At 41.5% G+C, this 72089-nt stretch overlaps 2 protein-coding genes across 3 annotated transcripts in view; one reads left to right on the top strand and one right to left on the bottom strand.

Annotated features, from left to right (window-relative positions):
• Nucleotides 1-16193, bottom strand: part of CNRIP1 (cannabinoid receptor interacting protein 1) — an 18068-nt gene extending 1875 nt beyond the window's left edge. Inside the window, exons 1-2 of the mRNA XM_027622186.2 lie at nucleotides 15869-16193; nucleotides 13682-13832 (exon numbers count right to left, since the gene is read on the bottom strand). Of these exons, the coding sequence (XP_027477987.1) occupies nucleotides 13682-13832; nucleotides 15869-16047 (330 nt within the window). The 5' untranslated portion in view covers nucleotides 16048-16193. The remainder of the gene's footprint in view (nucleotides 1-13681; nucleotides 13833-15868) is intronic.
• Nucleotides 16194-45756: 29563 nt separating this feature from the next.
• On the top strand, nucleotides 45757-71326 carry PLEK (pleckstrin). 2 transcript variants are annotated; one of them, XM_027622456.2, is made up of 9 exons: nucleotides 45757-45903; nucleotides 55985-56140; nucleotides 56389-56570; nucleotides 58187-58278; nucleotides 61168-61352; nucleotides 62932-63036; nucleotides 67350-67433; nucleotides 68299-68368; nucleotides 69705-71326. In XM_027622456.2, exons 1-9 carry the CDS (start codon nucleotides 45862-45864, stop codon nucleotides 69839-69841), a joined length of 1053 nt encoding a protein of 350 aa, XP_027478257.1. In that variant the 5' UTR covers nucleotides 45757-45861; the 3' UTR covers nucleotides 69842-71326. The 2 variants fall into 2 exon arrangements, with proteins under 2 accessions (XP_027478257.1, XP_027478256.1); XM_027622455.2 differs by having other exon boundaries at nucleotides 69702-71326.
• The last annotated feature ends 763 nt before the right edge of the window (nucleotides 71327-72089 follow it).

The raw sequence follows: 72089 nt of genomic DNA, 5'->3' as shown, positions 1-72089 counted from the left end.
GTAACTATTATGTGCTTTGCACACATAAAAATTTGTATGAGGTAGGATTCTTGCCCTCAAGAAGTTTGCATTCTACTTCCAGAAGGTAGGCCCTGCGGATCACTGCATAGAATTCTCTTGAGCCCTAAGCACGCAATTCCCATGTAGCTGAGAAGAGGACATAGAATACCCTAGGGGCCACTTGGGCAGGTGTTCAAGTGGCCTGCAGGGTAGCCTAACCCTGCTACTGCCTCCTGGAGCTATTTAGGGGATCTGGCATTAAACAGCATGATGCCTGTCGTTATTTTCTCCTCTGACCCTCTCCTGTCATGGGAGGGGACAGGGACTGCCTTGGCAGCGTTCTTAGACTTGTCAGGAGCCAGAAGATGTGGAGTGGGGCAGGGCAGTGAGCAATAGGAGCCTTATGCTAGAGACCGCTACAGGAGGAGGGTGATCAGGTGCTTCCCAGATGGATTTCCAAGATGCTCTCCAAATTATATCCTGCACCATTGCCTCATCCTGCTAATTTTATCCCAAAACAGGGTTTGGCTTTCTTTTGGGAAATGTGCCTGACTCGAAACAGTGGGTGATATACCTAGAGTCCCCAACTCTTTCCCCAGGTAGGAAAAGAAAGTATCTTTTTCTAGTAAATCATGGCTTAACAGCCTAGAGACCTGTCCAAGTACACAGGAGCTTTATTCACTATAGCTTCAGACTTGAATCAACCCAATGTTTTATCACTCACTTGGTGATAGACAAGTGTTAGTATGCCTGTCATTATGGCATTTTACTCAACAATAAAAAGAAACATACTGATTCAGGCGGCAACGAGGATGGATCTCAAAGATGTGCTGAGCAAAATAATCCAGACTCCAAAGAACACATGTACTGTATGATTCCATTTATATAAAACTCACATTTTTCTCTTTCTTTCTTTTTCTTTCTTTCTTTCCTTTCTTTTTTTCTCTTTCTATCTATCTATCTATCTATCTATCTATCTATCTATCTATGCTGACAGGAAGCGGGAAGCATCTGTGGTTACTTAGAGCCTGGAGTGGGAGGAAGGGATTAATGATTGATGAAAATAGGTAAGAGGGAACTTTTTTGGGGGAAATGTTTTACATCTTGATGGGTGGTGGTTACATGAAAAAGAAAAAAAATGGCAAACATCTGAAAAATGTTTAAATGTAATATTACTAGTAATTAAAGAAATACAAACTTTGACAGAGGTATTATTCACCTATCAACATGGCAAAAATGTCTAAATACCAGAAGCAATTTAAGCATCCAACTTTAGGAGAATATAATGAAAATGGTGGTGTATCTAGGTGATGGATTTGTGTAACCATTACACAGGAATTTAGGGTTTTTAGTGATGAGAGAAAATGCTTAGAACAATGTCAACAAGAAAAAGATGGATTAAAACAGTTTATATACAGTGTGAGCATAAGTATATAAAATAAGACATATAGAGAAAACAGAATGAAAAAATATTAACAATAAAGCTTCTAAGTAAAGGAATTGTTTTTCTATCTTTTCTACTTGGATTTTCTGCAATAAATATGTTACTATTACAAAGAATGTTTTAAATGGTGAAATGGAATTATCGTCCCTAAAAAATTAACACACATATCCCTCTAACCTTAGGGATTTTATAAATTCTATCAAGGATACATACAGGCTAATGAAAAGATTACAACTTTGTTGACAGTAGGGGAGGGAAGAATAAATTGAAATCTCATTTTATAAATCATCAAGATTTTTAAAGAGGGACGATGATAATGATGATGATGATCATTATCATGATTTGACCAGCATAGGGCATTGCACATTTCAAGTGCAATTCAATTACATTAAGTTATAAAAATATTTTACAAACACCAGTTAATCTTTTGAGGAAAGCAGCCTGAGACTATGCTAGGTAAGTGGGAAAAACAAGGCCTTTCTTGAAATAGAAATAAAAGTTGGTTGTAAAAACAAAAACAAAAACAAAGATGATTAGGACCACAGGCAAGAAAAACCTTAAGACATAACACTCTGTCTGAATAACCTTAAAATTAAGAAAGTCGCAATGTCACAGTGATGTGGGAAACAAAGGCAGAAGAAAAATTAAATTTCCTTATTAACTACAGCCCATTGACAAGTCCTTGAAAAAGGCAGAGTGACATTCCTCTAGGAAATCAGCTGCCTCGATGTTAATACTTTGCTAAGGGCAAAAGGCAATCTTAGGCGGGACCCCCAGGATCCTGTAAGTCTACTTTAACATAAAAATTCTTTAGGAAACTTCCTTTATTTCTACCCCCAAGATACAGGTTGGCAATTATCTTTTAAGCCACCCACCGATATACATCTGAAAAGTCTCATGACTGAGTTTTTACTAAACAGTAATAAATGACCTTTCCCTAACAATAGCTAGCCCCCTAGGATCCTGGAACCTTGTTTCCAAAATACCTGGGAGGTTTTCGCTAGCCCTAACTCCCTCCCAACTTGAAAGTATATAATGGGCTACTCCTCTTGACACCAGTGCAGCTCTTTCTACCCACAGGTCCTGTCCCCATGCTTTAGAAAAACCACCTTTCTGCACCAAAGACGTCTCAAGAATTCTTTCTTGGCTGATGGCTTCGAACCCTAATGTCTTTCCTACATTGACAGTTCTCAGTGATACAGGAGACCAGCGTAGAAATCTGCTGACAACAACAGTTAGAGCTAAAGATATGGAATGTTCAGGTGCTTCTATTTTTTTTTCTCTTTTACTAGTGTTGGGCCCAAGGTCATTTTGTAGTTAATTGCTGCTAACTATGCATATATTTTCCCATGACTTAGTTGTTCTAACTTCCCATTAGCTTTCTTCCTGTTCTTTCTGCTGGAGTTCTATTTCCGGGATGCCTCAAAACCTCGCTCAGAATTTCCTCTTCTGATGTAGGAGCAGATGGGGTCTTGAAAGCTGACATTCTTCTTAAAGAACAGAAGCAACTGCACAGGCTCTCTGCTCCCTCCCAACCCATCTGTGCCTTCCAATGAAAACTTAGCCAGGCAGGCTCCCTGGGTGATGCAATTTACACACAGGTAAGATTCTGTGCATTTGCATAGCGGTCTTTATTTTATACAATACCTTACATATGCCATTCTACTTTGGTCTTTTGACTGGTTTTACCTTCTCCATTTCACAGATGAAAGAACTAATAAGATTCAGAGAGGTTAAGTGATTGCCCTAGGTCTAGACTATGCAGCCAACTAATGATAGAAGCAGGTCAAGAACTTAGGTTTCCTAATTCCTATCTAGGAACTATTATCACTATACCAAACTGCTTCTAGAAGCAAATGAGTTAAGAGTTAATGAACAGTTTTTCTTTTCTCTCCACATGAGAACATATATGGATTGTCATGTGTAGAATGCTTTAGGACACTACTATGCACTCAATGTGTGTATCTCCCCAAATTCATATGTTGAAGCCTAAATCCCCAGTGTGACAGTATTTGGGAGTGGGGACTTTCAGAAGAAATTAGGGTCACGAGGGTGGAGCCCTCATGAATGGGATTAGTGCCCTTGTAAAACAGATAGGAGGGGATGATCTCTATGCTCCTTTTAATGTGAGGATACAGCCATGAAAGTAGCTGTTTGAAACAGCAAAAGGGCTCTCATCAGACAGGTGTCTGCTAGTACCCTCGTCTCTCATCAGACACTGGTTAGCTAGCACCCTGGGTCTCTCATCAGACACGGCATCTGCTAGTACCCTGGGCTCTCATCAGACACCGAACCTGCTAGTACCCTGGTCTCTCATCGGACACCACCTCTGCTAGTACCCTGGCTCTCATCAGACACCACCTCTGCTAGTACCCTGGTCTCTCACCAGACACCGAGTCTGCTAGTACCCTGGGCTCTCCTCAGACACCGAGTCTGCTAGTACCTTGGGCTCTCATCACACCGAGTCTGCTAGCACCCTGGGCTCTCATCAGACACCGAGTCTGCTAGCACCCTGGTCTCTGGTCAGACACCGAGTCTGCTAGCACCCTGGGCTCTAGTCAGAAACCGAGTCTGCTAGCACCCTGGGCTCTCGTCAGACACCGAGTCTGCTAGTACCCTGGGCTCTCATCAGACACTGAACCTGCTAGTACACTGGGCTCTCATGAGACACCGCATCTGCTAGTACCCTGGTCTCTCATCAGACATCGAGTCTGCTAGTACCCTGGTCTCTCATCAGACACCGAACCTGCTAGTACCCAGGGCTCTCAGCAGATACCGAACCTGCTAGTACCCTGGTCTCTCATCAAACAACGAGTTTGCTAGTACCCTGGTCTCTCATCAGACGCCGAACCAGCTAGTACCCTGGGCTCTCATCAGACACCGCGTCTGCTAGCACCCTGGTCTCTCATCAGACACCGCGTCTGTTAGCACCCTGGGCTCTCATCAGACACCACCTCTGCTAGTACCCTGGTCTCTGATCAGACACCGAGTCTGCCAGCACCCTGGTCTCTCATCAGACACCGAGTCTGCTAGCAGCCTGGTCTCTCATCACACTCGAGTTTGCTAGCACCCTGGTCTCTCATCAGACACGGAACCTGCTAGTACCCTGGTCTCTCATCAGACCTCGAACCAGCTAGTACCCTGGGCTCTCATCAGACGCCGAACCTGCTAGTACCCTGGTCTCTCATCAGACACCGAGTCTGCTAGTACCCTGGGCTCTCATCAGAACTGAACCTGCTAGTACCCTGGGCTCTCATCAGACACCACGTCTGCTAGCACCCTGGTCTTACATCAGACACCTAACTTGCTAGTACCCTGGGCTCTCATCAGACACCAAGTCTGCTAGTACCCTGGTCTCTCATCAGACACCGAGTCTGCTAGTACCTTGGGCTCTCATCAGACACCACGTCTGCTAGTACCCTGGGCTCTCATCAGACACCGCATCTGCTAGTACCCTGGGCTCTCATCAGACACCGCATCTGCTAGTACCCTGGTCTCTCATCAGACACCGAACCTGCTAGTACCCAGGGCTCTCAGCAGATACTGAACCTGCTAGTACCCTGGTCTCTCATCAAACAACGAGTTTGCTAGTACCCTGGTCTCTCATCAGACACCGAACCTGCTAGCACCCTGGTCTCTCATCAGACACCGCGTCTGCTAGCACCCTGGTCTCTCATCAGACACCGCATCTGCTAGCACCCTGGTCTCTCATCAGACACCGAGTCTGCTAGCACCCTGGTCTCTGATCAGACACCGAGTCTGCTAGCACCCTGGTCTCTCATCAGACGCCGAACCAGCTAGTACCCTGGGCTCTCATCAGACACCGAACTTGCTAGCACCCTGGTCTCTCATCAGACACCGCGTCTGCTAGCACCCTGGGCTCTCATCAGACACCACCTCTGCTAGTACCCTGGTCTCTCATCAGAGACTGAGTCTGCCAGTACCCTGGTCTCTCATCAGACACTGAGTCTGCTAGCAGCCTGGTCTCTCATCACACTCGAGTTTGCTAGCTCCCTGGTCTCTCATCAGACACCGAACCTGCTAGTACCCTGGTCTCTCATCAGACCTCGAACCAGCTAGTACCCTGGGCTCTCATCAGACGCCAAACCTGCTAGTACCCTGGTCTCTCATCAGACACCGAGTCTGCTAGTACCCTGGGCTCTCATCAGAACTGAACCTGCTAGTACCCTGGGCTCTCATCAGACACCGCATCTGCTAGCACCCTGGTCTTACATCAGACACCTAACCTGCTAGTACCCTGGGCTCTCATCAGACACCGAGTCTGCTAGTACCCTGGTCTCTCATCAGAGATTGAGTCTGCTAGTACCCTGGTCTCTCATCAGACAACGAGTCTGCTAGTACCTTGGGCTCTCATCAGACACCACGTCTGCTAGTACCCTGGGCTCTCATCAGACACCGCGTCTGCTAGTACCCTGGGCTCTCATCAGACACCGCGTCTGCTAGTACCCTGGTCTCTCATCAGACACCGAGTCTGCTAGTACCCTGGTCTCTCATCAGACACCGAGTCTGCTAGTACCTTGGTCTTTCATCAGATACCAAACCTGGTAGTACCCTGGTCTTGGACTTCCAGCCTCCAGAACTGTGAAGAATAAGTGTTTGTTGTTTAAGCCACCCAGTCTATGGTATTCTAAAAGTGACACTCCACTATATCCCTGGACATATTATTTGCCATAGTATCCATACAAGTTGCTAACTTTGGGACATTTTTATTTTACAACTGATGTGGAAGAGAATCATCAGAAACCAAGGAGAGGAGATTCAGCTGTCATCTTCAGTAACAAGGAATCTGAGAAGTTTGTTTTAAATAATTTCTATGGTCATGGTGCCTGGTAGCTCAGTCAGTTAAACATCTGCCTTCAGCTCAGGTCATGATCTCAGGGTCCTGGGATAGAGCCCCGAGTCAGGCTCGCTGCTCAGCAGGGAGTCTGCCTCTCCCTCAGCCCTGCTCATGCTCTCTCTCAAATAAATAAATAAAATCTTTAAAAAAATTCCTATGGTCTTACAACCTGTTGGCCTAGAATCACTATAGTACTTCTCTCCACTCACCATGCCACTAGAGACATAGGAAATTCACCAAGAATAAGGTCACTCAGAAATCCATTGACTTGGGCACCTGGGTGGCTCAGTTGGTTGAGCGACTGCCTTCAGCTCAGGTCATGATCCTGGAGTCCCAGGATGGAGTCCCACATCGGGCTCCCTGCTGAGCAGGGAGTCTGCTTCTCCCTCTGACCCTCTTCCCTCTCGTGCTCTCTATCTCTCATTCTGTCTCTCTCAAATAAATAAATAAAATAAAACCTTTAAAAAAAAAGCAATCCATTGACTTAAGAGCCCAGAATGACCTTATTACATTGATAGAAACATGATATTACTTCATTGGTAAACAAATTCAGTATAATAAGCATCTGTGACTTTTAGTGTGGCATTACCTATGAATTCCTACTGGATTCCAAGCCTCTCTTACTCCTGTACTGCTTGAAGTTTTATTAGCAAATACATGTTTTCCATTTCTCTTAATTGAACAGAGAGGACTAAAAGTTCTGAGAATTATAAAGTATGTTTAACTTTATAAGAAACTGTCCAACTTTTCCTAAGTGATTGCACCATTTTACATTCCTACCAGCAACAAGAGTTTTAGCTGCTCCTCATCCTGACAGTTAGCATTGCCAGCCCAGTCTACTGGTAAAGAAGAAGAAAGATAGTAAAGAGCAGAAATCAATGAAATAGAAAAGAACAAATAATAAAGAAAAACCATAAGGAAAGACTAGAGAAAAAAATAATGTAAAGAAATAATAAAAAAAAAATAATGAAACCAAAATCCGGCTTTTTGTAAAGGTCTTAAAAATTGATAAACCCCAGGGGCACCTGTTTGGAGCATGCAACTCTTAATGTCAGGGTCATGAGTTTAAGCCCCACACTGGGTGTGGAGTCTATTTAAAAATATTAAAAAATAAAAAAATTGATAAACCCCTAGAAAAACTGAGCAAGAAAAAGACGACAAATTACCAATATCAGGAATGAAAGAGATACTGTTGCTATAGACCCCAAAGACCCGAAATTAGGAACTTTATACCAATACAGTTAATGAAATGGACAAATTCCTTAAAAGATACAAACTATCAGTAGACCTCCATCTACTAAGGAAATTGTATCTGTAGTTAAAAATCCTTCCAGAAAGAAAATTTCAGGCCCAAATGGCTTCACTCATAAATTCAGACGTTTAAGGAAAAACACCAATTCTACATAAATTCTTTCGTACACTGGAGGAAGGAACATTTCTCAATTCATTTTATGAAGCCAATGTTAACACCTTAACTTGGCAAAGATATTACAAGTAAAGGAAAATTGCAGACAAAAATTCCTCATGGGCTTACACATAAAATTTGCTTGAATTAGTAAATCAAATCCAGCAATAGGCTTTTACAACAGTACCAAAGAGTTTTATTCTTAGAACTCAAGGATGGCTCAATATTTTAAAATCCTTATAATTCACCATATTAACAAAAATAAAGGAGAAATAGCCATTATTATCATATCCATGGATGCAGAAAAGGTATTTGGCAATTCAACATCCATTCATGATAAAAACTCTCAGCAAATTAGGAATAGAAAGTTCTTCAATCTGATTAAGGGGCATCAATAAAGAAAACCTATAGTTAACATCACCCTTAATGGTAAGACTGAGTTCTTTCCCTATAAGATGGGAAATAAGGCAAGAATATCAGCTCTTACTATTCCTATTCAGCATTATGTTGAAGGTCCTAGCTACCTTATGGCAAGAGGGGAAAAAAAAAGGGAAAGTAAAACTGTTTCTTTTTACAGATGAACAACTGTTTGCAGAAAACACTAATCAATATAATAAAAAGCTACTAAAATTAATAAGTGAATTTAGCAAGTTTGTAAGATACTATATCAATTTACAAAAATTGCTATATTTCATAAAGAAATACACTAGCACTGAACTGGTATTATTTTTTAATATTTCACCAATTTTGTAGGTAAAAATTGGTATTGCACTATTTGTATTTTTTTCACCAATAGTGAAATTAAGCCATTTAAAAATATATTTATTGGTTATTTGTATCTCTTCTTCTGTGAATTGCCTATTTATTTTTGCTTATTTTCCCATTTCCCACATCCTATTGTTATTTTTTTTCTCATTGGTGTCTAAGAATTATTTGTATATTAAGTTACAGATCTTGCCAAATGACTCCACAGAGCAGACACAAAGGAACAACTTTTCTGTTTGGGAGGACATGCATATGGCTACCTACCTCTGCATGCACAGCCTCCTAACAAGCTTGCATACCCTGTTACCTTATTCATCCTAACTCCCATCAGTCTCTCACTGAAGAGGGCCAACAAAAGGGGAACCACGGAATGATGTGTGCAGACAGAATCTCCACCTGGACTCTCCCCTAGGAGGGACTGAATGGGGCATCAGTCACATTAAGGTACAAGTCAACACTGTTGTTTGAAATGGGGGTTGAGAGTTTTAGACCCAGGTAATTCACTCCCGCTACCAGGGCCCCTGGAAATATCTGAATAAAGAGATCACTGCCATCAGCCTAAGTCAGATATCACTGGACTACTTCCTGACTTCAGCTTCAGTGGGCAGTAAAGGGCTGTGGAAAGTCACTGTGGGCCGCAAGCCAAGTCTGCACCGGCAGTGGCTGAAAATCAAGGCCACATAGCCTGGGAGACTGTGCATGTTACACGTAAGTTTTTCACCAATTGTTCATGGAACACTACATCAAAAACTAATGATGTAATGTATGGTGATTAACATAACAATAAAAATTTTTTAAAAAGTTTTTTTCCAATTGTTACTTGCCTTTTAATATAAATTCTCTTAATGAAAATTTAACTTCATGATTTTTTTAAGATTTTATTTATTTATTTGACAGAGAGAGACAGCGAGAGAGGGAACACAAGCAGGGGGAGTGGGAGAGGGAGAAGCAGGCTTCCCGTGGAGCAGGGAGCCCGATGTGGGGCTCGATCCCAGGACCCTGGGATCATGACCTGAGCCAAAGGCAGACGCTTAATGACTGGGCCACCCAGGCGCCCTTAACTTCATGATTTTTGACAGAAATTTTATAGTGCATGTAATCAAAGCTTTCAATTTTTAGCTTTGGATATCTTCTATTTCTTTTGGGGTTCTTTTAATATTAATTTTTTAAAAAGTTGACTTTTTACAGTTAACCCCTTGAACCATCTGAAATATATTTTAGAGTATCGTATCAGGAAAGAATAACAGTGATGTTTCCCCCAACTAGCCAATAATCCCAGCATTATTTGTCCAATGATTAAAAAATTAAAAAAAATACTTTGAAGTAACTTCACACTCCTAAGAAGTTGCTCTTGTATATCTTTAATTCAGCTTCCCTTACTGGATTCCCCTATTTGATTAATTGGATTACTTGCACATTTCAAGACTTCCTTGTTGTCTCTGAAGGTGTGGTTGTGTCTGTAATTTACTTAAGCTTGAAACATTGATGACACGGATGACAAAAGTCATAAAATAGGTTAAAGCCTATGTGAGGCTTTCATTACTAGAATGAAATTTGAATTTAACATTAGAACTGCTGACTTAATCAGGAAAACTTCTCTAACTTCTACTGTTTTCCTTAGAATCAGCCTATTACAGATAAGATATAAATACATGGCCAATACTCATACCAAAAGCCATGTGATCATTGTTGGAAAAATCAACTATCAATCACTTACTTCTAGATGTGGACATTCCATGTAAGAACCTAGGCTTTACTACTGAGACTCATAAAATGTTAATACCATCTTAAATCCTTTGTAAGATGATGTACAGTATAAACATATAAATCAAGTCTGAATGAGGGGAAAGTTAAATAACAAAATCTAAAATTACGGAACAAATCAAAATAGACTGTCAACTCTGTGGAAAAATAACTTTCTCAAATTTAAATATAAGAAATCATAAAGGAAAATGAGAGGTTTAAATGTAATTATGTTTCTACACAATGGAAAATGTAAGCAAAGCAATACTGAGAGAAATAGGACAGATATGACAGATCTTTATTTTTTTAAAGATTTTATTTATTTATTTGACAGAGAGAGACACAGCGGGAGAGAGATCACAAGCAGAGGGAATGGGAGAGGGAGAGGCAGGCTTCCCGCGGAGCAGGGAGCCCGATGCGGGGCTCGATCCCAGGACCTGGAATCAGGACCCAAGCTGAAGGCGGATGCTTAATGACTGAGCCACCCAGGTGCCCCTATGACAGATCTTTAAAAAATCTTTACTAGGACTCTGTTTTTTAAGATTTTATTTATTTGAGAGAGAGAAAAAGAGAGTGCATCGGTGTGTTCACACAAGCGGGAGGAGGAGCAAAGGAAGAGGGAGAGAGAGAATCTCAAGCAGGCTCCACTGCTGAGTGCAGAGCCAGACGTGGGGCTCAATTCCACGACCTGGAGAGATCAGGATCTGAGCCAAAATCAAGAGTTGGAGGCTTAACCAACTGAGCCACCCAGGTGCTCCTAGGACTCTGAATTTTAAAAAATAATCTTCGATAGAAATATTAACAAAACATGAAAGAACTAATTTACACACACAAAAATAAAATTAAATGTTGAAATGTTCATTCTTGTAAATGATAGTAAAAAGTAAACCAGGAAAATTTATTTTTAAAATAATTCCCAATGATGTCATAATATAGCAAAGCCACCAGACTTCTATACTGCTGCTAACATTGTAAAATGTCACATACAACACTTTAAAAAAATACCCGAAATGGCCGTATGTGGGAACAGCCATAAAATTCATTCCTTTTGGGGGTGCCTGGGAGGCTCAGTCAGTTAAGTGTCTGCCTTCGGCTCAGGTCATGATCCCAGGGTCCTGGGATAGAGCCCTGAGTTGGGCTCCCTGCTTGGCGGGGAGTCCGCTTCTCCCTCTTCCTCTGTCTCTGCTCGCTCTCAAATAAATAAATAAAATCTTTAAAAAAAATTCATTCCTTTTGACCAAATAATTTTACTCCTATTGAAGTAGCAGCACAGAATAGTTCATTATAGCACTTTTTATGATGAGAACAATTGACATATCTAATATCTGAGGAGTAGTCTAATCATTACAATACAGCATGGTAGAGTCTTATGTTGCCATTAAAACTGTAACAATGAACATGTAGAATGTTGGACAATTACATAATAAAATGGTTGCAACTATAAAATGTATATGTGTGGAATGTAATCTGAAAATGAACTGTTGCTTTAAAAATTTGCTCAAGTTTCTGAAACCTATGTTACTTAACGTTTTTTTTTTTTTAAATCCTCCAAATCCCTTGAGATGCTGGGATGTATCTGCAGCCCTCCTCTCTGTATCTGTGCCCAATAAAAAGGAATCCTACAGGGACTTGCTGGCCCTCAGTCCTATTTGGTGTGTTCCTAAATGGTAGTATTTGAGAATCTGACTTTCTTCATCACATAGCTAGCATCATCCCCTTAAGTGTAAATTTTTTTTTTAAAGATTTTATTTATTTATTTGAGAGAGAGAGAGAATGAGAGATAGAAAGCACGAGAGGGAAGAGGGTCAGAGGGAGAAGCAGACTCCCCGCTGAGCAGGAAGCCCGATGTGGGACTCGATCCCGGGACTCCAGGATCATAACCTGAGCCGAAGGCAGTCGCTTAACCAACTGAGCCACCCAGGCGCCCTTAAGTGTAAATTTGTAATCCTTATACCACGTTAGAGCTGAAAGGGGCCTCAGAGATCAGGTAGTGGAATCCACCTAAGCTGCTCCAGCTTTATCATCTTGAGTCAGTCTCTGCCTCACTCTCTGCTCCACCCACATGGGGCTTCTCTCCTTCATTACAACACATACGCTCTCCCCCCAGCTCTTGATCTCTGTTAACTCCTCTTTCCTCAAGTGTTCCCTCTTCTCTTAACGCTCATTTATTGTTTATTTCTCACGAAAACCATCCCCAAAATCTTGGATTAGAATAAAACCCTTGATATATGCTCCAAGGGCACCATGATTTTAGTACACTTTGTATAATAATTATTTACTTTATTATTGATAATCACATATAAAGTATGTTTTCCTTCTCTGGATTAGAAGCCCCATGAAGCCAGGAATATCTATTTTGTTCATTAATCCTCTTCCAGTGCCTGATAGATAAGAAATCTCCATATATTTGTTGGTGAATCAAGCAAATAAAAAATAAAATAGAAATCTAAAAATCCTAAATAAAATATTAGCATATTGAATTTAGTGATATATTTTCAAAAATATGTAACATTTAAGTAGGGTTTATTTTAGGAAATAAAGGGTAGTGTATTATATAATTATTAATGTATCAAAAGAGATCAATTATCTCCATAGATGGGAAAAGGAATTAGATAAAATTCAACACATCTCCCAATTAAAAAAAAATGTCTTGGGGCCCCTGGGTTGCTCAGTCAGTTAAGCATCTCCCTTTGGCTCAGATCATGATCTCAGGGTCCCGGAATCAAGCCCTGCATAGGGCTCCCTGCTCAGCGGGGAGGCTGCTTCTCTCTCTCCCTCTGCCCCTCCCCACTGTTAGTCCTCGCTTGCGCTCTCTCAAATAAATAAATAAAATCTTTTAAAAAAATATCTCTTAGCTAGAAAAAAGGATGCTTTAACACGATAAGTATTTAAAACATTGTACCTAACAGTAAAACCCTGAAGACAAGGATACCCCTTACCACCATTAGTGGTAAGGGGTATCCTTTACCACCATTAGTGAGCAACAGAATTCTAAAAACATTAGCCAATGGAGTAAGGCTAGAAAGAAGATTCAGAAAATGATAGTTGTATGTAGATTATGACTGCCAATCTGAAAAACCCAAGATTAAATGAAAAGTTTTAGTAAGCAAGTTCAATAAGAGGATCAGTTACAAAATACATGAACACACTATAAAAGCAATACATTTAAAACAATGCATATTAGCATAAGAATAGACAGATCAATGGAATAGATTAGAAAGTGTAGAAAGAGATTTAATTTTTTTTGCCATATAAGAAATTACTTTGAGACTGACCATTGAAGAAGCATGGATTATTTAATTAATTGTATTAGGATATTATGGACAAATAGATTCCAATATGAAACTATGAATTAAAATAATATTTCATAATTTCATAATATTTCCTTTTATTTCTTAAGGGGAGATACTGATTGTTTTCTTTTCTACGGTTTCCATTTGCCCTGACACCCTCATGCAGGCCTTACCGGCATTGTGATCTGGATGGGTTGCCGTTCTCCACTCTTGGTTGGGGCCACACCTTCTGTGTCATATGTGCCCGTATAAACAATTCTGTCCCCATCAGGCTCTTTAGACTTCAGCTCCAGTGGGACAACCACACCGCCAATGGAAATGTTCCTGCAATGGACTGGAGTTGACTACATATGGTAGGAATTAATTTAGGCACCCTGTCCTGGTCTGGACCATAACCCTAGGCAGGAATCCTACAGGGTTTGATTAAAGGAGACGTCTGGTGGGGTAGAAAGTTCTGAAAGGTCAGGAGGCTTGAGTTCTCCAACTTACCAGTCACGTGACCCTAGAGCAACTACGTAATCTCTCCGGACTGACCTTAGAATTCCCATCCAGACTACTTGTACGAGACTGAGTGGAACGCTTATCAGTCCTACTCTATAGTTTCTTATCTGTGGGACTATTAAAAACTTACCTATACCCAGCCTCATCCCAAGCCCCAGAATTTAGAATTCAATGTGGTCAGGTATGGTTTGGGCACGGTAAATTTATTTTAAGTTTCTCTAGGTGATTCTAATATACAGGTAGGGTTGAGAACCAAGAACCACTGAACTAGCTCTTAAATGATTTTTTTTCTGTTCCAACAGAGATCCCATGATTTGGGGTACACAAAGCCAACCACAAAACCAGAAATTCTCACTGGCATCATTCCTTTGTGTTAAGTTAGTGAGTCTCAAGAGTTAGTCCCTGGATCAGCTGTCAGTATTACCTCCTCATGTATTAGAAAACAAATTTTTAAGCCCTACCCCAGACGTAGTAAACTGGAAACTCGAGGGTGGGGCTCAGCCATCTGAGTTTTAACAAGCGTTTTAGGTGATTCTGACAGACACTCAAGTTTAGGAACTACTAGGTTAGGGCAATGAAACACCCTTGATAAAATTAAAATGTAAAGAGAAAAAGTTCTGTCATTAACACAAATTCATTTTAGATTAGTTAAAAAAATAGAGAACCACCTTGAAGAAAATGGGATAGAGAACAGATAACTTGGGAGAATTTGCCAGGAAATAAGGGAAAGGAAAAGTCTGGATTATATGGAGATGCACAGAGCACTGGGAAATGTGAAGGTAACTGGTGTGTGGAGCTGTGGGGGCTTGGTGACAAGCAGGGGGGGCCAGGAGTACTAGAAACAACCCAGTGTGGTTCTAGTTCCTTGAATTAGGGCCTGACACCTAGAAGGCCAACACACGTTTATTGAATTAATGACTACCCATGGAGACTGCAGCTATAAAAGGTATCTGGTGGACTCAAAGCCCTTCCACGCCCCGCTTCCACATTAGACTTCACACCATATTTAGGTGGAAGCTGAGAGGTAAAGGACTCCATCCCTAGATACTTCCCTATAAGCTATGGCACCCTTCCATTCTGACTTTCTAGCCAGAAGTCTAGTGGGTGCACCAAACTGTGGTAGCAGGGAAGAGATAATCCCTGCCACAAATAAACCAAGAAACATCCTTTTGTTGCCAGGATATGGCGAATCCCAGACACCATCCCCAGGATGAACAAACAACTCAGCAGAAAATGAAAAACACATGTTAAGGAAAACGGTGAGACTAGGCCTAAGGCGAGGAGGCTGTGCTCTGACTTGTGGCTGCCCCTCCAGCCCCAGGGTCTCCAGCCACGTAGGGGTGGATGGATGGTGGAATAGGGAGCGTCCCTTAGGGAGCCCCAGTAACTACCTCACACCCTCGCCTTTACACCTCATTCCTCAGCCTTTCTTCCTCCTTCAGCCTCGCGGTTGGCAGAACCCCGCGGGACGCGAGGGCTGGGGAGAGGAGGGCTGGGATTGCGGTGGGTGAACAACCTGGAGTCCTGGGGGTGCGCCGAGGGCTGGGCAGAAGGGATGAAAAATTTACAAGAAAATAATCCCCCGCGACCCTCCCTCCAACCCTGGCTTCCTGACGCTGTTTTAAACATCCCTCCCCGAGACGGGTGGAAGGACACGTGAATAGGGGAAAAAGCAAGCGTAAAACAGAAGAGGGGACCAAAAGGAACAGGGAACTGACCTCTTCCCCCCACCCCTGGGCCGCTGGGCATGACGCGAGGCCAGAGCGGCCGGGGAGAGGCTCAGGCTGTCCCGGGGGCCTCGGTCCTCCGCGCGGACCCCAAGGTGGGGTCGGGCAGCCCCGGCGCGCGCGCTTACTCACTCGACCTGCAGCGTGGTGGGCTTAATCTTCACCTCCACCTTGTAGGAAGAGCCGGTGAGCAGCTTGATGGTGCGGTTCTGGCCGAAGCGCTGGCCGTCCACCTTGAAGAAGACCGGGCCGTCGTTGGGCTGGATGCGCAGCGCGATGGAGAGGCGCACGAGACCCGGCAGGTCCCCCATGGCTGGGCACGGAGCGAGCACGGCGGCTCCGCCGGGCAGAGGGCTGCGACCGAGCGGCTGGAGCGCTGTGGGCGGAGAGGAAGCTCGGGGCGGGAGAGGGAGGTGGCGGAGGGGAGGCTGCAGCTAGGAGCCCGAGCCGTTGCGGCCGTTCGCCCTGGCTTTTGAGGACCAGCTCCGAAAGTCGTGGCCTTCCGCCCCACTCCGCAAGGAAGCGCGCCGGGGAGACAGCTCCGAGGCCCCGAGCTTCCCCATCCCCCGCCCCTGTGCAGCGCCCTGCGCGCCCTGATGGGTTCGCTCCGGCCCTCAGGCCTGGGGCAGATCCGCGCAGCTGGGGGCGAGAGAGTTAATCCTGCTTACGCACCACAATCCCCTTCAGCTGGAGAAGAGGACATTTAGGCTCCTCCTAGAGCCGCGCGGGGCGGGCGGAGGAGAGGATTGGGCGGGAGGAGGTATTGGGGTACTGGGGTTAAGCAACACTACACCAAGGACCGAGACCTCGGAATCTGGATACCATTTTGGTCGACTAAGGGATGTGGACACCATTGCTCGAGAATCGAGCCCCAGGCGGACAGGAGGAGGCTGAGAAGCAAAAGGGAGACGGGAAATGGGGCAGGAAAGAGCTAGCCAGTGATTTAAATTTCAGGAAATAAGAGTCTTTCCAAAGCTTAGGGGAAATGGCCGAGGGAAGGCGCAATTCCATCTAATGTAAACCTGAAAGCTACACTGGGTTAGAAATGTGTGCAAGAAAAAGCAAAAGAAAATAACCAGTATGTATTCAAGGAACTACACCTTCTTGTAGGTGTGTATTTCTATTATGCATATTCTTGTCTCAAGAATGACACGGTGTAATGAGTTATATTTACATGCATCTTGAAAGGTGAGCTATTAACCCTGTAAAAGGCTTGTGTCTAAGGCATAATTTGTGACCAAGATTATTGACAGGGCACCCCTTGCGACACGGCAGAATTTAGGTTTGCATTAATAGCGTGATTAGAGCGTTTCCATGGGAGAAGTCCGCTGACAGCTGGTGATTTTCGAAGTAAGAGGAGTCCAAGGCTATTAAGGCTCTACTGGGCATGGTTTCACAAAGCGGAGAGTAAACACCTGCTTCAGCACCACCTGGGTGGATAGTACCAGAGCCAGTGAGCACACCTGGGGGAATGGAGAAGCTGGTTAGTGAGGACAAATGGGTTGGGAGGGGTCGTATGGTTTTTATTCAGTCAGATTAGTATTGCTTTCCTTTAGAAATACCATCATTTCGAAAGTGATCTGTTTCCTACATTATTCTACAAAAATACATCAGATTTCTCTCATTTCTGAATTGTTTGCAATATATCCTACACTACTCTTTGAATAGTATTCAATTTTGTAGGCTGCAGAGTTTTGTGTAATTGTTTGCTTCTCTACATTGACAAATTTGCTCACCACACCATAATCGTTAATATTAAATAAAATCCCTTAAAAAACCCTGATACATATATTCCTTACATAAAATGTATTTTGGCTCCCCAATAAGATTGGGAGCAGGAGCTCTTTTTCAGATCACCCAATAATATCTACCATAGTGTCTTCTGCAAAGGGACCCATCAAATATTTGTGTTTATCCAAGTTGTTCAGACTTCACTAGAAGGGAGGGAATAAGGCTGGAGAGAATGACTTGAAAATGTTCCTTGGCAGGAGAGGCAGTTTGTGTAGTAGGTAAGCCCAGAAGCCTTACGGTCAGACTTGTTAAAAATCCTCACTTCATCACCGTGCCAGTTGTGTGACCTTGGGCAAATTTCATAACCTCTCAGAAATGGTTTTCTCATCTGTAAAAGGGCTGGAGGAAAGCAGATGCTATCCCTCTGATAGGGTTGTTGTGATAGTCAAATGAGATGATGCACATTCCAGTGCACGACTCTAATATTAGCTATTGTTATTAAGTGGAGGGAAATACAAATGGTCAATAAACATATCGGGATGCTCAACCACATCTGTAGTAGAAAAGCCAGAGGAATGTAGACCAAGTCAGTAATATCAAACTTTTTTTGTCTATCAGCTTGGCAGAATTTTCAAACACTTTAAATTCAATATTGGTAAAGATGTAGGGAAATCAGCACTGTCATAACCTGGTGGAAGAATATAATTGCAACAGCCTTTTATTAGAAGAAATTTAATTAATTTATTGAAAGTTAAACCATAAATGGGGTGCCTGGCTGGCTCAGGTAGAGCATGCAACTTTGATCTCAGGGTTGTGAGTTCAAGCCCCATGTTGGGTGTAGAGATTACTTAAAAAATAAATAAAAATTTTTTTAAAGTTAAAAAAATTAAACCATGTATTTATGGGTGTGTCTGTGAATGTATGTATGTATACACACACACACACACACACGTACTGCTGAGTCAATAATCCTACTTTTAAAACCAATCCTTCAGAAAAAATAAAGGCATTATTACATTGGATATATGTAATTTGGGTGTTAATTGCAACATTGATTGTAAAAATCAAAACAAAGAATAAACTGAATGTCAACCAATAAATACATGGCTGAATAAATTCTTATATACCCATGGTATAGAATTTATGCCACTGTTAATATAATAAGTTATTCGTTGTATTGGCAAACATATATGCTAAAGCTGCTAATGATAAAAGCAGGGTGGCTACACAGTGGCAAACTGTGGCACCCTGAGGGTAAGCACTTTGTTTTATGTGTTGCTGTATCCCAGCCTGCACAGAACAATGCCTGGTACATAGTAGGTACTCCATAAATATTTGTTGAATTGAATTTCTGTCCTTGTTTTAAACATGTTCATATGTAAATTCTCCCATATCTTGAAAAGTAATGAGATCCATGTGATTTATCTGGAGTAATGTAAACTGAAAAAAATCTAATTGCAAATAATATCTATAGTATGATGGTATTTCAAAACACTAAAAATTTTAAAATCATATGCATGTGTATATGTTTTTATTAGCTCTTTTTTAAAAAAGTAGAAGGTACACAGCACATGTAATTTTGGTTACTCTGGTGGATAGAGAGTGGAAAGAGGGTGATACTCTTGAAATTATTTTAAAGTCTTTTTGGAAGTTTTACTTTTTTCCTCCACTTTTTGTTCAGTAATCTCAGTCTCAAGTCAACTTCCATCTGTGTATTGAAAAGAGTGTTGGATGTGGAGTAAGATGACTTCAGTTTGAATGCTGGCTCAGCCACTAATTGGTTTCTTTATGCAAAGCACTTAAAATCTTTGCATTTCAATTTTCATTATGTGTAAAATGGGAATTAAAATACATCCTTCCCAACGCTATGAGAATTAAATGAGAAGATGGAGAGCATTTGAAAAAATAAGTTACTTTTCAAATATGAGGTGTTAGGGATGCTGGGCAAAATGCATTAGGGATACCATTTTGAGAATGATAAAATGCAACTTCTTAAAATGGAATTAATAAATGTAAAAGTAACTGGAAATTTTCCTATACTGATAGAAATGTGCAAAGACTATGGGTATGCAGTATAATGGATCTGTGTTTGTATCCCAGGTTCGCTGATGATGGGCTGGTGACCTTGAACAAGCCAAGCTGCTTAACTTCTGAGTTGTTCTATGATAATGGTAACATATATGATGCTCATAGAACCCAATGAGATTATATAAAACACGCAGGAGTATCAGTCACATATAGATACTTAATAAATTATAGATATTTTTGTTTATTTGAAAATATATTACTATATATATTTAAAGATTTTATTTATTCATTTGCCAGCAAGAGAAAGAGAGTACAAGCAGGGGGAGTGGCAGGCAGAGGGAGAAGCAGGGATGCTGGACTTGATCCCAGGACCCCGAGCCGAAGGCACACGCTTAACCAACTGAGCCACCCGGGCAACCCTATTACTATATTTTTAAGATCTCTAATGTTATTACCTCAAATTGATGTCCTAAAACATTGTCTATCAACAGGCAACTGTTATTAGTATTCTTTTGGAAATTGGTAAATTTAGCCCAAGTGAATGGTGCGCATAGTAGAGGAATCAAGTCAACAACTTTCCATGTTCACTGTTCATTCTCTGTGCTGAATTCGTATTACAGACTTCAAAAAGCAATCGGCATTATTACACAAGATATAGCTCTCTGTGTGTGTGTGTGTGTGTGTGTGTGTGTGTGTGTGTATAAACATGGACATACATATAAAACCCAATCCCAGTACTCTTAGCTACTTTTTTTTTTCATTTAATCTATATTCAGGTACAGTTTAACATCTGCAGGAGCTCTTTCTTTCTTTCTTTTTTTTAAAAATCAGTGTCAGTAATTAACGATGTACCAGACTCCTCTCCTCCTGCCTCAGATTGACTTCCCATCAGAAATCTCAACTAGTTTACTGTCCTTTTTTAAAAATTTTTTATTGTTATGTTAATCACCATACATTACATCATTAGTTTTTGATGTAGCGTTCCATGATTCCTTGTTTGTGCATAACACCCAGTGCTCCACGCAGAACGTGCTCTCTTTAATACCCATCACCAGGCTAACCCATCCCCCCACCTACTGTCCATTTTATTAGGATTTCCCTTCCTAGTTTCATTTGCTAGACTTGAAGGCAAAGCCACTCTCCTGGACCAATTCGGGAGAATCCAGGTCCCACCTTAGGCCCAAAGGATTTTGTAGCCATGGTGATGAGCCATGGCCTACTCTATGTCTGTTAGACCCTTGGGGGAATCTGTTTACCTTCTTACACAGTTATTGTGCAGACTCTGGCTGAATGATGGTGATCCTCACCTCAGTTCTTGCTTGCATTTGTTCTGGACCAATTTAGCATAAGAATTTACATCCAAGGCGCGCCTGGGTGGCTCAGTCGTTAAGCATCTGCCTTCGGCTCAGGTCATGATCCCACGGTCCTTGGATCAAGCCCCGCATCGGGCTCCCTGCTCCGCGGGAAGCCTGCTTCTCCCTCTCCCACTCCCCCTGCTTGTATTCCCTCTCTCGCTGTGTCTCTCTCTGTCAAATAAATCAATAAATAAAATCTTTAAAAAAAATTTACATCCAAATAAAACTTTTGTTGATTCCTGCTATGGATGTTATCTGTGAACAACCAGGATAATGGTACTCACTTTTTCTTTGCAAATGTAAATAAATATTCAATTAAAACTAGATTTCATAGAGATGGCTTTCTACTTTTTTCTATACAGACTTTTTAAAAACAATTGTGGTTGCAATAAGCATAATATAAAATTGACCATTTTAACCAGTTTGAAAAGTGTGTAGTTCTGTGCCATTAAGTACGTTCATCATTGTTCAACCACCGCCAACATCCATCTCCAGAATGTTTTTATCTTCCCCAATTCAAACTCTGCGCTGGTGAAACACTAAGTTCTTTTTTTTTTAAATTTTTTGTTTTTTGAAACACTAAGTTCTTATTCTCCCCTCCTCCCAAGTCCCTGGAATGTTATTCCTTGGCATCTCTGTATTCCTTGCTCTTTCTCTCCATTCAGGCCCCTCATCAAATGTTGGCTCATTAGAGAGGCCTAAATTTAGCCCCCATGCATTCCACCTACTTTATTGTTTTTTTTCAGAACATTTGTCAGCATCTGGAGTTATAAAATATACATTTACTTGTCTACTTGTACATTGTTTCCTCCACCAGCATATAAATACCTTTAGGGCAGGGATTCTATCCTATTTACAACCTTCTTCCCAGTACCTAGAACTGAGACCAGCAAATAATAGGTGCTTAATATTTGTTGAATGAATCAGTGAATGAATTAATTTTTCAGAATTATTAGTAATGAACCCATCCAGCAAGGCCCAAGTCAAGTCTTGCCTTCTCCTTAAAGCTGTTACTGACTAGCCCACCCCTCACCAATACTCACTTCCTTTGAAGTCTTAGAGCAATCACAATATAGTCAACTGACAACTAATTGGAAAGTTGGGGGCAATGGCAGACTGCAGGAGGAGAAGATGGACAAGTATAACCCTAATTTGTAATGAAAATAGAATTAGTCAAAATCTAATACAAAATGAATATGATATTTAGAGTACATTTAATATTTTAGTTATTTACTTATTTTTTAAGTAGGATCCATGCTCAGCATGGAGCCCAATACAGGTCTTGAACTCACGACCCTGAGATCAAGATCTGACTGAGGATCAAGAGTTGGACGCTTAACTGACCATGCCACCCAGGTACCCCAAGAGTACATCTAATATTTTAGAGCAATATTGTTTGCTTTTTAGAGATTCATTCCAAAAGGTGAAGGTTATACAACTACTTTTAGGGTCACAGAATGTTATATACATTGTTTGACCGGGAAATGGCCCAACATTCTTTTTTGTTTTCAAATAATACAACGAAGCCCATGAAATATGAGTCTATCATTGAGCAAACTATCTTTCTAGAGATCTACACTTTCTACCCATGGTCACAATTTTATATTATCTTATTATTATTATTTTTAAAGATTTTATTTATTTATTTGACAGAGACACAGCGAGAGAGGGAACCCAAGCAGGGAGAGTGGGAGAGGGAGAAGCAGGCTTCCCGCCAAGCAGGGAGTCCAATGCAGGACTCCATCCCAGGACCCTGGGATCATGACCCGAGTCGAAGGCAGATGCTTAACGACTGAGATACCCAGGCGCCCCCACAATTTTATTTTTGGTCTCTGCTTCCCTCCTCCACCATTCTCCATCCTCACACCGAACAACCTCACATAGCTGTCATTTCTGTGTTCACAAACGAGGTTTCCATGTACTATACTCAAGCCATTGTTCATTTCCATCTTCTTCATTATGTTCTCTGAAAAGCTCATGGCATTGTATCAATATGGTTACCCAACAAAAAGGCAGTGAAGCCATCTTTTGTTCTTAGACTGCAAAAGTTTTTAGTTCAATGCAGAACAAACCAGAGCAGGGCATTTACTGAGTCTCCTGTGATGGGCTCAAACTATCACCATAGATTCCCTTCCAACAGGAGCACTTTCAAAAAGTATCCCCTCCCTTTTTTTCACTCTGTTTAATGCAAGTGACAAGGATGGAGATTGCTTAATCTTTTCCCCTCTTCCCATTTTTCCATTTGTTCAGATATTTTGAAATTTTCTTCAATGTTAGGATGCTGACATTTTGATTACTAAGGTTATCTGAGTACTACTTAAACTTTTAGATGTTCAGCAAGAGAGTATAGCTCAGATTTTCATAGAACAATGGCAGAATGTCTGGCTATGGCACAATATTATGGATTATATCTGATTGGAGAGGGGTTTAATGCTTAGCATATGATAATAACTAATATATATCTTTTAACATGCAAGTGTTCTGGTAATTCTAATAATTTTTTTCACAAAAGGAATATTGCTTTTTATTTTATTTTTTAATTCATTTTTTATTTTTTTATTTTTTTAAGTAGGCCTCATGCCCAGTGTGGAACCGTATGTGGGGCTTGAACTCACAACCATTGAGGTCAAGACCTGAACAGAGATCGAGAGTCGGACACTTAACAGATTTAGCCACTCAGGTGCCCTGGAATATTGCTTTTTTTAAAAATGTTTTAGGGGCGCCTGGGTGGCTCAGTCAGTTAAGCGTCTGCTACTGCTCTGCTTGCTTGTGTTCCCTCTCAAATAAATTTAAAAAATTTTTAAAAAATCTTTAAAAAAACAAAAAAATTTAAAGATTTTATTTATTTATTTGAGAGAGAGACAGTGAGAGAGAGAGAGAGCCTGCACACGAACAGGGGGCAGGTGCAGAGGGAGAGGGAGAAGCAGACTCCCCGCTGAGCAGGGAGCCCGATGCGGGGCTCGATCGCAGGACCCTGGGATCATGACCTGAGCAGAAGGCAGATGCTCAACTGACTGAACCACCTAGGCATCCCAGAATACTGCTTTTTAAATGCTCTTTTGCTGAAGTCCACTTAATACACCACCAATAGCTAATTACTATAATAATTATATTCATGTACTCTCTTACATAATTCTCTAATTTTTTTTACATGTCTTGTGTTTCAGTCAGACCATAATTTCCTATTCTTTTATTTTTACCATGACACATAGCACAGTTTAATTAGTCAGGATTAATTTGCAAGTATCACAAGAAAAGGAACTCAATTCTAACCAGCTTAGGTAAAGACCAACTGGGTATTTTATGAAACAAAAGGAAGAGTCTATGGAGCAGCACATACATGAGGGAAAGTATCAGCTGGACCTCAGGAATAACTAGAAATAGAACATTTAGAACCAAATGGTTGGAGAGAGAGAGAATCATTATCCAAGAGAAGGGGTGCTGTTTCCTAAAACAGGGCCAGTGAAGGTCCTGGTCAGGCAAAAGAAAAAATAAAAACAAAAACAAATGAGAGAGGAGGAATTCGAGCTGAGATGGTCCAAGTCTGGTGCCTGAATTCTGAGGACAGTGCCTGGCAAGCCCTTCGCCACTGGTAACCCTCATCAACCCTTGTCCCTAGACCCTGTCTAATTTTGTAGAAGTCATAGCTATGGAGTTCAAAGACCAGATGGAGATTTTTAATGGTTTCTTGAAGTTTATTCTACATTTAGAGTTCTCTGATTAATTAAGAAACAACTTGAATAAGGGAAGTTAGAACAACTGGGTATTTCGCACTTCCTGAACCCCACCTCTCTTCCCCTTATGCGCTCACATGCCCATGTGCTCAGGTGTCCGAAACCCCCTCACACCCAAAACAGAAGGTAGAGAAGGGGTTTGTGGACATTAAGAAAGTCCCACGCACTGAAATCACAAAATACAATGAGATGATTTCTTGCTAATGATGACTGGCCTGGCTCCAAGTTTCTGTGAGGATCATGTGATTGGCTTGGCACAGGGAGCATTATTATTATATTATTATTTTTTGCTTTTCCTGTCTTATGTTTTACAAAATGTCATCTTGAATAATCACGGGACCTTTAATACCGAGGAGTGAGAGTGGAATGCACTGTGCATTACACGGAAAATCAGGAGACTGAAAAACAGCACAATTCTCAAAGACAGAACTGTCACTTTAAGTCCAATATACTGTCTGAAAAGAAACTGGAATGTGTGAGAAGGAGAGATGAGGAGTCACATAAGTAGGTTAGGAAGCAGCAAAGTAATTTTTTTTTCTTGAGGGAGAAAAATGCTCTTAAACTACTGGATTCAGAAAATCCAACCAGTGTTTTATGGAAAAGAATGCACAGGGAACTGTTCCTCTCCCCTTTTGCTAGTTCCATATATGACACGCAGACATTCCAAAGGCTAGAGTTAAGTCTCAATTTCAGGGAGTGTCTGAGTGCAGCAGGGTTCATGGACTGGGCACCCAGACAAGGGGTTGGGTTTTGAATCAGAGCAGAGGGGGCTTGAGAGCAGCACGATGGGAGGGGTTCGTGTCAGGAACCCAACAGATCAGATCTTGGTCATATGTAGACACTGCTTTACTTATCTATGGATGCCTAAAAAATGACCCCAAACCCAGCAGCTGAAAACAATGCACATTTATTATCTTACAGTTTCTGGGGGGTCAGGAGGTCAGGAGGGTTTCACTGGGTGATTTTGGTGCAGAGTCTCTCATGAGGTTCCGTTCAAGCCATTAGCCAAGGTTGCAGGGTATGCTTCTAAATTCACTCCTGTGGGTGTGATCAGGAGGCCTCAGTTCCTCTCTGACTGTTGGCTGGAGGCTTCAGTTTCTTGCTCTGTGGGCCTCACCACACAACATGGCAGATTCTGAGAGCAAGAGAGTGAGAGTGAGAGAGAAAGCATCCAAGACAGAAATCACAGTCTTTATAACTTCATTTTGGACATGACATACCGTCACTTATACTGTATGCTATTGTCCCATGGGAGGGGGAAACAGGAGGGTGACTACCAGGAGGTGAATATCACTGGGGGCCAACTTGGAGCTACGTCCCACAGATACAAAAGCATTTATTAAGACTGTTTTCCCTAGGAAATGTCAGGTTGAATCTGAAATCTTCCTAATAAGGAAGTCCAAAAGCATATATACATGTTTTTTTTGAACAAATAGCATTTTTTGGAGGGTGGTCACTGTGCCACAACTATTTAAAACATGGATCAGCAAACAATAGTCCTTGGGCCAAATTTGACTCTGCCTATTTTTGTATAACCTGTGAACTAAGAATAGCTTTACATTTTTAAGTGGTTGGGAAAAAAAGAAAAATAATAGTTGTATTTAATGATGTGAAAATTCATGATTCAAATTTCAGTGTCCATAAATAAAGTTGTCTTGGAACACAGCTCTATTGGAATACGGGTGTGTGTGTGTGTGTGTGTGTGTGTGTGTATGGGGGGAGGCAACTTCCTAGAAGTTAGTTTGATATAGTGCATTTTGCCTATCCAAAAATATAGTAGGCAGTGTTTCCCAAATGTATTTTGGCTGCCACAACCCTTTCCTCAAAACTAATGTTTAATATCACGAAGTATACTAGTGTTCCATAAGTGGGTTTTCCCACAAGTATTGAGAAATACTGCATTAGATACACATCTGAGGATAATGCCTCTTAGGTCTCATGTGTTGAGGGTATAGAATAGAGTCACACCGTCTATCATTAAATTTTAAAATAAGCAGAATCAACCTTTGTTTTGCTCTAATTTTGTGTAATGTTCTTAGGGAGATTATGGCCTCCTGCTGAGTGTGGACTCCCTCTTCTCTCTCCTCCAGTTGGCCCAGCCATCTTTGGTGGGGCAAGGGGCAGGAAGAGCATAGAGGCAGCAGACAGCCACATTCCCTAGCAGCTGATGCCTGCTCAGGAAATCCACTAGGAGAATGAGAATCAGGCCATGGTTTCTTTCTCACAGCAGTGGCATTACGTGTGGGGCAACATAAATTCATTAATACTTGGCTGTGACTACACAGGAGAGAGGGGGGAAGAAAAACAGGTGATGCGGTGGTTTGAAATACTTCCTTCTATTCACCTTGATTTTATGTTAACAGAACCACACTGTACTCATTTGTACTGGTTATCTGGCTCTGTCCCAGTCCATGCAATCTTAGTGGGATTGCTGAATGCCGTGCTTCATGCTGGCCAACACCCAGGAAAAAAAGTAGTTTGGAGATGAGTCAGCCAATGGCCAAGTCCTGGGGAGACTGTCTGTGATTTCTATTGCTGGGGGCTGAGAGCCACCAAGGTTACTGTCATTCTGAGGCCTGGGTGTTTTACTTGAATTATAGGGGCTGTCCAGTATCCTTCTAACAAACACTTCTTACTGTTTTAAGTAAGCGAATGGCAGTGGAATTTGCCACCCCAAAATATGCCACAATATTTTGGCATAATGATTGATTGAGCCGAAGGCAACTGAGAAGAGTGGATACAAGGAAAGCTCTCTGCCCTCTCGCCATTTACCTAAAAAAGCAGGACATACGTTTGGAAAGATGTAACCCCCTCCTCTCTCTACCAGGTAGGTCAGGAGTTAATTACTGAGACTACTCTAGAAACTTATCAACCAAGAGTTGGCAACCGAAAAATCTACACAGCAAACCTCACTGAAAATTGTTCTTCTTTTCTAAGGTACTATAATGAAGCCAAGATCTAACCACATCTTTGAATTACTCACCACTGGGTGTTCCATGGGTTAAGTGTGATGTACATGTTAATAAATCTCTGTTTTTCTCTTGTTACTGTGTTTTTTGTAGTCTATTTTGCAGGACCCCAGCCAGTGAACATAGGATGGGTGGAAGAAAAAGAAAAATTTCCTCCCCCACATAAGTCAGAGTCAGTTTTCCTATCTGGCAAGGAAATAACAATAGAGTTGGGGTGGTAGTGGGGATGGTAGTGACAGGATGTACACTAAGGTTTTACTAGTAATAGGTTTTTTAATATTTTATTTATATTTATTTTTTTATTTTTCTTGCCTGTATTTCCTACAATGAATAATGAATATGTACTGCTTTTATGACAGAAGTGAAAGGGTAATCACGTTATTTTTGCAAACAGGATCAGAGACAGAAATGGGACCGGCCTGGGATGTACTGGTTACACAGTTGTAACTGTGAGCTGAGCCCTTGGTGTAGATCTGATTTTTCTGGAAGTTAAGGGAAAAAGTTGAGACAGGAAACATATGGGTTATTTAGTCTGATAAAAAGAAGCAAACATATTTTCCTAAAGAGAGAAGGTTTTTCCTGGCATTGAATATAAGGAGAAATTTTTTAAGTGTGTAGTTTCTTGTTTAAGGTACACTGAGTAATTTAATAGATATCTTGAAATGTGGTTTTGCTAAAGACAGAATGTTCTTTGAGTACATTTTTTTATATTACTATGCTCTAGAAACTAAGAGGCTAACATCATGTCTTAACATGGTAAAGACATTTCTGCAACAGGCCAAAATAATAAGATCAAGGTAAGTTTAGTTGTCCAGATACTACTTGATATAAGTAATAGACCCTAGCTCTCACTCTCACCGCAGAGTCCAATTTAGAATTTCATTACCTCATCCAAAGTAGATTCAAATCACATTATTCTTTTTTAATTTTTTAATTATTTTTAATTTTTATTTATTTTTAAAAAAATATTTTATTTATTTATTTGACAGAGAGAGACACAGCGAGAGAGGGAACATAGCAGGGGGAGCAGGAGAGGGAGAAGCAGACTTCCCGCTGAGCAGGGAGCCCAATGCGGGGCTTGATCCCAGGACCCTGGGATCATGACCTGAGCCTAAGGCAGATGCTTAATGACTGAGCCACTCAGGACCCCTGGACCAGATAGTTTTGAGAGAGAGTCCTCCTCTTACAAAGCAACTAGAACTCACATAAAACACAACTTTTTTTTTTTTTCATAAAACACAACTTTTATGACATTGCTTTTATCATAGCAAGTAGGAAATCTTCCGAGGGAAAAAAAACCAATGAAAACCCAAAGAATCTCAGTGCCTCTGAGAAGGTAGAGTTGAGCAGGAACAAATGAAATTGCACTATCAGCCCTGCAATCCAGAAACTAAGTAAGTTCTTAGGCCTGTGGCAAGATGGAGTGGGGAGGTGGGAGGAATGAGCCTGGGGCTCCTCATGCTCCAAATATGGGTTAAAAGCAGTTGTAGATTTGTAGCAGTCCCTGGCTCCTTGAAGAAGTGAATAAAAATCATATCTGGAGGAAGCATGCTCAACTTAGACCACACGTTTCAATAGATGAATATCAACCAAATATCAACTTACAATCAAAGATCAACAAAACCACATAGATTAAAGAATGAGATTCCAAACAATAAACAGCCAACTTAGACCATGAAGAACTTCAAATATTAGAATATTAGATAGGAAATATAAAATGGCTATGGATGAAATGTTCAAAAACTCAAAAAATGAAATCACAAAGATGATCTGAGTTAAAAGAGTCTGTATAAAATATACTCAGGGAGCTATGAAAAAGAATTTCAAACCTGATGAGACTGGGTAACAGCAATCTATTTCCAAAAAATACCATAGATTTTGGGAAAGAATTAAATATCCACCAGCAATAGAATGGACAAATTTTGGACAGGAGAATACCATACTTCAATGAAAATGAACAAACTGAGCTATATGCAATAATAGAAATGCATCTCTCAATGCTAAACCAAAAAAAAAAAAAACCAAAAAAAACCCCAAACCAACAAGATCCTCAAGAGTACAAATAGGATTCTACATAGTTCCAAAATAAGCATAATTAAGCTAGAGTAATCAAAGTAGTTTGGTGTTGGCATAAAGGCACATATGTAAACCAGTGGAATAGAATAGAGACCCTAGAAATAAACCCTTGCATATATGGTCAAATGATTTTCAACAGGGTGCCAAAACCCTTCAGTAGGGGAAAGGACAGTTGTTTTCAACAAATGATGCTGAGAAAAACTGGAGAGCCATATGGAAAAGAATGAAGTTGGACATTTAACCTACAGCATTTAAAAAAAATAACTGAAAATGGATCAAAGACCTAAATGTAAGACCTACAGCTATAAAATTCTTAGAAGAAAACATAGGGGAAAAACTTTATTACATTGCCTCTGGCAATGATTTTTTCGGTTTGATGCCAAAAGTATAGGCAATAAAAGTAAAAAAATAAAAGTAAAAATAGATAAATTGGACTACCTCAAAATTAAAAACTTCTCTGCATGAAAGGACACAAGCAACAGCATGACAAGGAAACCTATGAAAAGGGAGAAAATGAGAATCTTATTTCTGATAAGGGGTTAATATTCAGAATATGTAAAGAACTTCTACAACTCAGTAACAAAAAAATCCAGATAACTTCATTAAAAAACAGGCAACTTCATAAAAAAATGGAAAAAAAATAAAAATAAAAAACGGGCAAAGAATCTGAATAGACATTTCTCCAAAGAAGATATGCAAATGGCCAACAAGCATATGAAAAGATGCTGAACATCACTAATCATTAGGGAAATGCACATCAAAACCACCATACTGTATCACCTCACCTCCTTAGGATGACTGTTACTAAAAAAAACCCCAAAACCAAAAAAACAGAAAATAGCAAGGGTTGAAGAGGATTGGAGAAATGAGAACTCTTGTGCACTGTTTGTGGGAAGGTACAATGGGCAGCTGCTGTGGAAAACAGTATGGTGTTTCCACAAAAAAATTAAAAGTAGAATTACCATATGATTCAGTAATACCACTTCTGGATATATACCCAAAAGAACTGAAAGAAGGGTCTGGAAGGAATGATTGTCCAGTCAGGTTCATAGCAGCAATATCCACAATAGCCCAAAGGTGGAAGCAACCCAAGTGTCCACAACAGGTGAATGGACACACGAAATGTGGTATATACATACAGTGGAATATATATATTTTTTAGGTGAAATCTTTTTTTTAAATTATTATGTTACATTAATCACCATACATTACATCATTAGTTTTTGATGTAGTGTTCCATGATTCATTGTTTGTGTATAACACCCAGTGCTCCATGCAATACGTGCCCTCTTTAATACCCATCACCAGGCTAACCCATCCCCCCCACCCCCTCCCTTCTAGAACCCTCAGTTTGTTTTTCAGAGTCCATGGTCTCTCATAGTTTGTCTCCCCCTCTGATTTCCCCCTTCATTCTTCCCCTCCTGCTATCTTCTTCTTCTTTTTTTTTTTTTTTTAACATATATTGCATTATTTGTTTCAGAGGTACAGGTCTGTGATTCAACAGTCTTAACATAATTCACAGCGCTCACCATAGCACATACCCTCCCCAATGTCTATCACCCCCCCCACTCCAGCAACCTTCAGTTTGTTTCCTGAGATTAAGAATTCCTCATATCAGTGAGGTCATATGATACATGTATTTCTCTGACTTATTTCGCTCAGCCTAATACCCTCCAGTTCTATCCACGTCATTGCAAAGGGCAAGATTTCATTCCTTTTGATGGCTGCATAATATTCCATTGTATATATATACCACATTTTCTTTTTTTTAAGATTTTATTTATTTATTTGAGAGAGAGAATGAGATAGAGAGAGAGAGCATGAGAGGGGGGAGGGTCAGAGGGAGAAGCAGACTTCCTGCTGAGCAGAGAGCCCGATGCGGGACTTGATCCCGGGACTCCAGGATCATGACCTGAGCCGAAGGCAGTCGCTTAACCAACTGAGCCACCCAGGCGCCCTATACCACATCTTCTTTATCCATTCATCTGTCAATGGACATCTTGGCTCTTTCCACAGTTTGGCTATTGTGGACATTGCTGCTATAAACATCGGGGTGCACGTACCCCTTGGGATCCCTACGTTTGTATCTTTGGGGTAAATACCCAGTAGTGAAATTGCTGGATTGTACATACAGTGGAATATTATTCGGACTTAAAAAGGAAGGACATTTGGGAACATGCTACAACATGGATGAAACATGCTATGTGAGATAAGCTAGTCACAAAAAGACAAAATATTGTATGATTTCACTTACATGAAGTATCTAGTTAGTCAAACTCATAGAAACAGAAAGTATGGTGATTGTCAGGGACTTTGGGGGAGGGGGAAATGGGAGTTATTTAATGAGTATGAAGTTTCAGGTTTGCAAGATGAAAAGTTCTGGAGGTCTGTTGCACAACAATGTGAATGTACTGAACATTACAGAGCTGTACACTTAAAAATATTACTGTGGAAAAATTTGTGCTATGCAAATTTTACCACAATTAAGACATGTAAAAAAACAGTCAAAACTGCTATACTGTTTAGAAATACACTTCTCTGGGGAGCCTGCGTGGCTCAGTCGTTGGGCGTCTGCCTTCGGTTTGGGTTGTGGTCCCGGGGTCCTGGGATCGAGCCCCGCATTGGGCTCCCTGCTCGGTGGGAAGCCTGCTTCTCCCTCTCCCACTCCCCCTGCTTGTGTTCCCTCTCTCGCTGTCTTTCTCTCTCTCTCTGTCAAATAAATAAATAAAATCTTTAAAAAAAGAAAAAAGAAATACACTTCTCTGTGTGCATTTATGTGCACACATAAATTATAAAGGACACCCAGAAAATGATTACCATGCAGTCAAGTAGTTGCTATCTCACTGGGGAGGGAGAAATAGATGAAGGGGAAGGTCATACGGGGGTGTGTAGGCTAGGCTGCTGGGAATATTCTATTTCTTGACATGGGTGATGGGTACACATATATTTACTTCATAATTTTTCTTTAAACTGGTTATGTATTTTATGTATACATATATAACTTCTTATTTTTTAAAAAGTGTTTTCTTTAAACTGTATATATAATATATATGGGTATATACGTATATATATGTATTAGGTTTTTGTTGCTGCTGTAACAAATTACAACAAAGTTAGGAGCTTAAAACAACACAAACTGGGGCGCCCGGGTGGCTCAGTAGTTAAGCGTCTGCCTTCAGCTCAGGTCATGATCCCAGGGTCCTGGGATTGAGCCCCATATCGGGCTCCCTGCTCCATGGGAAGCCTGCTTCTCCCTCTCCCACTCCCCCTGCTTGTGTTCCTGCTCTTGCTATCTCTCTCTCTCTGTCAAATAAATAAATAAAATCTTTAAAAAACCCCACAAATTAATTATCATACAGCTCGGAGGTCAAAAGTTCTAAAATAATGTGTTGGCAGGGCTGCAGTTTTTTTTCTGATAGCTCCAGGGGAAAATCTTTCCTTGCCTTTTTTAGCTTCTAGAGATGACTTGCATTCTTGGGTCATGGCTTCAACTTCTGTCTTCAAAGCCAGCATTGCATCTTCCAATTTCTCTCTGCTTCTGTCATCATATTGTCTTTTCCTGACTCTGACCCTCCTGTCTCCCTTTTATAAGAAACCTTGTAATTACATGGAGCCCAACTGGATAATCCCCAATAATCTCCCCATCTCAAGATCCTGAACTTTATCATATTTGAAGCCATCTTTTGCTGTGTAAGGTAAAATATGCACAAATCCCAGGAGTCTCTCTGAGCCTCAGTTTTCCCTTCTGCAAAATGGACGTGATGGTACCTTCCTTGGAAGGACAGACTGTGCTTTATAAACACGGCTCTATAGAGGAGGCCGTCGAGGGTTGAGAGGAGGCAGAATTCACATTCTCCAGAGCATTGACTGAAGAGAGCTCCGGTTTGGGTCCTGAGAGATGAAATAGGCTGCTTTCTCTGACTTTTGCTTTTCACCCACTTTTTTGTCACTATGACCAAGCGTGCTTCCCGCCCCCACTCCCTGTCTTTGCCGTTACCATAGCAATCCAGGTTCTATTTAGCCAGAGTTTGTGGCAGGACAGATTGGTTTTGTGATCTGTGAAATCTCACTCTCTAAAATAGGGACCAGTCACAGAAGCAGTAACTACGTGGTGTGGGGCAGAGCTTCTGCTGCCTCTCACGGTTGGGGGAGAACCTGTTGCTAGCCTGGCTCTTCAGGATATCAAGGAGGGCCGTACCTGAACTGGTGAGATACAGCATTTGAGAACTGCCCTTAGCTCTTTGGTTTCCCTTCCCTGCAGCTTCTTCTTCTTCTTCTTCTTCTTCTTCTTTTTTTTTTTACACTGCCTGCTTTCATATTCGGCCATCAAACCCCTGTTCTCAGATCAGTCATTGTTATGAACTTGACACAGAAGTTATTTAGTGGGCATTAAACAGAGTTCCTTATCATTAATTTTAGAAAAGTTTTTATTATGGGAAATTTCAAACATAAAAAAGTAGGTAGTATTCCTCACCCAATTTCTTTTTTTTAAAGATTTTTTTATTTATTTCATTTGAGAGAGAGGGGATGAGAGAGAGAAAGCACATGAGATGGGGGAGGGTCAGAGGGAGAAGCAGACTCCCTGCCGAGCAGGGAGCCCGATGCGGGACTCGATCCAGGGACTCCAGGATCATGACCTGAGCCGAAGGCAGTCGCTTAACCAACTGAGCCACCCAGGCGCCCTCCTCACCCAATTTCAATAATTATCAATTCGTGACCAGTGTTTAGTCTCATGCAATTTCACCCTCACCCGTATTTTTGAAGCGAATTTCAGAAATTATATCACTTAGTCCAAGAATATTTCAATGAACTTCTAAAAGATGAGGATTATTGTTGTTGCTGGTTGTGTGTGTTTGCAAGTCTTTAACATGACCACAATATCATTTAAATTTACCTTGGAGATAGTCTTTATCGCTCTTGGAGAAGTATGAAGGATAAAATTATTGATTTATACCTCTTCCCGTGAAGGTTTAACTGCAACAAGAATTTCCCTCCTGTAATAAGGAGCTAGAAATTCAAACAGCAGGAGCAACTGTTTTCAGACAGTGGACAGCAGAGTAGGTATCATAGACTGTGAAACCTGAGAGGAGGGAAATAATTAAGACAAGCCCTCTGATTGCCTCCGCTGGCTGTGTGAACCCATTTCCAGGCCGTGCCGCAGGAAGGAGAACTGAAACAGAGCCCAGGACCCTCACTAAACTGAGGAGCAGAAATGAGAGGGAGGGGAGACTGGCTAGAACTTGCAGGGCAGGTTGTCAGTGAGGAGAAATGGAGCAGAGAGATCGAGAATGCTCTAGATGTCTGCAGAGCAGTCTGCTTGGATCTTTGGCTAACTACTGATCTGTGCAGGTATGGGGCAAAATTCTACAAGGCCAGGAAAGAAAGCCGCGGGTTGAATCATTCCCAGCGGTAGGGCTGGGAATAGTTTGCATTGCTACCAGCCAGAGTGGAAAGACTTTCCAGGATTTGCAGCCTGTTTGTTGGACTTTACCTTGGACTTTAATGGGCTAAAATACATAGGAGACATATGTAGATAAATATTGTCCAGTATAGGCCCCCTGATACAGAACCCATGCTGTGATAACCAGTTAGCAGGAACAGTCTCCTATTAAATCATAGGATAAGTCTGAGTGGTATAAAGATAAAGCAGTGCTATCCATCTTTTAAGCTTATTTCTTAATAGTTTTTAACAATTCTTGGATTCTCTGTAAGCTTCTCCTTATCTGTTTCATTTATTACACAGGGAATGGAAAAAAATGTATTTTTCTTTACTCTTATGTAATGTATATTTTAGTTGTTATGAAATAAGAATATTTACGGTTATTTAACTATGGTCAGAAAGCTTAATATAAACTCCTTATAATGCAAGTTATTATTTTTTTAGCGCCCCTTACCTCAAAACCTATTGATTGATTTTCAACAACTTCATAGGGAAGATGAATATGGTTAATTACTTTAAGCTATATTATTTTCCAACGTCTCGCTCCTGATGGGATGAGTAGGGTCCCATGCTCAACATCTGCCTATTTACTGCATACCACTCTTCTGTAACGTCTGCTTGATAATAGTCCAGTTCAAAATCATTATTGCCTATGATATACAATCTCAATTAATCATTTATATGTTTATATATATTATAAAGCAGACCACAACTGTTTTCCAATAAAAACCTTTATTTTTTAAAAAATTTTATTGATTTATTTAAAAGAGAGTAAAAGCAATCACAGAGCAAGAGGGAGGAGCAGACTTGCTGCTGAGCAGGGAGCCCGACTCAGGGCTTGATCCCAGGACCCTGAGATCACAACCTGAGCCGAAGGAGGAAACTTAACTGACTGAGCCACCCAGGTGCCCCCCAGTAAAAACCTTTAAAGAAATCCTGTAACCACCAAAGGTAGAAGTGCATTCATTTATTGAGGTGCGAATTACTTGTGCCTTTGACCAGACTTAGCCTATGCCAATGGAAGCAGTATTACCTTTTTACACAAACGGTAACATGCAGTGTTACTGTTGTGCACCTTGATCTTTTTCACTTAACATTATTCATCCGTCCATTCGTTTATCATTTAAATCTTATTTACAGAGTTGCTCATGTGTACCGGGTCCTGTTCTAGATGCCAGGGATGCAGCCTGCCTTCTAGGGCACTATCCTGCCACCAGGAGTAATTCCAGGTTCAGACTAGCAAGGCAGCTAGTAGGACTCAGTTGGACCAAGTCTAGCAGGACATTTACTCCATAGTCCGAAACAGGGCAGGAAAAACAGCATGTGAAGCCTGTTTGGTCTTCGCAGTGGTCCAGCAGCTCCATGTGGGGAGTACAAACATAGTTTCAGGTGAACGAGGTCAAGATACGTGGGATTCATTCTGAAACAGAGAATGTACTGCCCTAGTTCCCCATCTGCCTATATCATTCCAGTTATATAGGCCCAAAGTTTGAGTGCCAGTTTGTGCCTCTCCCAGTAAACAGGACACATAACCAGTTCGTGGTCTCCGAATTACATGAGGAAGTGGTTCTGTGAGAAGGCAAACCGGGCTCCCCAAGCAGGCCTGCTGCTCACCCTTGACGCACACACACACTCGCGTGGGAGAGATGGTCAACACAAATAAACGGATACTAAGGACGGTGTTGGTGTTATTGTGACCAAGAAAGGAGAAAGAAGTAGAGGATGGTGGAAGATACTACTTGTACCTTAGTGAGGGGAGTCCTTGTAATTTTGTTATTTGCACGCAGGTAAATATATCCGAGGACTTTTGCTCAGAAGCAGATTTTCTGGGTCAAAGAATATGTGCTTTCTGTAATATTGGTAACCATTGCCAAATTTTCTTCTGTCGAGTCTGTTCTACTTAATCCTCCCACCAGCCATATGCCTATTTCCCTGCACATTTATCAACAAAGAGTGTGACCAGAGTTTTGAATCTGAGCCATCTGACATGTAAGGAATATCATCTCGTTCCTTTGTGCATTTCTTATTATTATGAATGGGTTCACACATTTTTCATAAGCTTAGGAATCATTTGGTCTCCCTTTTCTATGAGCTGTTGGTTCATATTCTTTACCCATTTTCTGTCTTTATTTTATGTTTATGTGAATTCTTAGTACACTAGGGAAATTAGCTTTTTGTCTGTGATTATATCATCATTTATTTTCAGTTTGACATTGGTCTTTTTGATTTGTTTTTCTCATACATAATTTTTAACTACTATGTAATTTAATCTATCAATCTCTTATGTCATTCCCATTCTGGGATTAGAAAAATAATTTTATCTCATGTTTTCTGATAGAAAACATATTTCCTGATATTTTTAATATTTTTGATCCATCTGAAATTTATTTTGATATAAAGTGTGAGATGTGGAATTCAAATTTTTGATCCATCTGAAATTTATTTTGATATAAAATGTGAGATGTGGAATCCAAATTTATCTGTTTTCTTTCCTTTCTTACTTTTACAGCATTGCTGCTAGAGGGTGCGCGATGTCACTAGGCTGCTGGAGCTCCACCTGGCTCGGTACCCCACCGTGTCCCACGCACTCAGGCGGTCATCAGCCATGACTGTCGCTGCTGCAGACAAGACATTGTGCTGACCTAGAAATAACAGCTCAGAGCTGATGATGTCAGTAACTTTTAAAATAGCTTATTTAAACATCTCTTCAGTGACCTCAGCCACACTTAATGCCACTTAGCTCATCTGGAAGTGGGCAGGAAATGTAAGAAGGATGGGTGACAACTGGGACTCCAAGTAGCAGCTGTATCTTCAGAAGCCCGTTTTAGGAAAGAACTTGTTGGAACAAGTTGAAAAGTGAAGATACCCTCGGTATCTTGCATCAGTGACCATGATGCAGATATAGAAACCGCGTGTCCCCAGCCCCGCAAGACTGGGGTAAAATCTGGCTCCCAGCAGCAGTTGCACATGGTACTTTTCAGCTGTGCACAGAACTTCCGGGATGGGAGCTCTGGCCCCCTTCCCTGGGCCCCTGTGTACTTAGAAGATGTTGCAGGAGATGACTCACATGGACTCATGGACACGGCCCCATCAGTTACTGTGGGCTTCCCCTGCTGGCCCTCCTTAGATTCTCTCCTGAAACCCCTGCAGCGGGCGGTGCCTGGTGCGTCTGCTTCATCCAGGCTGTGAATGCCTGACATCAAGGATGCTGCTGTCTGCTCTGTGAGCACGTCTCCTGTGGCAGAGCCCAGCTGAGGGTGGTGCCGCCGCCCGAAGTGCTGATGGGCCCGAGCTCCTGAAAAGCTGTGTTCGGTCTTCTGGAGCCTTCGGTGTGCTAAAGCTACACCAAAGCAGTGGGTACTTTGGCATTCATTAATGCCATTCCTCTGTTAATTGGACACCAAAGCTATACCGTAAAATCTCCAACATGTTGTCCCTATAACTATTGAGATATTTATGGCCATTATTAGACATGCCTTGTTAAAAATTTGACAGTTTATTCCTCGGCACCTAGATGATCACAGGACTCCACCCCCTTTCAGCCTAATAAAGGTTCCATGTTCGCTATATAAAAATTAGCACATAAAGTCTCCATATGGTTTGTGTCCTGCTTTTTCCATTTATTCCTATTGAATTCCATTTATTTTATTCTACATATGCGTCATAAATCAGTTAACTAAGCTTTTATTCTTGTATATTTAGATACACTCCCCAACTTCTCATTATTATAAACCATACTGCAAAGAATTATACACTGCATTAAAATCTTAAGCTTAACTAAGGCACCCTCTTTAAAAAAGAGGTCTTCTATACCTCCATAATCCTCAGAAGGACAGAAAGAACCAACAAAACAGTTCCCACCGCAAAAACAGTTCTTACTGACTTAAAGCCTTTCTTTTTTTATATTGAGGTATAATTGACATATAACATTATATTAGTTTCAGGTGTACAACATACTGATTCAATATTTGTACATTTTGAGAAATGATCACCACAATAAGTCTAGTTAACATCCATTGCCATATATAGTTACAAAACATTTTTTCTTTGTCATGAGAACTTTGAACATTTATTCTCTTAACAACTTTCAACTCTGCAATACAGTATTATAAATTATAGTCTCCATGCTGTATATATATCCCCAGGACTTACTATTTTTTTTTTTTATTACTGGAAGTTTGTATCTTTTGACTTACTTCCCCCATTTCACAGCAGCCTGCACTCACATCTCTGGCCACCATCAGTCTGTTCTCTGTATCTATGAGCTCGGCTTTTGTTTTTGTTTTTTTAGGTTCCATATATAAGTGAGATCATATGGCATTTGTCTTTTTTCTGATTTATTTCGCTTAGCACAATACCCTTGAAGTCTATTCATGTCATAAATAGCAAGATTTCATTCTTTTTTATGGCTGAATATTTCACTATATATATAGGTACACCATACCTTCTTTATCTATTCATCTGTTGATGGACACTTAGGTTGTTTCCATATCTTAGCCATTGTAAATAATGCTGCAGTGAACATGGGGATGCAAATACCTTTCCAAGTTAGTGAATTTAAAACCTTTCTGAACAGATGGAATGTGAACATAACTATGTGGAAATTGTTGCATTGGAATCTCCATCTGCACGTTATGAAAATGAAGAAGATGAAGATGAATTAACCAATATCTGTATATTTTATTATTATTTAATTTTAAAAAATACTTTATATATTTATTTGTCAGAGAGAGAGAGAGAGAGAGAGCACAAGCAGGAGGGCGGCAGGCAGAGGGAGGAGCGGGCTCCCCACTGAGCAGGGAGCCCGACGTGGGACTCCATCCCAGAACTCTGGGATCACGACCTGAGCTGAAGGTAGACGCTTAACCGGCTGAGCCACACAGGTGCCCCTATACATTATTATTAACTAAAGTCCATACTTCTAAAGATTTATTTAGGCTTTTCATAATGTGCTTTCTCTGTTCTGGGATCCTAGCCAGGATCCCACATTACAGTTAGTTGTCATGTCTCCTTAGGCTTCTCTTAGCCATGATAGTTGCTCAGACTTTCCCTGTTTTTGATGACATTGACAGTTTTAAGGAGGGCTGGCCAAGTATTTAGTAGAATGTCCCACAACTGAGGTTTGTCTCAGGTTTTACCCATGATTAGGTATCAAGGGTTCATACTCTCAACCTGACTTATCACTGTTGATATTGACTTTGATCACCTGGGTAAGGTAGTGTTTGTCAGCTTTCTCCACCATAAAATTACTCTTTTTTCCTCTTTCCATACAGTACTCTGAAAGGAATTCACTGTAAGCAGCCCACAATTAAGGAGTAGGGATATATGTTCCATCTCCTTGAGGGAATAGTATTTACACAAATTATTTAGAATTCTTGCCATAGATTTATTTATTTTCCCTCATTTATTTATTTATTCAATCATTTATTTACCTATTGTCTACCTTGAGATATATATAACCCAATATATAAAACCCAATATATAACCCAATACTACTTTGCTTATTTTGTTGCTCAAATTGTTCCAGCTTTGGCCATTGGAAATTCTTTCAGTTGGCTCCTGTGTCCCTTTGACATAACCCATCATTGTGGTTTTACTTTTTGTTTTTTAGCTAAAAAATTTTTTTTCAGCGCTCCCTTACTTTCTGGCGCTTCCAGGCTCATCTTGTATATTTCCTGCTCCAGTCCTAGCATCATCTATTTATCCAAGGGGCCCAGTGCCTTTTATTGGAGAATAGTATATCAAGATCAGGGCACTGTGTGTGTCTCAGTCAGTTTAGGCTGCTGTAACCGACTACCGCAGACTGGGTGGCTTATAGACAACAGACATTTCTCACAGTTCTGGGGGCTGAATGTGTAAGGTCGGTGTGCCAGCAGAGTTGGGCTCCTGGGAGAGCCTTCTCCGGGTTGCAGACCCATTTTATCCTCACGTGGCAGCAGAGAGAGAAAGCAAGCTCTCCATGTTTTTTATAAGGACAGTAATCCCCTTTATGACCTAATTATCTTTTAAAGACCACACTTCCTAATACCATCACATTCAGGACTAGGATTTCAACATATGAATTTTGGGGAACACTGACATTTGGTCCATACCATTATGCCCATTGCTACAGGGGTGTTGCTGCTTCTAGGCCCTCTTAGCTGACAATGCAAGGAAATAAATGCATGTAAATACTTACTTTGAAGCAAATGGGTATATGTCCATTCACACTTTTATATTTCTTTTATCATTTTCACATAAATTTTGTGTATGTGTGTCTGTTGGGAGAGAATTGCTCAATATGTGGGCTTGGTTCCCCATCTTGAGCTGAAGCCCCATTGGGCACCAAGTAGATATTTTCTAGTGGGTTCAAATGAATTAACAACTTAAGGCTTTCCTTTTGTCGGGAGATAATTCTCCATGGATCTCTTATGTTTCTCTACAACTTGCAAGAAAAGGCACTATCTTTTCATGGATGTTTGTATAGTGAACAATAGCCTTGAAAGATAGTGTATTCTTCCAGAGCCAAGGGCAGATTTATTCAGTATAATCGAGAAATGTGGCAACCCACTGAATGCAAATCATGTATCTCATAAGGGGTTAATATCCAAAATATGTAAATAACTCACACAACTCAATAGCAAAAAACCAAACAATCCAATTAAAAAATGGGCAGAGGATATGAATAGACATTTTTCCGAAGAAGACATACAGATGACCAGCAAATACCTGAATAGATGCTCAACGTCACTAATCATCAGGGCAATGCAAATCAAAACCACAATGAGATATCCCTTCACACCTGTTAGAATGGCTATTATCAGAAAAAACAAGAAATAACAAGTGTTGGCAAGGATGTAGAGAAAAGGGAATGCTTGTGCACTGTTGGTGGGAGTGTAGATTGGTGCGGCCACTCTGGAAAACAATATGGAGTTTCCTCAAAAAATTAAACATAGAACTACCATATGATCCAGCAATTCTACTTCTGTGTATTTATCCAAAGAAAATGAAACTACCAATTTGAAAAGGTATTTGGATCCTCATGTTCATTGCAGCATTATTTATAATAACTCAAACATAGAAACAACCTGAATGCCCACTGATGGATGAATGAATAAAGAAAATGTAGTATGTATATGTAGAGTGGAATATTGTTCAGCCATAAAAAAGAATGAAATCTTGCCATTTGCCACAACATGGGTGGTCCTTGAGGACAGTATACTCAATGAAATAAATCAGGCAGCAAATGATAAATACCAATAGAAAAAATCTAAATACCAATCTAAAAGAAACCCACACAAAACAAAACAAAAACATTGAGCTCATGGATATAGAGAACAAATTGGTGGTTGCCTGAGGCAGGGTTAGGGGGTGGGTGAAATGGATGAACGGGTCAAAAGGTCCAAGTTTCCAGTTCTAAACTGAGTAAGTCATGCAAATGTAACACACAGCATGATGATTAGAGTTAGCGATACTGTATTGTGTATTTGAAAGCATTTGGGAGAGTGGATCTTGAAAGTTCTTGTCAAAAGGAAAAAAATTTTTGACTACGTATGGTGACAAATACTAACTGAATTTATTGTAGTGATCATTTTATATGGAGTAAAGAAATGTTAAAATCAATTTACAAATGGACGAAAACTTGGCTTATTTTAGTGGGGGTAGGGTGGGGAAGTGGAGTGGAATAGAGTTTATTGAAGAATAGAATAGAATATATATATATAATGGAATGTATTTGCATGTTTATAGATAAGAGTTATTTGCATTGCTATCAATTATCCATAATTTACAGAGTTGTAAAATAATTCAAATACAAGGAAAAGCACAAATTCCATAGAATCAGATTACCTGGAATGGTGTGCTGTAAATGATGCATAGTTTTCCACTGGAGACAGTAGTCATTTTTGCTTATTCCAAAGTCTTAAATTTTCCTTACACAGGTACAATGTCCTATAAGAATGTTTCCAAGGTGTTAGTCACATGTGAGAATTAAAAGGAGGACAGAAAGAGGTTTAAAAAAGTAAGCCTAGACACATGTACATGAAAAAGATTTTGGAGGAGATTGTAATTTTTTGATCTGGGAATAGGACCTGCAAGAGCTGAAGAGCATTTGCTCAAACTAGTAAGTGAAGGAAGTCTTAAATAAAACGTCATTGATTCAGGCAGTTCCTACACTGACCACTAGGTGTTGCTAACCAGGCATGATGACCTGTGGCAGGAGGAGAAGCAGGAGAGGCGGCATCCAATCCATCCGTGGTCCATTCAGCTGATCAACAAATTTGGGGCGCTCTTGGTGGCAAGACATTTTTACCTAGTCCAGCACATGGTAACCACTAAACACATATTTCTTGAAATGAATTATTCAGAATGCAGAGGGCGCTTTTACTCTGTGGGCATCCAAATAATATATTTCCTGTGTAAGGGTTCTTCGTCATATTAGGACAAAAAGAGAAAACGTTATAAATTAGAAGTCCCTTGATGAATTAAACAAAAGAAGATCAATTTAGTCACGAAATCAGACTGGGTAAATGCAAGAACTATTTCCATTGCCTATACAAACACACCATAGCAAAAATACTTGTTTAAATGCAGACATGGCAAATCATCCCTTTATTGTTTCTGTTTCGCCCAAGTGCCATCAAATGTGGATTCTTCCACTCCTACTCCCCCCAGGTTTTGAATAATTTTGGTGCAATGACAAAGTGATGGCGGGCCATCTATAATTCTCCGTAATCTGCATTAGCGAAAAGTGAGAAACAGAGGGGTAGCGGAGAGTGAATCAGGAGGCTCTTAGAAAACCCCAAGAGCAGATCTTCCTCCCGCTCCGACTTTCCTGCTTCCTCAGATGCCTTCTGTGGACATCAGTTGGTATTGCCTGCCTAGGGACCTTTCACACTTCTACTGTGACTAGCGCCTCGATTTTCCTTTGGGGGATGAGGCCCCGCACATTGGGCGCTGTCCCGATGGGCCGTCAGTTCGCGGGCTCCCCCTTCAGGAGAGGTAAGCACTCAGCCAAGGGAGGCCAATCAAAGCCTCTGTCCCTGGGAACTTGTACAAGCCTGAAATCCACTGGGATTTTTTAGCTTGGTGTCTCAAAGAGACCATCCATTAGTTCTCGTTTCCTGGAACCCCACAGTTGTCCTGGTTTCTGTTTTTCCAAAGACCTAGTTTTCATTTTTTCTTCAAGTCTGTGAGCCACCCCATATCCTTCCAGTAAATTAGCTAGAGTTGGTTTCCGTAGACTGCAGCCAAAGAATGGTGACCAGTGGAATGAAGAAAGGGAGCTAGTCAAAGAATCTAGTCCTGTGATGACTTCTGTAACCTCTGCTAAGCTTATCATTGAAAAAGATCATCCCTAAGGTAATGGATACTCCCCGAAAATGGGGAACATGACATTTTCGAACACTTTCTTTGTTCCAGACACTTTTAAAAACACTTACACATATTATCTTATTTAATCTTCAGAATGACTCAGTTGAATAGATGTTACTATCCCCATTTTGCAGATGAGAAAACTGAGGCATAGAGTGATTGAATAACCTGCCCATTTTCACATGGTCAAATTAACATTCTCAATGTTTCTTCTATAGAATACCAGTTTTTGAGAAATGTATTAATTTCCTGGGGCTGCTCTAACAAAGTACCACAAATGGGGCTTAAAACAAAAGAAACTTATTGTCTCACAGTTCTGAAGAGTAGAAGTCTGAAATCAAGGTGTTGGTAGGACCATGCTCTCTGTGACCACTCTAAGGGGAGAATCCTCGCTTGCCTCTTCCGGCTTCTCGTGTTTGCCAGCAATCTTTGGCATTCCCTGGATTATAGACCCGTCGCTCCAATCTCTGCCTCTGCTGTCACATGGCTGTCTTCCCTCTTCTTATAAGAGTACTAGTCATATTGGATCAAGGGTCCATCTACTCCAGTATTACTTCATCTTAACTAATTACATCTATTTACAAATAAGGTCACATTCTAAGGTACTGGGTATTAGGACTTCTTTTGGGGGGAACACAATTCAACCTATAACACGAGTGGTAATAGACATTGTTGAGAAAGGAATTCTGTAGCCAAGTAGGTTTGGGAAACAGAAGATTGAACACCATTCCAGGAGGATTCTTTGCTCTAGTACTTCGGGAGGGTCTTTAATTTGTTCATCTGAAGGGAAGTCACAAGGCTGGGACTATTATGGAGAATTTCTCAAACATAGTTGCTTATGGACTTCCTTTTATATGTCTACTGTGGGCTCTCATTCTGTGTGACACCCAGGTCTCAGGCCAGATGTGAGGCAGCAGACCCGGTGAGGTCCCTCCCTACTGTTCTGGATCCACCTTTTGACCTGCTGTGTGACCTTGAGGTAACTGCTTTCTTCTCTGAGCCTGAGTTTCCTTATAGCTAAGAAAAAGACAATAATATCATTTCCCCATGGGTTTCCTGTAAGAACTAAACAAAATGAGGTTTTCTTGCTCATTTTCTTCTTCCTTTCACGGTATTTCTCTCCCCTGCCCCCTCCTTAGGAGAATGTTTTTGTTTATGGTAATAAAAATTTACCGGGGGTAAGTATTCAACCCAACTGCCCTCTTAATAAGTCTCCCATGTTAGCAAAGAATGGGTTGTTTCTCTCTGCAGTTCCTCATTCTCGTCTTCCACCCCAGTGAGGGGAAGAGGATGTGATCATGCGATCGCCGGCAGATGGGAAATTGTGAAAGGGACCTCGCTCTAGAAAAGCAGCCCACAGCTGCCTCAGCTGTCAGAGGAGGCTGAGCTTCTAACAGGACTTGTCCGACGGTGGCCTCGGCTTTCTGTTTGCCCGTCCGACATGGAGCCAAAACGGATCAGGGAGGGCTACCTTGTGAAGAGGGTAAGCAGAAGTACCATCTACAAGGGTATCACTGAAGATAGGGTTGGGGAGGATTGGTGCCTGGCTTTGGACTCTCTACCCACTCACTTTAGGAATGGTTTCTGCTGAACCTACTGGGCTGACCCAGGAGAGCATGACGGCCTGTGGAGTGTTGGGAGGGAAACCAGCTCACGTTCCACTGCTTTCTGTTTCTTAAAGGTGAACTAATTCAGCTCAGGCATAAGCACAGCTTGATCTTGGGGGACTGAGAATTCTAGGCTGCAGGGTCTGGAAGGTGGGGGCCTCAACAAAATCTAAAGCATGATTTAGAGCGTTTTTGTCGCGAGCCGCATGTGTAGAGTATTCTGGAAGACTCACCCTCTTGTGCTATAGAGGTTACTCAAAGAGATTATTCCTTTGTTACTTAAATTCCTGTCTTCTTCTTATTTATTTATTTAGGAGAGGAAAAAGAAAAGGATTAAAGAGAAGCTGGTATAATGACACAGTAACTGTACCTTATTGGTCCATCTTTTAAAAATTGGTGCATAAAAAACCTTTTCTTTTTCTTAAATTGGGCTCAAATCCCTTCATTCACCATTCTGAGTAAATTTGTATGATGTACTGCTAAGGTAGTAGGAAGTAATTTTAAAGATTAGGGCATAGGGACACGAGTTTATTAAAAAATGCTTAGTCTCACTGGTATGGCTTCAAAACATTGACTTTTCTCAGCACTGCTTGTTTTTCTCCTAATGCTGGGTGTATGCCATATCATCATGTGAATTCACACACAGGGCTGGTTGGCATCCTGTGGGCAACACCTCTGAGAAAGATGTTCTCACAATGACCCAAGTGAGCTCAGCATGTCAGAAGTGAACTGAATTCTGTACATTCTTTCAGACTCTTCAACTGAATGAGCACCTAATGTGACTGCTTTAGGTCATTCGTTGGTTTAACATTTAGCCTAAAATGTTCTACTTATGAGCGGGTTAAGCAGCACACATTGCTGCCTGATTCTGTTTTGATTTAAAGCTGGAAGGGGAGTGTCTGGGCGGCTCAGTCGGTTGGGCATCTGCCTTTGGCTCGGGTCATGATCCCAGGGTCCTGGGATCGAGCCCCATGTCAGGCTCCCTGCTCAGCAGGGAGCCTGCTTCTCCCTCTCCTTCTGCCTCTCCCCCAGCTTGTGTTCTCTCTCTCTCTCTCTCTCTCACACACTCGCTCTCTCAAATAAATAAATAAATGAATCTTAAAAAAAAAAAATAAAGCTGGAGGGGACTTTAGATCACCTGGCTTCATTCCTCCATTTCCAGAAGAGGAAACTGAGACCAGGAAGCTGGGTGACTGCCCAAGGTCACATGGCTGTGACAGTTGACACCAGAAACCCACTCGCTGGCTTTGGTTTCTGACTCATGATGCTGAACTCTGTCCAGTACACCAAGATTTTCTTAGAGTCAGTGTAATGTGGGTTAGGGTTTGTAATGTATTTGTGGCAGCGAGAGTTATAAGTGGCTGCTGGAGAATAAAGGAGCCCACAGCCGATGTGCTCTTTAGCTAGCACAGCATCTCTAGCTGTTTTGAAACATCCTTTGGAAAAGACACACATATACGCACAGAGAGGTGTATGTGGGTTCTTTGCAAGAGATACCAATACTCTCTTTGAATGTTGAGTAATAATTAATGTTGGCATTTCTTTCCTGATTGCTTGGGCTAGTATCTGGAGAAGGGCAAGTGAATGGAAACATTTTGCAATGAAAATTGCTGTTATTAAGTTTGTATGTTCACGTTTTAAACTCCATAAATTATAAAAAATATAGAAGACTAAATCTTTAATAAGTGAGGCTGCCCCACTAGAAAATGGGGATGAAAGAGTTAGGTTTGTCAAGCTTACAGATTTATATTAATAGTTTTTAATCAGTGAGAGTAATTCTCTCAGATTATGGCCTATAAAAGCCAATTTAGAAAATGTACCTAGAAGAAAAGTACAGTGAAATTTCATATTGATATTTCCACAATTTCCATCTTCCTAATTTTCATGTCCATAATTTATATCTTCCATAATTTTTGCATTTTTCTCTGGGACCTTTTGAACAGTCTTTGTTGTAATGTGTTAAGAGCCTCTAATTTATCATTTTGAAGGCATGCTTGATTCAGAAATATTCCCTTCGTTGGCTACAGAACTACACCTGGGGGGGCGCCTGGGTGGCTCAGTCGTTAAGTGTCTGACTTTGGCTCAGGTCACGATCCCAGGGTCCTGGAGTCAAGCCCCTCATCGGGCTCCCTACTCAGTGGGAAGCCTGCTTCTCCCTCTGCCACTCCCCCTGCTTGTGTTCCCTCTCTCACTGTCTCTCTCTCTGTCAAATAAAAAAATAAATAAATAAATCTTAAAAAAAAAAGGGCTTAAAAAAAAACCTACACCTGAAGCCAGAATTTCCCAGTAATGTTTTTAGATGTTAGGTTTCTTTCAGTTACCTCATACATATGGATTAAAAACTATATATGTCAGGAATCTAGCACATAGTAGGTGCTATATATGTGATCATGATTATTTATATCAGTGCTGACATATACTTCTGTAGATAGGGTCCTTTTCTATATGCTAACAGGGTTAGGTACTGGTGCCTGGGTTGGTTGTCGAGTTAATAGTGAAGAGTGGACAATGGAAATCTTTCTCTGGCAAGGCTGTTAGATGCCTTGACTATGGTTACTGATGTTAGAACATGACAAGCAGTAATATATGAATCTCTCTTCATTTACTTTTTTCTCGTGGGCAGTTTAAGATACCTGGGTAGTAATAAAGAATATCTTTTTCTCTATGTCTTGTTTTGTGAGATAACTTTATTGAAGATAAGATGTTTTGGGTGGCAAAATACAATGTTAGAAATGCTGGTGCAAGGATTTTGTCAAGTCAGAAATCTTGGGGTCAAGAGTCAATGGCATTGACTATGAAATGTTCTTGCTTTTCTTCTGTGCAAGATAACTACACACATTCTACAATTCCGGTTTCCTCCTTTGCCTCCTGCCTAAGGTCTTTAAATAGAAATGATGGTTATAGAAGGAGGGAAAATACATGATTCTGTCACTTTGCAATTTTTTCATTCTAAGACCTAGATTTCCTTGCCCCAGAGTCTTGTCACTTTTGACTTTTAGAAGAAAAAAAAAAGCACTTTGAGCTGACCATATAGCAGCTAACGACTGTACGATCATGATCTCATTCAATCCTAATCACCCTCTGTGATATTACCCTTATCCCCATCTCACAGATAAGAAAACTGAGGCTCAGAGAGACTGTGTGACTTGCCCACAGTCAAACCGCTGGTAAGAGGGTGACCTGGGATTCAAATCCACGCTTGCCTAACAGCAAAGCCCACCATCTCATTGATCCCATTTAGCATTCTGAAAGGCAGGCTTACTCAAGCCAGTAAAAGGGAGGTTAGACAAATTTATCAGAGCTAGAGTGGGGCCTGGACAAATTGCACTGTGGGCAAGATCGGGTTTAGTAAGCTCAACCTCCCTTTCTCTCTGATTAGGGGTTAATTCCAACCAGTAAACCTAGATATCTTTTGGATGTCCTTGAAACCATGTTACTGATCTGGATATGTTTATGATCAATCATAGCTTTAAAAAAGATAGATATATATAGAGAGGAGCAGTTTGTATGCAACGAATAAGCTAGACTCCACCAAGTCATGTCCCAAACCAACCTCATTTCTAGAGGTTTCTGGAGCAAACTGTTGTTGACAGATTGACAACCAGCCAGCAGGCACTTCACGCAGCCGGGCAGATCCCAAGAGTGGCTTTGGTCTTGGGGTGGTCTGTGAGGCTGGGCGAAAGCGCAGGAACTGGGGTGGTGGGAAAGAGAAGGACGGGGGTGCTTGGGCAGGAAAGAGAAGGGCTGCAGAGAGCTGAGGTGGAAAGAAGAAAGCTTCGGGTGCGAGAGAGCAGGAGAGGCAGGAGTCCCAGCCCAGGAATTCTTCTGTACAGCGACCTTGTCTTCAGGACACACTACCATGAAATAATTCTCAGCAATTTGCCTTTGTAGATTCATCACCATCTTAATAGCTAACACAGGTGGTCCTTACCCTGCAGCAAAGACAGATGGAAGCACTGAATGCATTAAGGCATTTGATATTTATAACAACTCTACAAAGTTGAGTTATCCTTACTTTTCAGAAGGGGAAACTGAGGTACGAGAGAGGCAAAGAGCCTTGCCCAAGGTCACACAGCTATTAGTGGAAGAGCTGTTCCGCAACTCAGCAGTGGGGTCTCAATGTCATGAAGAGCCATGCCTAACTGCGTTACTTGTGGCCCTCAATGGCTCATTTTGCAGTGATTTTCTTCTCCAGAGCACTGTTGCTGTGGAGCTCAGGACAACCTTCACACTGTGGGCTACAGACTGAAATCTTCTCTGTCTATGTGGTTACCATTTTTTGAGCACCCTGTAAGCTAGCCTCTGGGCTCAGCCCTTTAGTATATTATCTCATTTAATCTCCCTTAAATATATTATCTCATTTAATCTTTGCAACAGTGGAAGTGGGTGCTTTATTACTTCCATTTTACAGGTGAGGAGACAAACGTTTGGAAAAATTAAATAACTTGTCTAAGGCCACACAACCTGGAAGAGGCAAAGTTGAGATTTGAAAGTGAAGCCCTGAGACTCCAGAAATCATTGTGTTGAGCACTTGGTACCATTTCTCTCTTGCTCACCTCATACGTTTTTATTGAGAAATTGTCCAATTTAGACTTTTTACTTATGTAAAAAATATACTCCTGAACAGGTTAGTTTCCTCGCCTTCAAAGAATTTAAATAGGTACAAAATGACCATCTATCGGGGATGTTATACAAGTGATTTCACGAATCAGTCTGGAAAACTAGCTGATACAATTTACAAGGTAGCAGAAATCAGGACCTTAATACCACAGCAACTTAAGATGGCCTGTCCCATGAGTTTGGGAGCATAGATGACACGTATCCACAGCTCTGCTGTAGTTAGATACGTAGTTTTGCTCGTAATATGATTTCCTTTGAATTCCAGCTAAGCGGCAATAGCAACGTATGAAAAGAGAAGTCTGAGGGGAAGGGGAAGGAAGTTAAAGGAGGTGTCTGCACTCTGTGGGAGGCGTCTGGGAGGGGTTCGCATCACGAAATTCCAATTGCTCCATCCCACAGCAGTGAGTCATGGCTTCTTTCACCGAAACCACACAAAACATGCCTCCATTTGTGCGCTGGGCACACTTAACTGGAGCTGTTGATGAAGGTTGCTCTCTCCCCCAGTTAAGGTGGGGACAGTTTAAGCAGAGACTGCCTCTTGGTCAATTTTACACCCCAACCCCCAGGCCTGTGTCTGAAGCACAGGAGCTGTTTTACCCTAATGTGTTGAATGACGGTGTCTCTAAGAAAGAAATCTGCTGGAAATAGACCCAAGAAATCAGGGCTCCATATTATAGTAACTTCAAAGGATTAGAAAACATTTCCAATGGAGTATTCCATTTTAGATGATCATGTTAAATGTTTTTAAGATGTATTTATTTTTGGCTTGAAGGTGACGCCCAAGGTTTGGCAGGGCATTGTAAAGAGAAGACTCAAGGGATGGAAAGGACAATAGGTTTTTTGGAATAGGTGTGTGGAATTTGAGGGTTGAAAGGAATATTGAGTATTTTAATAAGTATTTCATTGACCTTTCCCATGTGTGGCTTACATTTGTTTCACTAATTCACTAACAAGCATGCTGGAATACCTCTTGTGACAAGGAAATCACTAATTTAAATTTCTCCCTTAAGTTATGCCTCAGACTGTTTTTTTTTTTCCTGAAACCTCTACCTGTTGGGCCTCCAAACAGTCTATGATGTTTCACACCTTTGAAGACAGTCCTCATCTGCTCTGCCTGTCCCCTTTTGGGCTAAAACCTAGCTGCTTCCCCCAATAATTCTCCAAGAGAGAGAGATGTCAACTTGTCACCTTCTTTTGAACAGACCCCAGTTATCAGCAGCTTTGAGGTTTCCTGAACTCAAGGTCATTCTCCAGATGCACTTATGAGCACAGAATTACAGGGAATAAGGAGTATTTATTGGGTGCTTACTGTGTTCTAGATATTCCCCTAAGCAATTTACACGGAGTATCTTCTTTAATCTCCCAATAACGCTAAGAAAGAGATAGTAGCATTATCCCCGTTAGCCAGATGTAGGAAATGAGGTTCAAAAACTTGCTCAAGGTCACATTACTAGAACGTGGCAGAGCTGGGATTTGAGCCTGGGCTATTCAGCTCCAGACCCATGGTCACCTACTGGCTATACTCCATTTAAAGTTAGAATATTACTTTCATCACTTTAAATCTTATGCTTCTATTTATATAGCCTACAATGACTTGAATTTTTTTGACAGCCCACATCAAACTGCTGACTCACAGAACTCCTTTTTTCTTTTCACATGGCAATTTCCCCAAATCTTCACCAATACATTTTATACATCTTTTGAAAAATTTTATTAAATAAAAAGATTATATCTTGCTTAATTTTAATTTGCATTTCTTTGAATGCTGTTGAAGCAGTGCATTTTCATGTTTATTCAATCCAGGCTTTTCTTCTTCTGAGAATTGCCTGTGTATATTGTTTGCCCATTTAAAAAATTAGGAGTGTTTGTATATTTCTAGTTGACTCTATCGTGTTTAAAAAATATATTAAAAACATTAACCATTAATTATATGAGAATACGTTATAAATATCCACACATTAATATTTGCTTTTTGGTTGTTATAGGATTTTTTTTTAATGTATAGAAGTGTAATTTTGTATATGACCAAATATCTTGTCCTTTGAGGTTTCTTCCTTTGGTGTCATGCATTGTCAGACTCTTCTGCACTAAGGTATACCAGGATGATGAACAGTTGTTTGCCCAGAAATTTTAAATCTGACTCAGCATCTAAAATCTGCCCATTGTGACATGAAATTGTTTAGGTTTTGGCCTATAATGGGAAAAAACAGACATATGTTCCACATATGTATGAAAACATGAAACATATCTATAAAATCATGATATAATATGGTTTAGGTATGTTTTATGATTATTTATATGATTATTTTTACTCGATTATAAACAAGTCCCTATGCTTATGATTATGTAATATACATTAAATATTATACATTTATGATATATATTTTTATATATATGTGCATATATATTTGAGCTTATATATACGCTACATGGCCTAAAGATTTTCATTTAGAATCCAGAATTACTCACAGTTATGTAAGAACAGAAATGAAGATGGCATCTGAAGGAAAATGGAAAAAGCATAAAATTGAGAATCAGGAAACCGGGATTCTAGTCACAGTCCACATTAACTGGGCCCGTGGACTAGGCGCAGTCACTTAACTGGGCCTTCACATTCTTCCCTGTATGATGAGTGTTGGTAGATGATCCTAAATGCCTTTCTGGCGCGGACGCTCCATGATCACACTTCCAGGTGTGCTACTGAATGGGCATCAAGAAGCTTGGGGACAGAAGGGGTGGCCGAGGAGACGTGCTGTCAGGTTACTCCAGTGAGCAGCTGCAGAAATAGCTGAGAGGAAAGAGATCACACACAATTTCACCACCCTAACGTAATTCACCACTGCCAAGCCTGGAAGACAAGCTTCCACCTTATAAATGGTCAGATTTCTTTTGTTTTACGGAACCTCGGCCTCCTTACAGTGCATGAGGCTGAATCCCAGATGACACACTGTCCTCTGAGTGAGCTGACAGAGGCCCTAAGGCTACGTTTGAATTAGGAAAGCCCAAACTCCTTTTGAACAGTTGGCTCTGGAGTAGCTTTATTTTAATTGTCTACAGAAGGAATGCAGTGCTGGCTGACCTCTCCCAGTTTATCCCAGTTCCAAGGTCAAAAGCCCTGAGTGACGATGGCCATTATAAATCTTTGATAAGGCCTGAAGTAGGATATAAAATTTTGGACTTGAAAGGCATTTTTGCAGTCATCTAGCCCGACTTCTTTTTTTTTTTTTTTTAAAGATTTTATTTATTTGAGAGAGAGAGAATGAGAGACAGAGAGCATGAGAGGGAAGAGGGTCAGAGGGAGCAGCAGACCCCCCGCTCAGCGGGGAGCCCGATGTGGGACTCGATCCCGGGACTCCAGGATCATGACCTGAGCCGAAGGCAGTCGCTTAACCAACTGAGCCACCCAGGCGCCCCCATCTAGCCCGACTTCTTACTCCTACCTCTGTGAATAGATCTTTGATTATTTTTAGTTATTTTGCTTTTCTATTAGATTTCCCATATTTCTCTAAAAATACATCCTGAATTTTGATATATAGTAGTGCCATGGGTTGTTCATTTATTTATTAATTTTTCTCAATTATTTTGAAAAATTTCAAACCCACAGAGAAATAGGAAGAACAGTAGATTACCTAGATTTATCAACTGTTAACACAAGGATGCATTTGCTTTCTCTCTCTCTACCTCTGTATCTCTGTATAAATACACACACGCACACACACACACACTCACATGCACACACACACACGCACACACACACAGACATTTTCACCCTGAGATCTTTGAGAATAATTTGCAGACATCATGCTACCTCACACCTAAATACTTCAACATATATCTTCTAAGAAGTAGGACATTCTCCCGGTTTCCAAATTGGGTGGACCATTTTGCACTCCTGCCAGCCATGTATGGGAGTTCCAGTTACCATCTGTGCCAAATCTTGCTCTTCTTAATCTTTTTAATTTTAGATACTCTCGTGGGTGTGTAGAGGTATCTCATTTGGTTTTAATCTGCATTTCCCTGGTGAAAAATGATTTTGAACACCTTTTCAGAGGCTTTCTGGATATCCTCTTTAACAAAAAGTCTCTTTCAGTCTTTTGTCCATTTAAAAAATAGATTGTTTGTATTTTTCTTACCAATTTGCAGGAGCTCTTTATATTCTGAATATGAATTTCTCTCAGATAGGTATAAAACAGAAAGGTATTATTACTTCATATGTTGGCATGGGGTCTGACATTGCCTATTTTTTAAACAGGGAAATAATCCAGTGGTAGTATGGATAGTTATTCTGCCTGTGCAGAAAAGAGATAGTGTGTTCTAATTTAAAATTATTTTTTCAGTAACTAAAACAAAGGAAACACTTGGACAAGCAAAACGATAGTCTGCAAGTATTTATCTTTGTTGCATAAATAGTCTTCCTTTTGGGCAACTGGACCTTTATATAGAAGCTCTTTGTAGTTTAAGATAAGCAGCAGGATCTGCTGGGAGCTGGATGATAATTCTGTTTTGTGGTAGTCATGACAAGGTGACACCATGGGTTCAAAGATGAGAAGCAAAGAACCTCTTCCTTTTCCAAAGTCCTCCCAAAATATAGACAAGAAAGAGACTTTCTTGATGTAGTCAGAATGGTTAATTTATTGCTACAAGTGTGGTTGGCATTAACCCCAACTGAAAACATTTTAAGTAAGGATTTTCCTTATTCACTCTGACGGTACAGGACATTTTGCAAGTGATTTTCATACAACTCATCCATGCTCATACACAAGGCTGCTCTCTGAGTTTCTTCTTGATGTTCATATTCCCATAAAATCTGATGAGGCCAAAGGATGGAAGTAACTGCAGCTGGCATGCCACCTTTAGGGCTTCCATGCCCGTGGTCGAAACAGCTCTTGGAATAGGACACTTTTCCAGTGAGTCTGGCCTCAGGCATCAGCTACTCTTCAGTCTGAATTGGCACTTGAGATCTATTTGCAATCCCTAAGTGGAATGAACACAGTGGGCAGAGTTGGGAGCAGAAAATAAGCCACAGAAAGCCGGCCTGAAATGCATAAGAAGGAGAATAGAGAGCCATATCATATTCCCCTGGTAATGGCCCATGGGAAGCTTAAGACCTGCTTATAGATGTATATACATTTTATCTTAAAAATTTTTTTTTAAAAATTTCCATCTGAATGGCAGTCCCCTTCTCTCCTGAAGGCTGCTTTCCCACCAGCCTGGTCACACAAATGTGCATCAACTGCATCCACACTGGCCAAAGCTAGGCTATTTGCCAAGTTACGCACCATCTATAGAATAGTTTTAGAAGCTGTTGTTGTGTAGCTCTTTTTGTTGTCATTACAGGGAAGTGTGTTCAACACCTGGAAACCCATGTGGGTTGTACTGTTAGAAGATGGAATTGAATTCTATAAGAAGAAAAGTGACAACAGCCCCAAAGGAATGATTCCCCTGAAAGGAAGCACACTGACTAGCCCTTGTCAAGACTTTGGCAAAAGGATGGTGAGTCAACATCGCTAGCCACAGTGGACACCTTGTCATGCACTGACTTTTAAGTACGTGATAAACCACAGCATGAATGGTGCTCTCTGGGTCTGTCCCTCTCACCACCACCCACACTCCACCCTGGGCATTTGGGTTTCTGTTGGCCAAGCACTTCCAGAATGAGGTTGAGTCAGCTGCTGTGCTTCATAAGGGACCTCAGCCCTTTGAAAAGAATCATTCTTAATGGGATGTGTTTTGATTTTTAGTTTGTGTTTAAGATCACTACGACCAAACAGCAGGACCACTTCTTCCAGGCAGCCTTCCTGGAGGAGAGAGATGCCTGGGTTCGGGACATCAAGAAGGCCATTAAATGCATTGAAGGAGGTCAAAAGTTTGCAAGGAAATCCACCAGGAGGTCCATTCGGCTGCCAGAAACCGTTGACTTGGGGTGATTTTTCTGTGTTTGCTTCACTCCACTCCTTCTTCATCCCCCCCGACCCCCCACTTCCCCGCTATGGAAATCTTACAATAGATCCTGCTGCAAGGCTTGCTTTGGTCACCTCTGAAGGCTATATCCACTCTTCCAAGTTGAGACTGGTACTTGGTATACTGAGATGTTTACATAAGTCTAAAGGAGTGATTATAGCCTCTCCAAAGCCTAGCAGCTGAGGAGAGGAGGCTAATGGAGTATAAATTCCCTCATTTTGGGTAACCTTGGCAGAGAGAGAGAGAATGCATAATTGTATTTATGAAGTAGCCATAATCACTTAGTCTTGAAAGTAAGGTTCAGGATCTCGAGATAGGTAGAAAAAGGCAGGGGCTATGTGTCAAAGCAGGTAAGGTTTTACGTTCAAGTTCTTGCATTTACACAGCCAACAAGAGCCAGTCAAGGTGAACACCCATTCTGGGCAGAAGCCATTGATGCCCTGACTTGGTTTAATGGTCTCTTATGTTGGCTGGTTTGGAATTGGAGTTGATAGTTGTTGCCTAAAGGTTTTCAGACGCTCACAGGTAAATTCAGCACCTGCCAGGGATTGGGAACAAGGTTTCTTCCTTCGTGCGTGTTTCACATCTCCTACCACATGAGCCTCTTTCCCTAGAGTCTCTTCACTTCTTGCTAGTTCCGTTTTTTATGTTGAACATATCCTGAAACAGGAGCCCTGCCAGGAAGAATTCCATGTTGGTTGCTTAACATGTCCAACAAGGATTCTGTTTATAAAATGGGAAGGGTTTCTAGGAGGAGACTGAAAAAAACCCCTTCTGCATGCCCAACACAGGTCTTAGCATATCACAGGGATTTAATAAAGTTTGCGCTTGAGCTTGGTGAGAATAAGCACCTTCCCTCACCAAGAAAGCTTTTTGGTAAAGAGGCAGTGCCCAGTCCAGCTGTAGTTACTGGGAAGGGTCGGCAAAGTGACCATGTTTCTGGCCACAGCTATCAGTGCTAGGTGGGAATGATGCTTGTGCTCCTTGGAGCCACAGGATACATGAAAGTGGACTTCTGTTTTGTGGTCTGCAATTTCTCTGATAAGGCCATTTTTAATTTATTACTCCAAGTACAAAAATGAGAACTTGCTGGCTCTCAATTTTTAGAATAAGAGAAAAGCTTAGTCAAAACATTCACTTTCTTGGAGGCAATTATCAACAACAGATGGTCTCTTGAAGGACACTTAAAGAACTGAGACATGAGGATTGAGGGCAATTAAAGATCTAGAGTGTGTATGGACAATTGGTCCTGAGAACCTCTCATCTTGGCACCTAACTGGGCTAACTCTCTACCTCAGCCGCTCAAAGTTAAATCACTAAAGACCTTAATGAATGTAAAAGACATTAGGTACCTTCCTAGTATATTTTGCTCAATGCTGAAAGTATTGAGCCACAGAGTCACCCAAATATGAGCCCAGCCCTTTACTTATGATCCAGTGGAGAGACTAGGCTCAGGGGCCACCTGAGGTTGAGGGAAGCCTGTGGTCCTGGCTAGCCTCTTCATGGTGGTGACTCCCAGAGAGGATTTGCCACTCTGAAAGTCTCCTCACTCACCTGTCTGTTTTCATCTTTGCACAGTGCCTTGTACCTGTCCATGAAAGATATGGAGAAAGGAATAAAAGAGCTGAATCTAGAGAAGGACAAGAAGATTTTTAATCATTGCTTCACAGGTAAAAGGCCTTGCAAGTCTGAAATGGGGCACCCTGGGAAGGCAATATGTAGATCTCGCTCAGCCTTGCCTGCGGGAGGGGGGTGTGAAGCCTAACGGGTGAACGGGGTCATAGAATACAGATTGGTGAACATGAGAATTGAGCTTCCCCAGGGTGGAAACAGAAAGAAAGGTGGAAAAGAACTCTGTCGTTCAAGCTAAAGTTTTGGAAGTTCAAGTTAATCAACCAAAGGGTCTCTGCCTCACCCCGATACTCCAAATAAATGATATTGTGTTGAAATAGACACAGCATTGAACAAGATGATAAGCAGGAATCAAGGTATACAATGTAAGACTTAAGTGACAATACTAGAGATGTCTGAGGCTGCACCGGGTCAAGCACTAAGTGTCATGAATTTAGGTAGATGGCATGGATGTTAAAAACATGTTCATTGGAGCCAGACTGCCTTAGTTCAAATCCTGGTTCTGCCACTCACTTGCTATAAAACCTCAGACCAATAACTTAGCCTCCCTGGGCTTCACTTTCCTTGTCTATAGAATGGGGATAATCATACTGCACCTACCTTATAGGCTTGCTGTAATGTGTTTAGGACAGTGCCTGCCATATAAATACTATATGGTGTGAGCTCTCAGGGTTGTTATTATAATTAAGAGGTCACATGTCTGCGCAGACAATTCTGAGTTCAGAAAAGAGAAGGAACTCAAGAGGTTGTTGGGATGAACCAAAGTAGGCCCCTAAATTTTACCCAAAGAGATGGTGGCATTTCGTTGAGTATGGTGAGGACAAAGTTATGGGGCAGAGCTATCCAGAATACGCATCCAGAAGAAGAAAATGACCAGCTTGGTAGAGCTCATGGGTTCATTAGGGGGCTAAATGGGACCTGCAGTTTGGGACCAGGTTGTTAGAAGCTGGGCATGCCTATCTTACGGTGACAGAAGAGATCAAGAGAGGAAAACTCTGAAAAGTTACAACAGCTGTAGAACTTGGGATATGCAATCAACAGATAATTCATGAAAATGGTTCAGGTCAAAGCCAGGAAGGTGGAGGTGTGATCTGCAGTAGGAGGGTAGTATCCCATGGGAATCAGCCTCAGAGAGTTAAGGTTGTAGCCCAGTAGCATCAGAAAAGTTAGGGCTGAAATGTGGGATCAAGATACTAAGCTGTGGCAGCCATGAGGGGAACTGACAAAGGCAGGCCCTAACTCCAGCAGGAGTGACATCACTAAGACAGATCCTCTAGCAAAGGAAGAGGAGAAGTAAGAGGTTCTAAAATAGGTCTGGGCCCGAGGTCCAGGCCATACTTAATCCCCGTGTAATGTGTTACTGAGTCCCAGAGTACAGGGCTAGAACTTCTGAGTCCTGCCCATCGAAGGTCAGTGGGTTTTAGAAATTCAAGTGGGGTCCAGTTTTCCTGTGGGAGCCTGGTGGTCTCAGTGGAGAAACAAGACAATGGCAGAGACTGGGACTCAGGCACTCCCAATGGAGGACCTTGAATGTTGGGTGACAGGGAGACGGAACTTGTCTTTCCAAGCTTCAGCTTCAGCATGCTGACTGAGCAAATATGAACTCTAGGGCTAGAAAACTTGAGTGAAGGGCCATTACTGGTGCACCTCAGGCCTAAGGTCATTTAAACTCTCTGGGCCTTAATTTTCTCATTCTTAAATGAGGTCTGTAATTATTGCCCTAATTCTTTTATAGGGTCACTATGAGGATTAAGAGCAGAAATGCAGTTTAATTAGTTTATCCTTCTACAAAAGAAAAGTGGGTAAAAGCCTTTCGTATATGAAATTCATGGAAGGCTCACTAACCAACTCCTGTTTCAAAGATGGTATATCCTATTGCTCTTGCTTTGATGACCCGGAGTTTGTTGCCTCTTACCTTGACTTCCTGGTTGGCTACATTTGTACAGAATATGCCATTTTTAATACAAAGCTTCACTGTAGCCTGCTAATAATCCAACTGATGGGTCAATTTCCTTTTATTCTCTTTGCAATCCTCTCTTGAGGCAGAAGTTTGAGTAGATGACTTCTCAAGGTCATTACTGGACCTTGCAAGTGATGCGATCAAATTTTAATTTAGGACCATACATGTCTGATCATGTTATTTTCTGCTTAAAAACTTGCAATGGTTCTTCATCACCAAGTTTCTTAATATGCCATCAAAGCACCCCCACTCACCTGTGCCTTCCTCTCTCTTGTTTCACCTTCTTTTCACCAGCTCTGCCCTCTACCCCCCAAAGGGGCTGCTTTAGGCCTGTGAGGCTCTGTTCCCATGCTGCTGCTCCCTCAGCCTGTGCTGGTTCCCCTGTTTCACGTGGTTGGCAAACACTTACTCATATTTTAAGCCTGAACCCTGTGCTACTTCCTTTAGGAATTTTTTCCCAACAGTGCATGCCAGCCCCCCTACCCTACCACCCTTTTTCACACCTTCTTGCAGGTTTGACCCTGTAGCTCCACTGTACTGCACTGATCCACGGCAGAAGGCAGAAGGCTTGTTACAGTCCTTAAGTTTATCCCATCTCTTCCTTTCAGACTCCCCAAGGGAGCATCCCCAATATCCATCACAGCACTTAGCACCCAGTAGGTGCTCAATAAGTGTCTGTTCATTAATGGATTAAATGGGTGAGTTAGTAAAACCTATTTCTTTGATGCATGCATTCCTCCCAAAGGAGCATGTAGATGCTTTTAAAAACCTTCTACAGGGTGCCTTTTGTTTTCAAGTATCTATCCCACTGATAGGAAAAATGAGTTTTTCCTTCTTGGAATAACAGGGAACACGGGACAAGTCAGACACGTGGGGGCTCTGGAGCTCTTCAGGGGTGACTGTCAGTGGCTTGTTCTTTGGTACTTTGGTAGGGACCGTTAACCTTCCTTTTGATGGTCCCAACCAGGTAACTGTGTCATTGACTGGCTGGTGTCCAATAAGTCCGTTCGGAATCGCCAGGAAGGCCTCATGATTGCCTCCTCGCTGCTCGGTGAAGGGTACCTGCAGCCTGCTGGAGAACTGTCTAAGAATGCAGCAGATGGAACTGCTGAAAACCCTTTCCTGGACAACCCCGATGCCTTCTACTACTTTGTAAGTGAGAAATGCTACCCAGTTACTCTTCCTGGAACAGGTGCTGCCCCTCACCGATTCTACGTTGATTTTAATATATATCCACATGTGCAAAAGACAGGACCCAGCCCTGTGGAGAGTAGTGAGATGTCTCTGACTTGTCCTCCTCTGCAATGCCTGCTATATCCAGTGATTTCATTTTAAAGAAAAAGGTTGTTTACTTGAATAATTTTTTTAAATTGACTTTTAAAACTTTATTCTTATTCTAAGCAGTAATTCATTTATAATAAAAACTTATTAGACCCTAGTACATTCCAGGCACTCTCTTAGACAAAGGAGATACAACAGTAAAAAAAAAAGGGGGGGGCAAAAATTGTGGCCCTCAGGGAGCTTCCTTTCCAGAGTGAGATCTGTAAAATCACAATGTGCCAGTTGCATTTTTCCAAATATATATTATAATACACTACTCTTAACACAGAAGGTGTCCATTCACATCCTCTCCCCCAATCATCTTGTTTATCTCCTATGTACACGTATCCCAGATTGGGAAAAACGACATTGCACAATATGGACCTAATCTTGCGCCATATGAGGAAGCCAGAAACCATGGGTTTCTAGGGGGATTTTGGCAGTTTTGTTTCAATCTGGGGTCCGAGAGCAAAAGTTAGGAAGCTACTTAAGAGAACCAAAATGAAATGAATAACCCCGAGAGAGTTTCATTTCACTTTGGGGGAAGTTCCACTGTCAGTTTTTTTTTTTTTTCCAGACCTTTGATCTGGTTGTTTATAGCCATTTAAATGTGGGATTCTAAAAATACCTGCCCTCTAGAGCGGCTTTTCTTCCTCTGTATGATTCATTACCGGCTTATAGCTGAGCAAGTCCCAGTTCCCTCTTGACCTCAGAACATGAGGCTGGATGGACCCATCATGCTCTTGGTCTTCTCATAGTAGAAGGGGCTAAGTAGTAAAGGTCCTGATGGAGATCGTGCCATGCAGTGTCTTATAAATGAGCCAACTCTGCTTTCAAGGACGTGGCCATGAGGGGCCAAGAGAAAGAAGGTTTTGAGCAAGGAAGAAATGTGCTGAGCTAGACTTAGAGTATCACTTGGGGAACCCAAGAAAATGAAAGGATATTGACAAGGTCACACTTGAGTGGAGATGAGAGAGCATCTAGCAACATGAAACAAGCAGCTAGAGACAAGAAATGGGGAAGGGGACATGAGCTCACCAAGGAAGACCTTTATTTTTTATTTTTTTAAAGATTTTATTTATTTGACACAGAGAGACATATGGAGAGAGGGAACACAAGCAGCGGGAGTGGGAGAGGGAGAAGCAGGCTTCCCGCTGAGCAGAGAGCCTGATGCAGGGCTCAATCCCAGGAAGCTGGGATCATGACCTGAGCGGAAGGCAGATACTTAGTGACTGAGCCACCCAGGCGCCCCCAAGGAAGACCTTTAAAGCTTAGGTGGGGGTATGAACCACAGTAGGAAGGAGAAAAGGGGCCTACTCCAGTGGCTGGAGGGGAGAGAGAGAAAGGAAAAGGTACAAGTAGCCATCTGCCTAAGACTGGTAAACAAACTTGCTGTTTGGTTTCCCAATAGCCAGATAGCGGGTTCTTCTGTGAAGAGAATTCCAGTGATGATGATGCGATTCTGAAAGAAGAATTCAGAGGGGTCATTATCAAGCAGGGATGTTTGCTAAAGCAGGTGAGTGGCCACTCCCTTTTTGTCTTTTTCCTCTTACCAAATCCTTTTAACTTTTATGTTACCAAATGGTATTTGGAGAGGATCATGTACCACTGAAAGCAAGGAAGTCGTATTCCAGACTGTGGGTAGGACACGGGAAGACCGAATCCAGGGCACGCCTGAGGCCAGCTCTGCCGGAGCTGCAGCAGACAAAGGTCCAATCCAGTCAGATGGCATGCGCTCCATCCTGGGGATGGTTAGATGACAGGTCTCCACAGGCACAGGCCACTGTGAGTCGGGAGGCAACGTCTAGGGTGGACTGAAGGGCTCTAGTTGGTTACCAGATGCTAAGGCACAGGATGTCAAGAGGTAAGAGAATGCAAGGGTAGAAGCTGAGTGAGGAAGCCAGGGCCAGCAACCTGGCTTGGTGGGAATATTCAGGGCGAGAAAACTGATCCTAGAGTATGGTACCATAGAGACCAAAGCTGCTTTCTGGAGCCAAGGTTGTACTTTCCTGGCTGTGCTGGTGAGCTGTCTTCAAGGCACTGCTTAGTATATAAAGAATGGGACTGAGATTGAACTTACCTCATAAAAGGACCCTGAACTTGCAGGGTGAAGAGGAAAGAACCAAAGTTGAGCCTATATTCACATTTAAAAAGAACTTTGGACTAGTTGACGGGAGGTATAGACAGGGATTTTGAATTTCACTCGGGGAAGTGGGGCATTATGTGAAAAACTGACCTTACCATCGGGTTTTGAGAGAACTCAGGGTCCTAAGAGGTACTACAGCAAAGATGTAGAAAGAATTAATTCACAGATGATTCTAACAACTTTTATGACAGGGGGACCACTGACTAGATTGAAGGAAAGTGTAGAAATAGGACCAGCCTTCGATAGGGAGGGTTCTGGCATTTGTGAGTTTTGCCCATCACCAGCTCCCTCTGGTTCTGCCAAATGCTCCCACGTTCCTGGCTCTTTGATTATAGAGGATGGAAGGTGGATGTTAAGACAAGAGGAACTTGGGAAGGAATTTCATTATTTCCTTATTTTGTTGAATCTGTCTATAATTCTATTTTGTTATCGGTTTGACTGTTCTTGACTTAGCTGACAAGCCTTAGTCTAGAGTGCAGCCCTGAGAAAAGTAAACATGAAGGTTGAAAAGGGTAGACAAAGTCTGGGTTGGACTGAAGTCGTGTTTGGGCAAAGCACCCCAGTGGGTGCCCTGGACAGTCAAAAAATTGGCTGAGGGTAATGGTTATCTGAGTGTGTGTTGAAGATACTGGAGACTTGAAGTAGGCTTACTTCTGTGTTTTTCTTCAGCTCCGCATGATCCCAGGGTCCTGGGATCGAGCCCCGCATCGGGCTCCCCGCTCAGTGGGAAGCCTGCTTCTCCCTCTCCCACTCCCTCTGCTTGTGTTCCTGCTCTCACTATCTCTCTCTGTCAAATAAATAAATAAAATCTTAAAAAAAAAAAAACCCACTCTTTAAATAGTCATCCCTCTTAGCCTCCTCTTAACATAAAGAAAACAGAGATCTATGTGCATTCAGAAATTTTGTTCATTTCCATTATTCTTTCCTCTAATTCTGGGGGGAGAGAGAGGGAACAGAAACCTCTTCTATTTTGATCGATGGCCCCCCCCCCCCCTTTAATGTTTCCAACCTCTTAGCTCAGTGGTTTATAGCCTGGTTCATATCAAAACCACCCAAGGGAGTTAAAAAAATTCTTCAAGTGTCATAAAGCTAAACCACTCTGTGTCTGCGCTGGGAGTTAGCCAGGGTTAACGTGTGTAGAAGACTTATCATGAAAAAGGACACCTATGTCCCACACCTCACAGGTAGTAAGTAGCTGTGTCAAACTGGAGGTCAGTCGTCCCCCTATTCTTCCCACTTCTCCCATCCCAGAGGAAATAATTCTACTTGGGGGATGCAGCAAGTTTGAGGATGAATGATAATGAATTATATTCAAGATATTGCCTTTAATATAATTCATTCTGTTGTGACAATGAATATAATACCTGATTTCTCAAACACGTGTAGGTCTTTTGATGAGGGATACTGTATGTGTTTTTCTCATGTCTGTTGCACAGTTCAGCATCCTTGGTCTATAATAGATAATAAACCTTTGTAGATCAAATGAATATAAGTAGCTGGCAGATCAGCAACAATTCTTAGAAACCCCAGGCATGCACACATTCCTTAAAATCCCCCAGGAAATACTCATTAAATGAAGGATGGCCGGATACCCACTTACTAACACTAAACTTTTCAACGTATCATATTGTGATGTCAGTGAGGGCTTGAAGGCAATAGGTATCTGGCCAGGGTTGGCTGATTTCACATCCTCCTGTTGCCTTCCTCTTCCATGATTCATAAGAACTTGTTATTCACCCAGTGGTTGTATGAGAGATCCTGAGATGTGTGTGCACAGGTCAGGAGGAAATGGTGTCGGGCAGAAACTTGAGTATTCTCATCTTATGGGCAACATTAGCTAAGGCAAAGAGCAAGATTTCTTAAAAAGAATTTTAGAAATTGATGCTTTTGCAAAAGCCATTTTAGATATGATAGACAGATAGAAATATTCTCTGTTCTCCCATTTGACTCTATAGGGTTCCTGGCTTCATCCTTCAGGCAAGTAAACGCGTCTTTGGAGATGAGCTCCTTGACCAAATAATTAGACCCATTCTTGAAAGCTCCTTTTAAACTCCTCTGACCTGGCATTATGAAGGAGGCACTGTTTGCTAAAACCATAAATGTTTCACTATTTTCTATATGAACACAATGAAAAATACTGGAAAATTTGTATATGTGCCTGTCAATATGTGGTGATTTAGAATTAACAAATAATATGTTTCATATTGACAAGATAGAAACGATATATCTTCTAATCTAACATATATATATATTTTTGTTATTGGAGATATTTGAGTCATTTGAACTTTCCATGGGAAATAATGAAATCAGGTTTACCATGACATTTTAAAAAATTGTTATAAGCTAATTGAAGAAACTGGGTAATTCAAGGCAATTACAAACAGATATGAAGCAGCTTCTGGGGTGAGATTCTCTATGCCAGACACAGGGCTGGGTATTAGAGGAACAAAGGTAAACAAGACTCAAATCCTGCCTTCCAAACTCACCAGTCTAAATGATATCATTCTGTTGCGAAAGCCCAGGTCCTATTCACTTTCATCATGTCTGTCACAGTGCCGATTCCTTCCCATTTCCATTGCTGCTACCTGATATTAGTTCCTAGTAATTCTACGTGTGGATTGTTGCAATCATTTCCTAATGACCTTCTTTTTACCTTATTATTTTCCCCCTGGCTTATCTTTAATCTAGCCAGCTGGTCCATCCTATATATGGTCGCCATATTAATCTTCTTAAAATGTGATTGTACTCTTTTCACCTCTGACTCAGAAGCTATCAGCAAGGACCCTCACCTTGTATTTCAAGTCTCTTTCCACTTTCCCAGATTTGCCTCTGCTGTTCCTCATGAACCCTGTGCTCTAGCTAGACTGGTCTTATTCACCAATGTCTGCATATGCCTGGTATGTTCCCACCGCTGCTTTTTCGTTGTCAAGCCTTCCTATCCACCTCTTTCTTCACCGATCTGACTCCTGTGTGTCCTTTGTGAATAAGTCCAGATCTTTATGAGGCTCTCTTTGACATCCCAAACCCACAATTACATCTCCCACATGTAATTCCCTTGAAATCCATTATCCATACCACTTACTTGATTTGGACATTTGCTATTTTATATTTCCACATAGGTTATAAACTCTTTGAAAAGCAGGGCTATGTCTTAATCTCTTCATATCCCCCATGTTACCTAATAACATACAATGTATGTACCTTGTCTATAATACCATCTTATATAATACTAAAGCTGGAAGCCAATCTTAGAAGGAATTAATCCATGGGGCACCTGGGTGGTTCAGTCAGTTAAGCGTCTGACTCCTGGTTTCGGCTCAAGTCATGATCTTCGGGTCCTGAGATTCAGTGCCGCGTTGAGCCCTAAGTCGGGCTCTGCACTCAGCGTGGAGTCTGCTTGTCTCTCTCCCTCTGCTCCTCCTCCTGCGTGTGCTCTCTCTCTCTCTCATAAATAAATAAATTCTTTAAAAACAGAAAGGAATAATTAATCCACAATATCATAATATCCAAATTGTTCACTGGCCCTAGGGCTATCTCCCTGACAAAGAACTGGGTTGGGCCCTGGTTCTCTTGGAGATAATATTTCACCTTTTTTTTTTCTTTTTTCAATTCAACAAAGACTATGTGTACAGAGTGATGCCAAGAACTCATCATTTCTCTTCTTATGTTGATCCTGGATACAGGGGCACAGGAGGAAAAACTGGAAAGTGAGGAAGTTCATTTTGAGAGAAGACCCTGCCTACATGCACTACTACGACCCCGCTGGGGTGAGAGCCTGTGGTCCACAAACCCATCGCACTCAAAGCCTCCACTGTATTTGCTCTCTGGGCCTCCCCTTCTCCTCTCTGCCCGGTTTCTCTCCCCATTTTCTCTTTAGCCTCCCACTCCTTTTCCTCCTGCTCTCTTCTCCCTTTTCCTCTCCCCTCTCACTGGGAAGATGTGAGGTCTTAGGCTTTGAGACCAGCATAAGCTCAGGGATGAAAGAAAATATCACTATATTGTCATTTACTTGGTCAACTCAACATATTTTTTTTGTTTGTCCCAATCTGATATTTTCAGAGGAATTCAACCAGTCCAATTCATTGTTCTTGGTTTAATATGCACAAAAGTGATAATTCCTCCTGTGGGACAGTTTGGATGAGAGCATTGAGTAAGTCCAGCCATTTGGGCTGTTGGTTATTCAGAAGAGGGCCTTTTCCTTAATAAAAGGAGCCAACTCTAAAGTGTAAAGACAGCTCCATTTGGGTTGGATCCTCAGCCTCTGCTTGTAGTGCAGGGTTCTTTGATTCTGTCCTGCGAGGGTTATGTCACTGTGTCAGTTTCAGGGGGGGCCAAAGAGCTCTGGAAACGTGCAGCGGTTCTCTCATGGGACATGGTGATGTGGTCTCTCCACCTGCCCTGCCACTTTCCTCCAGGACGGAAACTCAGATTGGCTTGTGTCTCCTTGTCCAGCCTCCCTGAGTAAAGTGGGGGATGGAGGCTCTGGGGAGGGGTTTTCTTCAGTCTCCTTCTGCTCTTACCCATTTGGGATGCCCTAATCCATACCAGAGAGAGTCAGTGTGGCTTTTGCACCAACGGGATAAGGCACATTCATACACTGGAAACATAACGAAGGACTCCTCTCTTCTCTAGGGGGAAGATCCTCTGGGAGCAATTCACTTGAGAGGCTGTGTAGTGACTTCAGTGGAGAGCAACTCTGATGGTAAGAATGAATTTTTGTTTGAGAGAGGCGTGTCTGCTCAGGCTTCCTTCCCACACCTGGGCGTCCTGAGCCAACAGCAATCGATCACTCACTTAATCAATCAGGCTAGGCATGAATGAATTTCTGCCTGAACACCTGGGAGACACCAAGGGATATTTTCTCCCAGATGCTGCCCTGGCTCTTTGGGCCTTGGAAAGGAGGAGTGGCTTTCTAGATGCCTTGAGTAAATCTTGGAGCAATGTTGAGAAAAACCTTTACCTCGGAGCTGGCTTAGATGGAGAGACTTGTTACCTCCTGACGCCTGTAATTGAGCCATGCCATTCCTCAAAGGGGACCTTTAACATATCCAGACCAGGAAATCTCCCACAGCAAAAGGAGATTTGTGCAGTGAGTCAGTGTAGTGACTGGAAGGTGCACCTGGCTTATAGTTATGTCTGTGCTAGTCGATTAGTGGCATGGTCTTGGGTGAATCACCTAATGAATCTGGGCCTTAGCTCCTCCTCTGGAATGAGGGGTCACACTAGTGACCTCAGGGTCCCAGATCACAAGTCGAAGATGTGGTGCGTGGAATAACCATGCCGGTGTAGGCCGACTTCACAGGTGTGGCAATGAGGGGTATCCCAGGAGAGAGGTGGTTTAGACAGCCCGGCCCTGGTTTTGCCATGTCGTTTTGGGTTTATGATGTTATAGAGGCTGACGGGAAAACACCACAGCTGGAAGAGCTAGATTTTTACTACTCCTGAGGTCTGCTCACTGTCGTCTCCTCATAGAATGATGATTTTTGATTTGATGTGGATGCCAGATTACTATTTTTCGGTCTTTCAGCAGAGACTCTAACTTAGCCCGTGGTAAAAGCAAGTTCAGGCTATACCAGTGGTACTGGAAGTGCGTCTGGGTTTTTGGTTTTGTTTTTATTTTTAATATATCAGAGTCAGCTCTTGGTTCATATTATGGGCAGAGGAAATGTATTCATTAGGCACTATTAGAGGTACTCATTAGACACAATTGGTGTGCAAAAGTGAGGAATTTAGTTTGCTTGTAAACTATAAAAGAAAATGTTCGTCCTTGAGTATTTTGCCGATTTCCTAAGCACACATACTCACACACATGCACGGAATTATATTATGTACCTATCTATATAAATACTATATATATATATATATACATAATTATACAATAAATATATATGATCATACAATGATGGTAAGTTTGAAAACCACATATTTAATTTTCTTAGGACACTAAAAAACTTAAAATTGCATTCCTTGCAAAAGGAGGGTGAACTGGGCGGTCTTTCCGGTGCACACGTGCGCTCCTTCACTTTCTTTTTCAGCAGTCAGGAAGAGTGAAGAAGAGAACCTCTTTGAGATCATCACTGCTGATGAAGTTCATTATTTCTTGCAAGCGGCCACCCCCAAGGAGCGTACTGAGTGGATCAAAGCCATCCAGGTGGCCTCCCGAACTGGGAAGTGAGAATATTTCTGCAGCTCATCGTCACTCTCCCAAGAGAACCCCACAGAGAAGCACCGGACAGGGACCTGTCCACTTCTGGTGACACATCAATGAGAAAGGGCCCAGAGTTGGGAAATTTTCGTCTGCAGAGGTTCTGAATGTAACTAACCACATGCTGCGTCCTGTTCACCTGCACCGACCACATTGTTCACTGAAGCCTTTCTGTGTCCCCCAAGCAGATATGGCTTCACTGCTTAATCTCTCCAGGCCCGAGCTTCAGAGCCAAAAGCCCTGTGATTCTAATACCCACGGAAGTGAAAATGTCTCTAGTTGCCCAGTAAGTAAGTGTCACTCTTAGGCTCAGTCTTGGCCTTCAGAACCTGATGCGTTCTTCCCTTTAAATCTGTTCCCAATCTGTACTAAGGGGGCTAGGCATATACCTCTTGTTCTCGTTGGCCACTTTCTCTTGCTCTTGGCCATTAGATCATGTATCATGAAGGAGAACGTTCTTCTTCCTTTCCTCACTCTGACCAGAAACTTCCTGAAAGCGAGTGCCCCAGTGTTGGCGGCTTTTAGTTTGAAGCCTTCTATCACTTACTAGAGGCTGGAAAGTTCTCTCTTCTGAGAAAATGACCCAAGGAAACCAGGCATTGCCGAGGGTCTTTCCTGTTCCCTGAAGCCACCTAGAGCAGGCATATTCCCCTCCCACTTGAGGCTGATCTGAGGCGCGTCTATCTTTGTCCCTTTCCGGAGTATTTCTCTATCACTGATTATAATTAGGAGGGGGAACTCCAAATCTTTGAGGTTCTGTTTCGTTTGAATGTTTGCAGGAAAAAGTGGTCAGATGGGTTCCCTCCATGGGTGAAGGGCCTGGGGGGCTGGACTGAAAGGCAGGCAGACTGAATGATGGGCTGTGACAAAGCACTGAGATGACTTAAGTCCAGACAGAACTCACAGAGGTGGCCGTCTACACTGCAGCGCCTTCAATTCCCCGGTCAATGATACTCTTGTTGTCCCTGAGCTTTAGGCACAAGCTGTAGTTGCCCTTGCTTGGCCTCTGCAGGGCCTCATGAACCCATTACCAACCAGAGTGATCCGACCTAGATTCAAATGGGGCACCTGTTTTCAACTTTGGACCTGTCCACCAATGAATGATTCTAACCCCAATTTGAGAAAAACCCCAGGTATGTGTGTGGAGGGGCATTTTCCAGTTTTGGATTTCTAACTTTAAGGCTCCAGTGAGAAAAGGAAAGCAGAAAATTCTTCCCGATTTTATCACCTCCTCTCTTTCCCTCCCCCAATTGCACATAATATCCATGAAGCTACTCCTACTCCCAGGTTGTTTTCTCAATGGCCTAGGGGTAAAATGTTAACCTTTCTTCTAATTCTTTAGTAAGCTGTCTTCTTAGAGCATGCACGATAGTTTTTCTACATTCAGTGTTAAAAGTATTTATTAATATGGAGTCAACTTTATGTTTTGAAATAAACATGACCATGTTTAGTGTCTCTTTGGTGTGATGGATCTGATGTTGTGCTTCCCATTGATGACTCTCCTTTTCTACAACCCACTTTCACTTCCTGAGGATAATACCATCTCTCACCTCTCAAGTCATCTCAATGACTTTAGAACATTTTTTTTAAAAACAGAATCAGTCTATTCCAGGGAATAATGCAAATATGGGGACAATAAAAAGTAAGTATCACCAATTTTTAATTCACAAGACCTTGATTGTAATGTTCAGGCAAGCAAAAGTACCTATAAATGGCCATTAGCTATTAAGGATACAGAAAACTATTTACATCAAGGGAAAATAAGTTTTCTACTGAAGGGCTGCTATGTATGGTTGAGTGGAATGTGTACTGTTCAACTCCAGAAGGCACTATTCACATTGCAGTCTAGGTGACTGTCACTCCTTGAGATTTGCATTACACCATCTGCAAATGTGTACTCAGTGGTATGTAGAGAATTCAAAGTGTCATTACAGCATTGTAACATGGGTAATTGATTCTTCCTGGTGAAATGAGTGTCACTTGCCAAAGTGGATATTTAGAGTTTAGGCATAGATGGTATGTCTGAACCTATTTGGTTAAGAAATCATGCTCAGGTCCTTTCAGGCACTTATAGGAAAATTCTCATGAGACTGAGCCTCAGGCTGATGGACATTTCCCTCAGTGATGTGGATGAAGGAATGCACAACTGGTCAATTCCTTCTGAAGAACATTTAAAGCTGGAAAGACAAGCTGCTCAGTATTTACCCAGGGATCCAAT

This window comes from Zalophus californianus, chromosome 8 (assembly GCF_009762305.2).
Source record: "Zalophus californianus isolate mZalCal1 chromosome 8, mZalCal1.pri.v2, whole genome shotgun sequence".
Classification (NCBI taxonomy): domain Eukaryota; kingdom Metazoa; phylum Chordata; class Mammalia; order Carnivora; family Otariidae; genus Zalophus; species Zalophus californianus.
Note: the sequence above shows the minus strand (reverse complement) of the source record. Positions and strands in the feature narration are given on the sequence as shown.

Excerpts from the sequence above, each read along its gene's own strand:
- PLEK (XM_027622455.2), top strand. The coding sequence starts at position 45,862 with ATGGAGCCAAAACGGATCAGGGAGGGCTACCTTGTGAAGAGG. Across the intron at positions 63,037-67,349 it reads AGGGATGTTTGCTAAAGCAG|GGGCACAGGAGGAAAAACTG; the intron begins GTGAGTGGCCAC and ends TCCTGGATACAG. Across the intron at positions 68,369-69,701 it reads AGTGGAGAGCAACTCTGATG|CAGTCAGGAAGAGTGAAGAA; the intron begins GTAAGAATGAAT and ends TTTCTTTTTCAG.